Consider the following 72,089-nt stretch of genomic DNA (forward strand, 5'->3'; position numbering starts at 1 on the left):
ATGCGAATGGAAACCCTCAGGGAATCCTGGGATGAGAGAGGTACCAGAACACTCAAGCTGAGTAAATGAAATTCTGAATTTTAAAATTGGGAAGAGGTTAAACTACAGAAACTGCAGATCATGGAGACTTTATGACAATCTTGGCAAAATTCTATGGAAGATTTTTAAGTGATTGTTTCCTGAGCCCCTGGAAAATTAAGTAGCAGGTACATGATATCAGTATTAATTCACTAAGATGACATCTCCACAAAGTTTGATTAGGTTTTTGATTATCAGGTTTGATTTCAGGGTTTTCTATAATAAATCAAGAATTCTACCCATATAAACTCTTGATTTCTTTAAGACATCTGACATTTCTTATGATATGCTTGTGTAAAAGATGAAGAAATGTGAACTAGACAGTGAGATTGTGAAACTGTGACTAAAGAATGGATTGATTGAGCATTAACCTGAAATTGTGACTTCTGTGGAATGCCACAGGATATGGTTTGTATCCTGATGTCAGAATATCACATTTCTATAGAACTGATGGCTTGTAGAGACACCTTCAAATTATTGTCTTAATAACAGTTTTAAATAATACTGTACTATTTGTCAGAAGCATAGCTCTTTTAACCAATCTGCAAGGTTGCTGTTAATATTTCCATTGTATAGATGAGGAAGTGGAGGTAGTGGTTTTAAGCAATGTATCACTGTTATAAAGCTAATAAACAGCAGAGTTGGGATTCAAAACCTATTCTCTGTGACTTTATAACTCAATAAAGCCTTTGTGGGATCACTCGGAATTTTTGGCTCCATTTCATAGATGAATAAAAGGAGACATAGTGATTATAAAACTCATCTATGTTTATAGTTGGTAAAATCAAAATCAGAATTTGAATCCAGCATTTTGGGGGAAATTTTCTAATATATTTTATTTATTTTTACAATTTATTTCATTAAATTATAGTTGATTTACAATGTTGTATTAATTTCTACTGTATAGCAAAGTCATTCATTTATATATATATACTTTTGTACTTAGTTACATATATAGGCTTCCCAGGTGGCTCAGTGGTAAAGAATCTGTCTGCCAATGCAGGAAATGTAATAGACTCAGGTTCAATCCCTGGGTTGGGAAGATCCCCTGCAATAGGAAATGGCAACAACCCACTCCAGTATTCTTGCCTGGAAAATTCCATGGACAGAGAATTCTGGTGAGTTACAGTCAATGGGGTAGCAAAGAATCAGATGCTACTGACTCTCTCTACATATATATACACACACACACACACATGCATACACACACACACACACACACACACACAAACACATGCATATAAGATGCTTACTTCTTGGAAGGAAAGTTATGACCAACCTAGAAAGCATATTAAAAGCAGAGACATTACTTTGTCAGAAAAGGTCCATCTAGTCAAGGCTATGGTTTTTCCAGGGGTCATGTATGGATGTGAGAGTTGGACTATAAAGAAAGCTGAGCACAGAAAAATTGATGCTTTCGAACTGTGGTGTTGGAGAAGACTCTTGAGAGTCCCTTGGACTGCAAGGAGATCCAACCAGTCCATCCTAAAGGAGATAAGTCTTGGGTGTTCATTGGTAGGACTGATGTTGAAGCTGAAACTCCAATAGTTTGGCCACCTGATGTGAAGAGCTGACTCACCTAAAAAGACCCTGATTCTGGGAAAGATTGAGAGCAGGAGGAGGAGGCAACAGAGGATGAGATGGTTGGATGGCATCACTGACTCAATGGACATGGGTTTGGGTGAACTGCAGGAGTTGGTGATGGACAGGGAGGCCTGTGGTTCATGGGGTCACAAAGAGTCGGACATGACTGAGTGACTGAACTGAACTGATACATACACACACACACACACACACACACACACATATGTATACTTTTCAAACATTTATTTCCATTATGGTTTGTCACAGGATATTTAATATATTTTCCTGTGCTATAGAAAAGCCTTGTTTTTTATCCATCCTATTAAAATAGCTTGCATCAAATCCACCATTTTTAATATATTTGGAAATCTCTCTAATTTCTAAATTAATAAGCAGCAGTCAATTCTTATATCTGTATCTTCATTTGCTGCAATTCATTCTTTTTTAAAAAATAATTTACTTATTTTAATTGTACTTTACAATATTGTGGTGGTTTTTGCCACACATTGACATGAATCAGCCACTGGTGTACGTGTGTCCCCCATCCCAAACCACCCTCCCACCTCTCTCCCATCCCATCTCTCTGGTTGTCCCAGTGCACTGGCTTTGAATGCCCTGTTTCATGCATTGAATTTGGACTGGTCATCTAAAGCACATATCATAATATATATGTTTCAATGCTATTCTCTCAAATCATCCCACCCTCACCTTCTCCCACAGAGTCCAAAAATCTGTTCTTTATATCTGTGTCTCTTTTGCTGTCTCATGTATGGGGTCATCGTTACAATCTTTCTAAATTCCATACATATGCATTAGTATACTGTATTGGTGTTTTTCTTTCTGACTTACTTCATTCTGTATGATAGTCTCTGGTTTCATCCATCTCATTAGAACTGATTCAAATGTGTACTTTTAAATAGCTGAATAATATTCCACTGTGTACCACAGCTTTCTTATTCATTCATCTGCTGATGGACATATACATTGCTTCTATGTCCTAGCTATTGTAAACAGTGATGTGATGAACACTGGGGTACACATGTCTCTTTCAATTCTGGTTTCCTTGGTGTGTATGCCCAGCAGTGGGATTGCTGAGTTGTATGGCAGTTCTTGACTTCCTACTTTTGCATTCTAGTCCCCTATAATGAAAAGGACATCTTTTTGGGTTTCAGTTCTAGAAGGTCTTGTGGGTCTTCATAGAACCATTCAGCTTCAGCTTCTTTAGCATTACTGGTCGGGGCAGCGACTTAGATTATCGTGATATTGAATGGTTTTCCTTGAAAACAAACAGAGATCATTCTGTCATTTTTGAGATTGCATCCAAGTACTGCATTTCGGACTCTTTTGTTGACTTGATGGCTATTCCATTTCTTCTAAGGGATCCTTGCCCACAGCAGTAGACATAATGGTCATCTGAGTTAAATTCACCCATTCCAATCCATTTTAGTTTGCTGATTCCTAAAATGTCAATGTTCACTCTTGCCATCTCTTGTTTGACCACTTCTAATTTGCCTTGATTCATGGATCTAACATTCCAGGTTCCTATGCAATATTGCTCTTTACAGTATCAGACTTTACTTCTATCACCAGTCACATCCTCAACTGGAATTTGTTTTTGCTTTTGGCTCCATCTCTTCATTCTTTCTGGAGTTGTTTCTCCATTGATCTCCAGTAGCATATTGGGCACCTACTGACCTGGGGAGTTCATCTTTCAGTGTCCTACCTTTTTGCTTTTTCATACTGTTCATGGGGTTCTCAAGGCAAGAATACTGAAGTGGTTTGCTATTACTTTCTCCAGTGGACCACGTTTTATCAAAACTTGCCACCATGACCCATCCATCTCGGGTGGCTCTACATGGCATGGCTCATGGTTTCATTGAGTTAGATAAGGCTGTGGTCCATGTGACCAGATTAGGGTACAGAATGCAGCAGGGCAAAGGCTAATAGAGTTTTGCCAAGAGAATGCACTGACCATAGCAAACACCCTCTTCCAACAACACAAGAGAAGACTTGACACATGGACATCACCAGATGGTCAATACTGAAATCAGATTGATTATATTCTTTGCAGCCAGTGATGGAGAAGCTCTATACAGTCAGTAAAAACAAGACCGGGAGCTGACTATGGCTCAGATCATGAACTTCTTATTGCCAAATTCAGACTTAAATTGAAGAAAGTAGGGAAAACCACTAGACCATTCAGGTATGACCTAATCATATCCCTTATGATTAAACAGTGGAAGTGACAAATATATTCAAGGAATTAGATCTGATAGACAGAGGGCCTGAAGAACTATGGATGGAATTTCATGACACTGTACAGGAGGCAGTGATCAAGACCATCCCCAAGAAAAAGAAATGCAAAAAGGCAAAATGGTTGTCTGACAAGGCCTTACAAATAGCTGTGAAAAGAAGAGAAGCAAAAGGCAAAAGAGAAAAGGAAAGATATACCCATTTCAATGCAGTGTTTCAAAGAACAGCAATCAGAGATAAGAAAGACTTCCTCAGTGATCAATGCAAAGAATTTGAGGAAAACAATAGAATGGGAAAGACTAGAGATCTCTTCAAGAAAATTAGAGATACCAAGGGAATATTTCATGCAAAGATGAGCACAATAAAGGACAGAAATGTTATGGACTTAACAGAAGCAGAAGATGTTAAGAAGAGGTGGTAAGAATATATAGAAGAACTGTACAAAAAAGATCTTCATGACCCAAATAATCACAATGGTGTGATCACTCACCTAAAGCCAGACATCCTGGAATGTGAAGTCAAGTGGGCCTTAGGAAACATCACTACAAACAAAGCTAGTGGAGGTGATATAATTCCAGTTGAGTTATTTCAAATCCTAAAAGATAATGCTGTGAAAGTGCTGCACTCAATATGCCAGCAAATGTGGAAAATTCAGCAGTGGCCACAGGACTGGAAAAGGTCAGTTTTCATTCCAATCCCAAAGAAAGGCAATGCCAAAGAATGCTCAAACTACCGCACAATCGCACTCCTTTCACACGCTAGCAAAGTAATGCTCAAAATTCTCCAAGCCAGGATTCAACAGTACGTGAACCATGAACTTCCAGATGTTCAAGCTGGTTTTAGCAAAGGCAGAGGAACCGGAGATCAAATTGCCAACATCCATTGGACCATCAAAAAAGCGAGAGAGTTCCAGAAAAGCATCTACTTCTGCTTTATTGACTATGTCAAAGCCTTTGACTGTGTGGATCACAATAAACTGTGGAAAATTCTGAAAGAGATGGGAATACCAGACCACCTGAGCTATCTGTATGCAGGTCAAGAAGCAACAGTTAGAACTGGACATGAAACAACAGAATGGTTCCAGATTGGGAAAGAAGTACACCAAGGCTGTATATTGTCACCCTGCTTATTTAACTTATATCCAGAGTACATTATGAGAAATGCTGGGCTGGATGAAGCACAAGCTGGAATCAAGAATCCTGGGAGAAATATCAGTAACCTCAGAAATGCAGATGACACCATACTTCTTGCAGACAATGAAGAAGAACTAAAGAGCCTCTTGATGAAAGTGAAAGAGGAGAGTGAAAAAGTTGGCTTAAAGCTCAACATTCAGAAAACTAAGATCATGGCATCTGGTCCCATCACTTCATGGCCAACAGATGGGGTAACAATAGAAACAATGAGAAACTTTATTTTTCTGGGCTCCAAAATCACTGCAGATGGTGACTGCAGCCATGAAATTAAAAGATGCTTACTCCTTGGAAGAAAAGTTATGACCAACCTAGATAGCATATAAAAAGCAGAGACATGACTTTGCCAACAAAGGTCTGTCTAGTCACAGCTATGGTTTTTCCAGTAATCATGTATGGATGTGAGAATTGGACTGTAAAGAAAGCTGAGCACTGAAGAATTGATGCTTTTGAACTGTGGTGCTGGAGAAGACACTTGAGAGTCCCTTGATCTTCAAGGAGATCCAACCAGTCCATCCTAAAGGACATCAGTCCTGAATATTCATTGGAGGGACTGATGTTGAAGCTGGAACTCTAATCCTTTGGCCACCTGATGCAAAGAACTGACTCATTGAAAAAGACCCTGATTTTGGGAAAGACTGAAGGTGGGAGGAGAAAGGGACAACAGAGGATGAGGTGGTTGCATGGCATCACCAGCTCAATGGACATGAGTTTGCATAAATGCCAGGAGTTGGTGATGGACAGAGAGGCCTGGAGTGCTGCAGTTCAATGGGTTTCAAAGAGTTGGACATAACTGAGTGACTGAACTGTACTGAACTGATGGCATTCTAGTTCCAGTTTTTTTAAGGAATCTCTACACTGTTCTCCATAGTGGCTGTACTAGTTTGCATTCCCACCAACAGTGTAAGGAGGGTTCCTCCTTCTCCACGCCCTCTCCAGCATTTATTGTTTGTAGAGTTTTGGGTAGCAGCCATTCTGACTGACATGAGATGGTACCTCATTGTGGTTTTGATATGTGTTTCTCTGATAATGAGTGATGTTGAGCATCTTTTCATGGGTTTGTTAGCCATCTGTATGTCTTCTTTGGAGAAATGTCTGTTTAGTTCTTTGGCCCATTTTTTGATTGGGTCATTTGTTTTTCTGGTATTGAGCTGCTTGAGCTTCTTTTATATTTTTGAGATTAATTTTTTGTCAGTTGCTTCATGTGCTTTTATTTTCTCCCATTCTGAAGGTTGTCTTTTCACCTTGCTTATAGCTTCCTTGGTTGTGCAAAAGCCTTTAAGTTTAATTAAGTCCCATTTGTTTATTTTTTCTTTATTCCCATTACTCTTGGAGGTGGGTCATAGAGGATCCTGCTGTGATTTATGTCGGAGAGTGTTTTGCCTATGTTCTCCTCTAGGAGTTTTATAGTTTCTGGTCTTATGTTTAGATCTTTAATCCATTTTGAGTTTATTTTTGTGTATGGTGTTAGAAAGTGTTCTAGCTTCATTTTTTTTTTTTTACAAGTTGTTAACCAGTTTTCCCAGCATCACTTGTTAAAGAGATTATCTTTTCTCCATTGTATATTTTTTGCCTCGTTTGTCAAAGATAAGGTGTCCATAGGTGCATAGATTTATCTCTGGGCTTTCTATTTTGTTCCTCTGATCTATATTTCTGTCTTTGTGCCAGTACCATACTGTCTTGATGACTGTCGATTTGCAGTGTAGTCTGAAGTCAGTCAGGTTGATTCCTTCAGTTCCATTCTTCTTTGTCAAGATTGCTTTTGCTATTCGAGATTTTTTTTATATCCATACAAATTGTGAAATTATTTGTTCTAGTTCTGTGAAAAATACAATTGGTAGCTTGATAGGGGTTGCATTGAATTTGTGGATTGCTTTGGTTAGTATACTCATTTTCACTATATTGATTCTTCTGATCCATGAACATGTTATATTTCTCCATCCATTTGTGACATCTTTGATTTCTTTCATCAGTGTTTTATAGTTTCTATATATAGGTCTTTTGTTTCTTTAGGCAGATTTATTCATATGTATTTTGTTCTTTTTGTGGCAATGGTGAATGTGACTGTTTCCTTAATTTCTCTTTCTGTTTTCTCATTTAGTGTATAGGAATGCAAGGGATTTTTGTGTATTAATTTTATATCCTGCAACTTTACTATATTAATTGATTAGCTAAAGTAATTTTTTAGTGGAGTCTTTAGGGTTTTCTATGTAGAGGATCATGTCATCTGCAAACATTGAGAGATTTACTGATTTTCCAATCAGGATTCCTTTTATTTCTTTTTCTTTTCTGATTGCTGTGGCTAAAACTTCCAAAACTATGTTGAATAGTAGTGGTAAGAGTGGGCACCATTGTCTTTTTCCTTACTTTAGGGGAAATGCTTTCAATTTTTCAATTTCAGTGAATTTTCAATTCATTCTTTAAAAAAATTTTTTTTTATTGGAGTGTAGCTGATTCTAAATCCTCATCAGATAAGAACAAGCTGAATGATAGGCTGAAAAGTTTAAAGAGTTAATAACAATTGGGCTAAAATTAATATATTTTCTTTAGGTTAAAAATCAGTTGAGCGAATATATAAAAGTCAACATCTGACTCACCAATAGTTTCTGTGAAGAAAACTAAGGCTGTGTGTGTTGCCCCTTGACTAGTAGCATCGGCATCATTTGGCAAATTGCCTGAAATGCAAAACATTGTGCATCACCTCAGACCAACTGAATCAGAAACTTAGGGTGGGCAATGAGGGTTGGAGGAGGGGGTTTTAGCAAGCCCTCTGAAAGATTCGGATGCATGCCCAGTTTTGAGAGCCACTAAAGCTAAGGAGTTTAGTTGAAAAATAGTCATAGAAAAGGAAAGTGAGAAAAACAACAGACTTCTTGGCTGAAGTTCAAGGAACACAATCCTGATGTTTACTTGTGGGCAGGACTAAGGATGCTCAAAGCTGTGTAAGGTGTAAAGTCTTTAGATATTTCACCTGAGAGAGGATTTAGGTTACAATGACATCACAAAACTTAGCAAGTGATTGTATTTTTTGAGCAAAATGAATTCCCAGGAGTCTTCCAGTGACTTGTTATTTCAAACGTGGTCCATGCACCAGCATCAGCCTACTCAGGAGTTGTTAGACATGCAGAATTTCAGATCCCATCTCACAGTGATTCACCTTACATTACAATTTGGAAAGACTGCTCTGGCTGAGCATCTTTGTGTTATATGAGAGGAAACTGAAGTTAAGGACTTTGCCAAGAGTCATGGAATTGAATAGATACAGTCTGAAATTCATTGAGAAGGGGTCTAAAAATTAACTTTTTCTTAAAAGAAAATCTCTTGTTCCAGCTTGCCTATATCCTCTCTTATTCTGGGGAGTCATAAATTCCCAATCATAGTCATAAAATTACTAAGTGCCTTATTGGCAGGAGTTGGTAGGGTGAGGATTCCTGTGTTGATTAGATGTTGGACTAGAATTTTTTCCACTTTTAAATATCTTGACAATAATTACCTTTGGGATTGGGGGTGGGTAAGGGTAGAAAACTGAAATCACTCATTTGTTATTACTTTAAAAATTATTTATTTATTATTTTCAGCTGTCTTTTATGCTGTTGTTGTTGTTGTGTGGGCTTTCCTCTAGTTGTGGTGAGAGGGGGCTACTCTTTCTTGTGGGCTTCTCTGTAGCTTCTCTTGTGGAGCATGGGCTCTAGGGTGCATGGACTTCAGTTGTTGTGGTGCACAGACATGTGGGATCTTCCCAGATCAGGGATTGAACCCATATCTCCTGCATGGTTCAGTTCTTTACCACTGAGCCACTGGGGAAGTCCTATTATTATTAAGAGTAAGTGAGTTACAGATATGGAATCCTGGAGACTGGTTGAGATGGAGAACCTAGTTCTTCCCTAGAGAGCCATCTTTTCAAGTTGTATTTTTATGTTCCTTCCACAAAGACTTTCTGGAGGAGCCTTGTGACTGTCTTGCCCAGTCCTGTACTTAAAGATACTTTGTCTATCCACACTCCTATAGGAAGCAAGTCCTGATGATGAGCTGGAGTTGTGAACAGTCTAGGTTTGGTCCTCTGCCAGTCCTGCAGCTTGATGTTCCTTTCTCCAATCTGCTCCTGGAAGTCCCTTTCCTTAATCTCTAGCTTGTGCCCTCACTATGGACCTAAAATTTCTAAATGTCTCACAATTAATAAAGGCTGGGAAGGACAAAAGACATGCTGGCTTCTCTGTGAGCAGCCAGGCATTTGCCTTGTCCTTAGGGGTCTGAATGAAGCCAGGTGAATTGAGGCACAATGTGGTATTTGTCTGGAGGACCAGTGGTTGGTATTTTTTAAAAAGTGTTAAAAGAACTTAAATAAAATTCATGTGATTTTAGGCAGGTGGAAAAGCTTTAATGCAGAGGTGGTGGAAAAAAAATTGCCCTGAGCAGGATCTCAGGAGGTGAGGCTTCTATTGATTTTGTTCCCAGTTCTTAAGCCCCTAGCTGTAAAACCTTGGGCAAATGCATCCTCATTCTGGATTTTAACTGAGCACTCCTCAAGGGATCCTTGTTAATCAGCTTTGTTTCCCATCTCTAGTACAGAGCCAGACTCACAGCAAAGCTCAATAAAATGCTGTCAAATAAAATAGGACTTTGTCTTATTTATAAAATGAGATCGTAGGATTAAAACAAGACAATTAGCAAGGAATAGTCTAGTCTTGACATCATCTGACTTCATGGCCTTAAATTCTAATTTTTAAAAGCATCAACAAACTCTAAATTACAGTGACATAATAGCTGTGTATTACAAAATCACAGTGGATGGTGACTGCAGCCATGGAATTAAAAGACACTTGCTCCTTGGAAGAAAAGCTATGACAAACCTAGACAGCATATTAAAAATCAGAGACATCACTTTGCCAGCAAAGGTCCATACAGTCAAAACTATGGTTTTTCCAGTAGTCATGTATCAGTGTGAGAGTTGGGCTGTAAACAAGGCTGAGAGCCAAAGAACTGGTGCTTTCAAACTGTGGTGGAGAAGACTCTTGAGAGTCCCTTGGACAGCAAGGAGATCAAACTAGTCAATCCTAAAGGAAATCAGTCCTGAATATTCATTGGAAGGACTAATGCTAAAGCTGAAGCTCCAGTACTTTGGCCACCTGATATGAAGAGCTGACTCATTGGCAAAGACCTGATGCTGGGAAAAATTGAGGGCAGGAGGAGAAAGGAGCAAGAGAGGATGAGATGGTTGGATGGCACCACCTAGTCAATGGACATGAGTTTGAGCAAACTCCAGGTGATAGTGAGGGATAGGGAAGTCTTGGTGTGCTGCTGTTCATGGGGTTTTAAAGAGTCGGACATGACTGAGAGACTGAACAACATGTGCTATCTGAATGCCAAGTCACTTCACTTTTGTCTGACTTTTTGCGACCCTATGGACCATAGCTCGCCAGGCTCCTCTGTCCATAGGATTCTTTAGGCAGGGATATTGGAGTGGACCCAGGGATCAAAATTGCATCTCTCAAATCTGCATTGGGAGGCAGATTCTTTACCACTGGTGCCACCTAGGAAGCCCAGGTGTATCTACAAAAACTTTTGCATATTTTATCTCAATAAAATTAAAACTTCTGAGATCTAGGTTTCATTGCTTACATTTGAAGGAAGAAACTGAAGCTAGACACAGGGGTTAATGAAGTCACAGAGCCTGGGTTTAAGTCTAAATCACCTAATCATAAATCAACTGTTTTTCCCACCCACCCTATGTCCTGTCCTGGCATTTTAAGAACTGTCTTTCACATCTCTCTCTAGCATTTGCTCTCCTTCTTCTGCAGTATGGTATTGTAACATAGGTGGCTGTGGAATTGTAGATGAGAGGAATCAGCTTATTTGAAGACTAGAACAGCCAGCACATCTAGCAATAGAAATAATAATGATATTTTGAAAATGTCTGGTATTCCAGTCATCAGCTGTACCAGTGACTATGTAAGAGGGTCCAATCTCCTGTCTCAAGAGCATGGAGAGCCCATTTCCAAGAATTGCCTGCAGAAAGAACCAGACTCATGCATTCTGCTCTTTCCTGTGTCTGCCTTGAGTTTCTTGAGGGAGTTTAATGTTAACACTGGTATCAACTTCATTGAAATGCCACATTAAATAAGTCAAATGTAAGTGAATCCGAATTCAGAGAGAGCACAGGAAAGCCCAGTTTTAAACATTCTATCAGAGTTCTTTGGGTAAAGGCTCAATTACATTAAATTAAGCAGCCAGCTAGCAAGGCTAAAAGAGTTAGTAGGCAAATACAATGTGCTCTTTTACAATAGCTCGGAGAACTATAGGTCAGCTTCTACTTCTGTTGGGAAAATAACATTAGGGGAACATTTGTAAAGGGCCTATCATTGTCTTGATAAGTTGATACTGAAACTGGTAATCAGTGAAATTGGAGGCATCTTATTTCATGTTTGAATAGAAGTGAGGTAGAGACACAAAGAGAGAGTCCATCTCAATTTGTCCTAGTATTTCCTGATTCAGATCTCTCAAGACTGTATCTCTTACTTAGTCATACCTCAGGTGTAGCTTCCAGGGAAAGTCAATGATACAGGGCAGATAAGAAGTAATTATAGGAGATTGGATTAGCTGATTTCTCCTTTATAAACGCAGGCACATACAATAGAAGTTCTTACTGCATAAATAAATGGAAAAATCTTTAAGTGGATTCCTGAAACATATCTTTTAGACTAGTGAAATTTTCTTTGCAATGCAGTTTCAATTACTAAAGCTACAGATACTCTGCCGTGTAAGAGTTTCTAGAACAGAAAAGCATTCAGAATCATGTTAAATTCTTGGTTTTGGACAGGATAGGAAAAGCATCACCCTGCACTGTTTGAGGCATCTGGATATACAAGTACTCAATTACAAAGGCCTTTTGGTCCACAGCTCACTGGACGCAGTTAGGAACCAGTCTTGGGTGCCTTTCCCATGACTATTTGTGATGCCTGTCTCTAGTGAACAAGTGTTTCTGTGGTTAGACCTAGGAATTCAGCACAGACAACAACGCTGCAATTAATTGTTTTTTTCTTACACCAGAAGCCACTATTGTCTCTGTTCTACTGAGTAAAGGCTGTACCCTATCATTAATTTTTTCCCCTAGATTTCTTACTTATTGCAAAGGGAGTACTGCTCCCAAATTAATGGCAGAGAATGTCCCCAGGTATCTGGGGGTTTGCAAGTTTGTTTCTCAAATCCATGAATTAGGCAGTCATGAAATACGGGCACAAGTGACATCCGAGAGTATTTTAACCCTCTATCTTCCAAAGTTATGGTCAAATATGCCCCAAAGTGGTAATCATTTACTTTTTGCTGGAATGTCCTCTTCCCTATAACTTTATGCTCTGAATTTAATATCACACTATTATGTTTCTCAGAGGATGTGCTGTACATACTGTTGAATAGTTGTGAATATCATTGCACAGCTTATGATTAGACAATCTCCCCCCCCCCCCCCAACTGTCAAGGCCTCATATACTACCTAGCTGCTTAGGAAACTTGGTGATTCTTCCTGCACTGCATTCCCAAATACTCAATATGTCATATTCTTTGGTTAAAAGCAATTCTAAAACTAATGATTTCTCAGTTAACAAATGACTTTTGCATATAAGTATTTCTTTGATCTTTACAGCAATCTTGAAGGTGGACTGGCCAAGTCTCATCAATTTTCCATGAAAGAATGTCAGTATTTATTCTTACGAACATCAGGACACATGCTTATCTGATAATAACCACTTTATTTTAAAGGTGTATTTAAATTCTGACTTTACCACTCAAAGGTATTATAGCCAATGTAATCCTTTGGTTTAAGTAACTGGAGAAATCCTCTTTCTTTATTTATCTCAAGATTCAAATTACATTTAATTTCATTGGAGGATAATTTTCTAGTCACTAGAAACCTTCATAGCTGATGAAAAAATGATTTTATGTTACTTCAAAGGATAAGAAATATTTTTATGTAACTGGTGGTCATTTGGATTTTCCTTTTGTGATGCATTTCTTCAGGACACTAGCCACTGCTTTCTACTGTATTGTCTAGATTTTCTTTTGTTTTTCTAATTAAATTTATAATTTCTCAATACCTGAAATCAATATAATGTTATATATCAATTATGTCTCAATAAAAGATTTGTAGTTTCCTTATAACACTCAGTAAAAACTGTTATAAAATATGTATGTATTAAGCCATTTAAAATAACAATGATAAGCCCATACACATTAACATAATTAATACATTTAGTGAAAAATACTTATATTTTTGAGAACAAAAATCAACATAAAGAATAACATTGTTTTCCTTTTTGTTTCTTCAAATCTTTTTAATGTCTGGCTCAATGGAAGATAACTAAATTGCATACTTCTTTATTCAATTTGTTGTAATTTTAAAAATTTGCTTGATATTCAGTGGTATGGAGTACTAGCAGTTAAGTCATTATCCATATGATAGTTAATCACCTTGTTTCTTGTTTTTTCATTTTTTGTTTTTACCACCATAAAAATGTTGCAATAAACATCCTTGTATGTTTAAAATAAATGACCAGATAAAAATTTTTTCAGTATTAACTAACATTTATTAAGAGCCTAACGTACATCAGGTCTTTTTATATTGGTTACTTTGTTTGACCCCATAATATACCATAAAAAAGCTAGGCTCAGACAGTTAGAGTTAATTACTCAATTATGATATAAGGCTTAGCGGTAAAGAATCAGCCTGCCAAGCAGGGCATGTGAGTTTGATCCCTCTGTCAGGAAGATCTTCCAGAGATGGAAATGGCAACACACTCTAGTAGTTTCGCCTGGGAAATCCCATGGACAGAGGAGCCTGGCAAGCTATAGTCCACTGGGTCGCAGTGTTGGCCATGACTCAGGGACTAAACAACAACAAATGATTTAAATTATAGATCAGGAAGATAGAAGCAGAGCTGCTGGTTCCCACCTTTGCTGTCTGCATCTAGGAGATAGGATCCAGCTAGGCATGTCCACCTAATAGCAGCTTCCCCGAACAATGGCATTCTGTCCTCTGTGGGAGGCCATTGGCTGCTGGATCCATGCCCACTCAGCCTGAACACCTTCCCTGTAAGATGTCAGGAGCAGGTGGTATTGGGCTGTACCATCATGTGATGGAGATGGAGAAATTGTTCATTCCTCAATCCTAAATACACAGGGATCTTTACTCCATGGATTTATGGTGGTCTGTTAAGGTCTCAGCATATACTGACTACTGCTGAGAAATTCAAACTGCTCTGTGCTTTATAAAAATCAAAATGACATTCTTTTGAGGTTGGGAAGGGAGCAAGCTTTTCTCTTTCATGGATGATGAAATCAGCTCATAGAGACATTAAGCAAAATGCTCAAGATCACACAAGTCATGCACACTATCCATGTGGGTAAGAAGGTGTGTGAAATCAAAAGTGCCACTAATGTTCCTGGGGCCATTCCTTTTATCTGCCTTGGTTTTTGTGGAATCGAGCATGTTCCTGAAAATAGACTTTCATGTTCTGAGAGGTCTTGAAATGCAGATTTGATTAAGACTCTACTTTCATACTATTAAGAACTCTTCTGGAATTCTTCCAGGTAAAACTTTTATTTGGATAGTTTTATGTTGTTTGTATCCTTCAAATAGGATATAAATAAATTTATGATATATATATATATTTATATATAGTTGAAACTATTCAAATGAGAATAAACCTGACCAAAAAATCAAGTAAAAGAGCAAGATTTTCTTCTTTCTGCCTACCTGCTTCATGCCTTCTTTTCTTCCTGAATATTTGCCCAAAAGCTATGATGTGAGGCTGAGCAAGGTAAGTGTCCACATGGGGTTAGGGAGGCAGGTGGTCAGTGACTAAGGCTGCCTAGCGTGAGTTGTCAGAGTCTGGATGGATTGACAAAGGATGTCCCATGGAGTGGGTGATGACAGTGGTCCACACTGAAGTGCTGGAGCCTGGGTGAGGAGACGTTTTGATACAAGAGAGATTAGCATGATAAATATAATTAGGATAACATTTAAGTTCACTGGTTAATATGATAAGGACAACTGTGACTAGTTTTCTCATTATTAGAGGATGGAATTAAAAGAAATGAAAACACAAAAAACTAGAATACACTCTGTGATATTGAATTTCACCCATATGGATATGGCTCTGGGAGAAATGACATCCTAAAGCAAGGAACATATTTAGTGCCCAGATCTCAGTTTCTTAGATACACTCATTCACTAAAAGGAACCAGGACACCTTGAGAAAATAGTAGGTCTTAAGTTTGGGACTGGGTGCTAAGAAAGTGTACATCTTCTTAAACTAGAAAGTGCTCAAAGAATGCTGAGTACACAGCAAAAGGACACAGATGCCAGCTTGAAGGGCTCTCACGGGCCAAATCTAGATAATTTGAGATTGAAAATGGTCAGTACACATACAAATAACATTTATAAATGAATAAATAGGGAAAAAGTGTGCTGTTCCTCATAAAAGTAGAAAAAATGATTGAATTAGAAAAATTATCATTTGTCAATCATCAGTGGATACTAAGATCATTGGCTAAAAGTTTGGTAAAGAATGGAGTATTTACTTTATTTCAGAGTCCGGCTGCCACTCAGTTACCTTAGTTGTGTCCAACTCTTTGCCACCCCATCAACCATAGCCTGCCAGACTCCTCTATTCCATGGGATTTCTGAAGGTAAGAATATAGGAGTGGGTTGCCATGCCTTCCTCCAGGGGATCTTCCCAACCAAGGGCTTGAACCCAGGTCTACTACTGAGCCACCTGGGAAGCCTCCGCCTAAATACTTCATAATTACAAACAGAAACTTCACAGTGGAGAAATATGGCCAACTTTATCTTAATCAAATGATCGAAGATAACATCAAGAATGGAGTAACTCAAAACATATACCACCTGGTAAGATGCAAAAAAGAAAAAAGAAAGAAAGAAAGAAAAAGCAATTAGCTTAGCTTCTGTTACATTGAAGACATAGTTAAAAAAAAATCAATCTAATCATAAAGAAATATCAGAGAAACCTAACTTGATGGACATTCTAAGTGGCCTGCACTCTTTACAATTGCCAAGGTTAGGGAAATCAAAGAAAAGATGAGGAGCTGTCTGCGACTGAAGGAGACTAAAGAAATATATCAGTAATTCATAATGGTGGATATTCCTTTGTTACTGAAGATGTCATGGGAACAGTTGGTGAAATTCAAGGAGAAACTGGATTTGATGATTGTGATGTCTCAGTGTAATTTCCTGACTTTGATTTTTTTTTTTGAGGTTATAAAGCAGAATGTCTCTGTGGGAATTACTTACTAAAATATTTAAAAGTGATGAGGAATAATCATATTGGTAAACTTACTCTCAGTTGGCCCAGAAGGGAATTTTTTTTTTTTTCCTATGTGCTTGCAAATGGTCAATAGTTAAAAAATATTTCAAGCAAAGAACTTAAATGACAGGGCCAGGGGAAAGTTGTATCATGTCTTTTTAAAAACTGTACTCAGAATGGACATGATTTAACTCTGTGTTCCAGTGGTCAACACAGCAAGGCAAATAATTTTGGAAAGGAGAATGGTCTGTTGTGAGCAACAAAGTTTGGCTTTATACTGGTAACATCTAACTAGTTACAATTCTTCCACACAATTACCTGATGACTTGATTCCTGCTAATTGTAATCATATTCTGAAGTAATTAAGTCTGAGATAAACATTTCTCTAGCTGGTAAAGCGATCACTCCTACATACCCCATCATGCTCAGTGGTTTTATTTCTTTTTGGTTGGAAGAAATGTGTTACGTATGTGAATGGTACATGTTTAGTTAAGAAAAAAACTCTTGGCACTTCTATTTTTAGATAACAAATATTTCTGATCTAAAGATACAGTGTGCCCTGGGACTTTCCTGTTGGGCCATTGGTTGAGACTCTGCACTTGTACTGCAGGGGGCCCGGGTTCTATCCCTCATCAGGGAACTAAGATCCCACAGCCGTGCAGTGTAGCAAAAAATTAAAAAATTAAAGATACCATGTGCCTTGACTTTTATAATTGGGGAACTGAATAATTGTTTGTGGATAATTATGAAGTTATAATTACATAGGGAGGATTGGTTGCACTACACAAATATTAAGCCTTTTTCATTACATGTCAAACACAGACATATCTAATTAACAATAAGAACTATATTTTATTGAATACCTATTATTTCCACATTAGCTCCAATTCTAGACCAACTCTACAAAGCAGGTATAAATTTCTGCTCTCTTCATAGCTGGGGAAGTTGAGAGTCAGAAAGGTTAAGCCTTTCATCTAGCTATGTGGATAGTATGCAATGGAGTTCGGATTAAACTGGCAGCCTCTAAGTGTGAGTGGTCGTCTCTCAGTCATGTCTAACTCTTTCTGACCCAGCAGGCTCATCTGTCCATGGGGTTCTCCAGGCAAGAATACTGCAGTGGGTTTTCATTCCCTTCTCCAGGGGTTTTCCCAACCCAGGGATTGAACCCAGGTCTCCCACATTGCAAGCAGATTCTTTACCATCTGAATTACCAGGGAAGCCCAAACCAGCAGCCTGGCTGGGTCCAAAGCCCATTCTCCTTCCGCAGTATCTGTGGTGTCTATAATCAGTTTTATTTTACACACTCAAGGGAAATTAAGCTTTAAGTCAGATCTTGAGAATAAAGCTCAGTCTCTAAAATCTTTAAGCTCGATATTCGGAGTGAGATGTTGTTCTTAGTCCTCAATGTTTGTGCTCAATAAATAAGATGCTCCAAGGACCCAAGCTCATTCCTGAGCTATCACATCAGTTTTTCTAGTGTGTGTGTGTGTGTGTGTGTGTTTTCCATAGCATTTCAGAGTAGTGTGTGTGTCTTCACGTGAAACCTCAAATTTGAAAGGACTGCTACTTACTGGTCACAATCCACATGTGAGGCTCTTGTCAGGTCCAGAGGCATGCGATTCATAGTGAGTAGTATTTCAACTCTAGCTGAGAATATGGAACTCCCATGAGACTCACACAGCACTTGTTTTGTCAGGCGAACCTGTGTTCCAAGTAATCCTGTGCTCTATCCTAGGAGTTACGGAGATGGTTGTCACTTTGGGTTTGGACTCAGACAAACTCCAATTTTAGCTCTAATCTGTGTTTAAGGAATAACATAAGCATGCATGCATATTGTCATCACTCTCATTCAGGGAAAAAAAAAAGAATGATAAAGAAAAGGAAAAATAAGCAGAAAGGAGATTTGAGGTGGTTGGCTCTGATTCTGGCCCTGAATGTTTTTAAATTTCCTAGTTATTTGTTTCTTCACCTATAAAAATGCCAGTGATAATAATGTTTGCCTTTTAGGACTTAACAATGGTGGCAGGAGGAGGGGAGCCAAACCTATGCCCCCTGCACAGTGAAAAATGCAGCTATAACTTTATAGTTAACCCTGCATATATACAGGGACTTCCCTGGTGGCTCAGATGGTAAAGCGTCTGTCTACAATGCAGGAGACCTGGGTTTGGTCCCTGGGTCAGGAAGATCCGCTGGAGAAGGAAATGGCAATCCACTCTAGTACTATTGCCTGGAAAATCCCATGAACAGGGGAGCCTGGTAGGCTACAGTCCATGGGGTCGCAGAGTCGGACATGACTGAGCAACTTCACTTCACTGCATATATACACGGTTCTGCATCCATGGATTTAACCAACTTCAGATAGTATAGTACTATAGTATTTATTATTGGAACAAACCCGTGCATAAGTGAACCTGAGCAATTCAAACCCTTGTTGTTCAAGGGTCAACTATACTTAATGCATAGGGTAGTTCTTAGAGTTCAATGGGTTAGTATCTATAAGGTATTTGTAGCAATGCTTGGCTCATGAGACTTCCTAGGTTGCCCTAGTAGTGAAGAACCTGCCGGCCAACGCAGGAGATGTAAGAAATCTGGGGTTTACTCCCTGTGTTTGGAAGATCCACTGGAGGCAGAATGGCAACCCATTCCACTATTCTTGCCTGGAGAATCCCATGGACAGAGGAGCCTGGCAGGCCACAGAGTCGCAAAGAGTCGGACACAGCTGAAGTGACTTAGCCCAGAACTTGGCTCATAGAGAAGTTTATGAATGTTTGTTATTTTCATCATCAATATATTTAAAGGGATTGACACGTAATGGACACATCATGGACAGAGGAGCCTGGCAGGCCACAGTCCACAGCATTGCAAAGGGTTGGACATGACTGAGCAACTGAGCACACACACAGCAGGTGCTCATAGGTGACAATTTTCCTTTTAGTTTTTAAAACAATTAGAATAAGTATACAGAATTTTTATTTACTTTTGCTCCAAGGATCAGTGTATATAGCTATTAGTGATCAGAGACCCACCCACGTTACTACAGACGATTGGAAGTTACACGGGGCATTTGCTTTGGGATGTTGCCAGTGGTGATGTCATGTACTGTTGATACACTGGGGAATTGCTCTTGCAAGCTATATTTGACACATGGATTGCTTTCATCTTGTTATTTTGTTTCTGTACAAATAATATTTATCCCTCAGGACAAGAAATCATCCATGTGGAATAAAGAACCCCTTCTCAAGGTAGGTGTACAATTATCTGAAATGTAAGGATTGACAAATGCTTGCTAGATTGAAAGTTCCATGGTGATTTGAGAGTTTGAAACATCTTGGTGATTGTGTTGACATTTCTCTCTCTCTCTCTCTCTCTCTTTTTTTTTTTTTTTTGGCTCCCAGGATTTCCTGGTGTTAATATTCGGGTCAATTCTACAGCAGGGTGGTTTGAAGTCACAGTTACGCATAGCATCATTAAAATTTGGCTCTGTGAGGAACATTGCTGCTGCTGCTGCTGCTGCTAAATCGCTTCAGTCGTGTCCGACTCTGTGCGACCCCATAGACGGAAGCCCACCAGGCTCCTAGTTATCCTCTAATCTAAGGGTCAGCAAACAATGGCCCGCAGGCCAAAACCAGCCTGCCACCTGTTTTCATATAGTGTGTGAGCTAAGAACAACTTTTATATTTTTTGAAGGAAAAAACAAAAACAAAGAAGAATATGTCACAAATAATATCTGACTTGCAAAGCCTAAAAACATGCTATCTGACCCTTTAGAAAAAAATTTGCTGATATCCCTGTTCTAATCCAACTCTCTCATTAAAAAAAAAGAAAGAAAATTGAGGCCAAATGAAGCTGTGTGATTTTCCTGAGGATAATTCAGCTCACTGGAGACAGATCCAGAGCTTGAGCCACCTCTCCTGACTTTCTGCCTTTAACTCCAGCAGCAGTCCTGCTTACTCAGTTAACTCTTATTCTCCCCCGGGTTTTTTACCTAACTAATAAGAATAATTTCAATTAAAATGATAACACTAGTATTTTAAACTTACATGATATCTCCTCTCAGAATAGTTTAAAACAGCTTCATCTGGACTGAACCAATTCTGCCACTATGAGAATTTCTTCTGGGTGATAAACTAGACCCCTTGGTAGCAACAGCAATTCTGTATTACGCACGTAGGTTATTATATATCAGGATTAATTTAATAATGTATTCAAAAGGCGAGGAATAAACATATTTAACCTGTTTGTACGAAGAAATAAGATACTTAATAAAAGAATCATGTTATATCTTTAGGCTTTAATTGAATTACTAACACCACAGACTAAAGGGCCTGGAGAAAGAAATGGCAACCCGCTTCAGTATTCTTGCCTGAAAAATCTCATGGACAGAGGAGCCTGGCAGGCTACAGTCCATGAGGTCACAAAGAGTCGGACGTGACTGAGTGACTAACACACACACATATGTAAACAGACACACAAACTACCAGATTCAAAACTTCCATGTTAACTTACAGGTTTGAGCTTTGCTGGCTAAAGTTGGAGATGATGGCGGGAGTTTCAAAGGCTATTTGAGATATACTCAAAATTTATGGTAAGTTTTCATGAAATTTTCATTTTTAATTTAAACAATGGATATTTGGAAATTATGTGAAGCATGACAGGGAAATTGGATATTCCTGGAGGGATTTTCCAAGCTTGTCAATTAAAAAAAAAACAAACACAAGACTCTTTGTGAGTTGAAGATAAATTTTTGGTGCATTTTTCCATAACACAATTGGAATAAGACATACTTCAGAAAAGAATGCCCAGTAATTTATGGTTTGTCTCTTTATTTCAAGTTATTCTAATTCTGTAGAGGAATATTTTATTTTATTTATTTATTTTTATTTTTTGGAATATTTGATTTTAATATGTACATCAATTACTTTTAAAATCTTACAAAAGAATTTCTAACTTATTTAGTTTACATTACCCAATGAGTTTCTTAGCCAGTATTTTTAAGTCCAATTTTTGTCATAAAGTCTTCTACTAATTTAAAAGTAAGTCAGGAATGGACTTGTGGACATAGAGGGAGAAGGAGAGGGTGGGACAATTTGAGACTAGCATTGACATATATACACATATTTTACGAGTGTAAAATACATAGCCCAGTGGGAAGCTGCTATATACCACAGGGAGCTCAGCTTGGTGCTCTGTGATGACCTAGCAGGTTGGGATGGAAGGGTGAGAGGGAGGCTTAAGAGGGAGGGCATATATGTGTATTTATAGCTGATTCATGTTTTTGTACAGCAGAAACTAACACAACATTGTAAAACAATTATACTCCAATTAAAAACAAATTTAAAAAAAGTAAGTCAGGAACTTTTCTTAAAATCAAAACTCCAAACAGGATGCATTATCATTACAACTGCTTTGATCAGCAAGTACTCTTTGCAAATGATGTAAATGGAATGGGGATGTAACTGGGTGACATGCATCAGACTCTGAATGGAGATGCCCCTATTCGACTAGCAGACAGGTGCATTTCCTGAAGTGTCTTTTTCAGGTACTTCTAGTATAAACATTTCTCAGATCAGCTGGTATTTCTTAAGGAGCACTTTAACTACATGGGTTTAAAAAGCTTGCTCAAAAAACTGAGAAACATGCAAATTTGAGCACGTAAAAAAACGCTCTTTAGATTTGATATATTTCTCAAAAGAGTGACTTGAACTGACAGTTACTTACATATTCCATATATACTTATATATATGAATATCTTTAAATACTATTAAATATAGCACAAAAATACGGTTTTCTTAGGATTTCGGAATATCTTCAGCTGAATACATTAAAGCTATATGTTATACATATCTAATATGCTTTTTTTTCTTGATTTCCAAAATTTAATGGGGGGAAAAAGCAATAGGCATGACTCTCCAACTTATTATAAAAATTCAGTGAGATGCATTGAACCAGACACAATATGCTCCAACCTATACTGCACAAAAATTACAGTCAATATTATTTAGACATATGTGTTCAGAGACTGCAAAGGACATGATGAGTATGAGAGAAAATGACTACATATGTAATTGAGGAAATTTCTGGATATATTGCATGTCTTGGTCAAACCTAGGTTAGAAAGCTATTTAGAGCCTGCTGCTTCAGCCACAGACTGTTTATTCCTCACATGATGCTAATCACAGTGATTGTGCCTGTCTCTGTTATGTCTGGCAAACCAAATTGTAAGAAGTCAGCTCTGGCCAGGACAGCCAGTGGAACACACATGGTAGAAAAAAATCCATTTTGCTAGGATGCCTTTTCCAGTCTCTTTATTAAGGCTCTCAAATTGCCGGAGATAAAATTAAAATTACAATGCCTGGGTATCTTTTCATATTTGCCAATTTTAATTTGGTATTTGGAAAAATTAAAGCAAATGATTATTTTTGTATTGTTGAAACACATTTTTCTTTTTTTATTGTTTCTTCCCCCTTGGCATCGCATTTTTGGCTAATTATACTCCCCAGAGAGATGGAATACATCTCAAGGAGCTACTGGGTTGATGCTTCTAAAATTATACTTGGCATGATAAATATGATTCCCTACGAGACCTGCCACACAGGCTTTGCCCAGCGGAGAAAGTGTGGATCTTCAGGGCATACTGGTGTCTGTACAGTTGGAATCAAATGCCTAACTAGTGTTCGAGTCTCGCGCCCTTGTTTCAGGATAATCTTTCATCCCCACTTTTCTCCTGTCAATAGTCGCATTTAAGGAATGATCTCTTCTGAGTTCTGGAAAAGTTCTTACTGAGTTGGAAGTTTCCTTACATCAAAGCCCACTTTATAGCTATAAAAGCCAAGGCAAAATGTCTCATTTCTCTGAAGCCGATCTGCAGGGAAAGCTGCAATTCAGCATCAACCACCAAGGCCTAAAATATGCCTTCTGGGTGTAGTTGTTGCAACCTAAGGATGCTTCAGAGGGACAAGCATATTCACTCAGAACTGGATGCTTAATTTTATTTATTTAAGAACACAATTTTTTAATCAAATGAACATTTTAGAAATTAATAACAACTCAACCAAGTCCAAATAGGTCTTAATCCTTTAAGAGTGATTCTCTTCTGATTGACAGCACTCATGAGTTATTGCCTTAACATTAGAGATCAATACAGCTGTACTGTCACTTAGAACCCTTATAACAGATAACATGTCTTATTTCCAAAATAGTCTCATGAAGATTTCTTTAACTTCAGTTATGTGATTTTTTGGTACTGAGAGACTAAACATTTAAATCTTAATGTCTCTATACATCTTATAGTTACATGCAATACTGCCGTAATGAAAACAGTCTTTTGTGGAAGGCTTCCCTAGTTTTCTCTTTGATTTTCTATCCAGTATGATACTGTGATTATATATTACTTGGGGTTTCTCTTTATTATCCCCCTGGATATTAATTGTGCTATTTTAAAGCCTTTAATTCTATGGTGTGAACCTTAACCCCACGGCAGAGCCCTTGCCTATGTCTCACATTGTCACAGTATACTCCTTAGTGAAGCCTAAGGGGGTAAGGGCTTTTATTTAGGAAAATAACTACATGCTGAATTCATCATAAGTTGGAAAAACAGATCCTCTTTCATTCATTGAACAGACCACACATGTTTCCATAAGATGTAGTGCCATGTGGCCAAGGCTCTGTGTGAACAACTCTCTATTGTAAATCGGTAGGAGAATAACTGTGAACTTCTTTTCTAACCAAGAAAATTCAGCAGTGGCACATTGTAACTCAATTTGCAATATTTTCCCCAATATTTTCTTAAAGCTTCATGTATGGAAAGTGTCTTTGTTTTCACTCCATTTTGCATTTTGCCAAGAAAAAGTGACAAAACAGTACTTATCATCTTCCTTCAAAACATATGGCATGTGCCCACGGAATATTAAATGATCTTTTACAATGACAACAAATGTTGTGATATTTCATCTGAAACTCCCAGAATGTAAGGTTTCTTGAAGCAGGCAGGAAAAGCAAAAAGATGGTTCAGGGGGATTGGTTCACTGGTAGAGATGGTGAGGAAAACATATGCTACTTGAAGTCTGAAGGAGTGCTGTGTATAGCTGCATGTATCAGCCAGGGTGGGAGAAAACACGAGTTGAAATAGCAGATCTTAAGTAAGCTTCTGTAGCCAGTCCAGTGTCCTCTGCTTTAAAAGAGATAAGAAATTAGAGTCTACATAATGAGGTTGTCTTTTTTCCTATTACCTCTCACTGTAGGCAGAACAATTTTCCAGCGATCCCAGGTTATGGAGAAGAGGGCTTCCCACCCTTCCTCTTTCTTTCAAAAGCTTTTGGCGAACAATGGAGGAGCCCTTTATTTGATCCAGGACGTGGGCAAGTGTGGCCTTTCCTTCCTGTCTCCTTTGAGTCCGCCTGCCATGCACCAGTGTTTCTGCTCCGCTGCCACCCCCAGGTGATGAGCACACCTCCTTCCTGTCCTGGCTTGCTTTCTAGGCGTAGCTCTGCAGTTCCAGGCCTCCCTTCCCCTACTCTTAGGGCTCAGCAGTGTTTTCCATCTTCGTTATTCTGATCTACTCAGCAGACCCAAACTCTTTCTTCACTGGATAGTCCCAAGGTCTGGATTACGGGATGAGGTAATGCCAGTGGAAGTACGTTTTAGCCACAGGTTAAGCTGGAGTCTCTTGCTACATTTGTTACCACAGTGAAACTGCAGTGTTCCATTTGCAGTAACATGGATGTGCCCGGGGATGATCTATTATGGACCTAAAGAGTGAAGCAGGTCAGAGACAAATGCCGCATGATATCACTTCTACATAGAATCTAAAAAAGTGATAAAAACAAACATTTTTAAAACAGAAACAAACTTACAGACATAGAAAACAAACTTTTTTGTTACTAAAGGGAAAATGGTAAAATGAATAAATTAGGAGTTTGGGATTAACAGAATCACACCTCTAAACTGTATCTAAAATAGATGAACAACAAGGACCTACTGTATAGCACAGGAAAATAGATTCAGTATCTTTTAATAACCAAGAGTGGAAAAGAATCTGAAAAAAATATATATGTCTGAATCAGTTTGCTGTACCACAATCTAACAACACTGTAAAAAAAATACTTCAATAATAATAATAAAAACAAGATTAAAAAGCCCCCATATGCTCTACACTGTAGCAGGAGTGACTTTTTACACACCCAAATCTAATAATGTCAGTTTATTTTCTTCAGTGTTTAACATCGCTTATTAAATAATGTCTAAATGCCTCAGGTTAGAGAAGCAAACCTTTAGTGATCTCTACCTACCTGCCCATTGACTTGCCTCTTCTAAATAAATTCTGCGCTTAAGAAAACAAACAAAAAAACCTCAACTGCAATGTTAATTCCTATCTGTTCATATTCAGGGTCCATCTTTTAGGTGGCTTAGAACTCTGAAGGAAATGCACATTACTATTTACTACTTCTTAATAGGCCAACCTTCACCATTACGATGAAATGTTATTTGATATTATATTCATACTGAGCTCCTCAAGAATAGCTGCTGTAAATAACTGATCCCTGAGAACAAGTTTTTTTTTTTTTTTTTAACAGGACACTTCTTCCACATTAATGTTTATATAAATACTAAAGAAAGTCCAAATATAATTTTATTTTTAAAAAAATTCTAATTATAGGTATATTTTAACATTGTACTCTTAATTCAGCTAACTCTCACCTCCTGCTCCTCCATTAAAACATATCTTGGGAGGTTTATAAATGAGAGATAGGAGGAAAATAGTTTAGTGTTATATTAATATAACATTATCAGTTAATAGGTTTGCACTAATTTCATTAATTTCTGTGGCAATTGGTATTTCACAGAGAAATCAGGCATTGATATTTTCATTGCTAAGCAAATTACTTCAAGAGAAAAAGGCATTTCTTTATTCATCAAATATATATGGAGAAACTACCATGTGCTAGGTTCTGGGTTTTGTGGTTAAGTCAGTAAAAATATAGACACAATCTAGGGACTTTTGTCCCTAAGGAAACTCACTTTCTAGTGGTAGGAAAAAGGTAAGAGCTAATAAACATAATAAAGAAGCATTTATAGTATTGTGGGAGGTGAAAAATATTTATCTTTTGGGGTGGGAAAATAAACACAACAGAGTAAGGATGATGGGGGCAGTGTGGAGGTGGGGGCTTCAGTTTAGGTAGGTGAGTAGTAGGTTTCACTGAGATGGTGCTATTTGAGCAAAGATTTTGAAGAGATGAGGAAGCCACGTGGATATCATGAGGTAGAACATTCCAAGTAGAGAGTACAGTCCTTGAGCAAAGGCTCTGAGGGACCACGTGTATGAAAGAAAGGAAAAATGAAGACAAGCAGGAAGGATGGTGAGGAGGATATGTGACCAATAGAGAGCTTGGGTAGCGGGTGTTCATGCCTTGTAGGCATTGTGAGAATTTTGACCTTTTCTCTAAGAGACTAGAAGGCCATTGGAAGATTTACTGGAGGAGGAATATATGACTTAAGGCTTAATAGGATCTTTCTGGCTGCTGTGTTGAGAAACTAGACTTTTGGGAGATGAGGGCAAGGAGGCAGATTTGTTAGAAGGTCCTTGCGATGAAGAGGTGAGAAATAATGGTGTAACACCTCCATCAAGTGACACTGGCGGAGGTAGAGAAGTGGTTGGGTTCCTGATATGTATTGAAGTGTTGAGCCAAAAGGGTCTGCTGTTGATTGGATATACAGTGTGAGACAAGTCAAAGGCGGCTCCAGGATTTTGAACTCATTAGACGGTTAGATTTTCTACTTACTGAGATGGGAGAAGTGGTAGGCAAAACAGATTGGGAAGGGATAAGATCAGAAATTTAGTTTAATTAGATCTTAAATGTGGAATATTCATAAAAATCTAAGAGAAGTTGTTGAATACACTGTTGCACACATGAGTTGGAAGTTCAGGGGAGAAGTCTCTACTGTAGATACACATTTGGAAGTTGTCAACATAGAGATGATATTTAAAGACTGACTGTATTCTCTGATAGAACATTCTCAGTGCCTGTAAAAAGGAGACTTTCCAAAGTCCTGTGAACGCTGAGCTTTTCTTCTCAGCCAAGTTTGAGATCCCATAAAGGCTGGCCCTTTAAAAAGGAAGCATTGAATGACAAACAATTTTCCTGCTGAAAAGTGACATCAAAAGGAAAAAAAAAAATCCCTTCAATATCATGTACCTCACCTCTGCAATTAAAGTGGAAAGGATTCAGAGAATCCAAAATTAATTTAGAGAATTCAGAGTCAGGCAGGTACTAGCTTCCATGTACTGAAGCTCCCTTAATTCTTTGCAGCTCTCTCCTACTTTTGTGACCATACCCCGGCCTGACTTTCAGCTAAGATCAGGGGTCTTGTAAGGTTCAGTGGTTTATTATTTTTTTTCAGAGGAAAAAATAACTCTTCTACCTATTAGTCAAAACTAATCAACTTTTATAAGGCATTTATTTACTGTACAAAGGAGTTATTTGATGCTACACTATAGGTCTGAAAGAGTTAGTTCATTCCTCCAAAGAGCCTAAGGAATTTCCACACTGGGAGAGTCTGGCTCAAAATAACCATCTACACAAGATGTTCTGAGTCAGAAGAGTATTTAAAGAAGAGTATGCTAAACAGTCATTCCAATAAATACTGGAAAATCTTTTGCTGTTGAACATACAATAATAGAAAGGGTGAATTAACTGTCTTTAGACCACACAGTGGGATGAGTGCAGGGAAGGACAAAACCACAGTTTCTGCCTTTCAGCTCTGTGGCCAGGCCCTTGGTGACATGCCTCAATGTCCAGACTGAATGACACTGGTTCTGACATTGTCAAGCTGACTTCCCTGTAATTTACCTTCTTGGCACAGAATCATGTAAAATTATACTTCTGGCAGAGTAGCCACCGTCAAGAGCCTTAGAAATACTCTTTGAATGTTCAGGGCCCATCAAAAGAGAATGCCAATTAAAAAAATGTAATTAAAAAAATAGAACAAGATTTTGCTAGGCTTAATCTTAACATGGGCTTCCCTGATAGCTCAGAAGGTAAAGAATCTGCCTGCAATGCAGGAGACACAGGAGATGAGGGTTCGATCCCTGGGTCAGGAAGATCCCCTGGAGGAGGAAATAGCAACCCACTCCAGTATTCTCACCTGAAAAATCCCATGGACAGAGGAGCCTGGCAGGCTAAAGTCCATGGGTCACAAAGAGTCAGATAGGACTAAGCGACTAAGCACCGTCTTAATTTTTCTTGGAGAGACTGTCCTGAAAACAGTCATGAAAATATGAAAATATTACTGTGATTGCCTTCTTGCACAGGATTTGAAACTGCCAGAGAGATGAATACTAAACTTGTACTTGGTAGCTGGGCTGGGTCAAAGGTCAGAGATCAGCAGCTTGAAAGAGGATGAATAGCTTGATTCACTGTGTAAGGTGGAGAAACCCAGTCCATGCTTTTGACACTCCTGTAATCAAGCAGGACCCCGGAAAGGCCTTCCCCCATATCCTCTGCTTTAGCTCTTCTCCCAAGTACCTATATATTAACATATGATGCACGTTTCTGCATTGCTTGGCAAACGTAAAAAACAACAACAACAAAAAAACCCAAACCTCCCCTTCTTCAACAAAAGGAAGGTGTTGACTACTTGAGGACCCTGGGCACACAGCCCCAGGCCTCCTGGAGCCTAAGGACTGATAATGTTAACCCCTGTGACACCATCATACTACCTACCATCAGCCAGTCTGAGAGTTGTGCACAAGCGGTATCACAAACCCTGTGGCCACCCCGCCTCTGCCCCGCCCTCCGCCTGTCCTGCCTCCCCAGCCTGGCTTTTCAAACAAAGTATTTTCCCAAAACACTTCAGGGAACTCAAGCTTTTTCAGGTCTCCTCTCATGGCCTTAAAATAAACCTTTCTCTGCTCCAAACTTCGAGGTTTCCGTTTGTTTGGCCTCACTGTGCCTAGGGCACAGGAACTTGTCTTAACACTCTGGATTTCCTCCTCTTTCTACCCAGACTATAACCTGTTTCTCTTCCCTGCTTCTGTTGAGCACCAGCTCCCCATGTGGGTTTGATCTGAGCTGGGAGGGAGATTGGAGGTCTTGGGAGGTGGGAACCAAGAGAGCCCTGGGCATGAATTCTGGCAACAGATTGCCCCTTCCTACTCAGCGTTGAGCCACGCACAAGTGCACTATTTAGTGCACATCACTGGTGAGCTGGGGATCTGTTCCTTCAGAGAGCACAATCTGGGAACAACTTTCCTCATTTACATAGAGGAGAGGAGAGGGAATACTAACGATGTCTATCTGTGGGCTCCATTTCCATCTATCTTAATTGTCCACGCTTTCATCAGGTAGGAAGATGGAGGGAAGAGGGGAACGTGCCAGGTCAAGGGACTTTTCGAGGTTCCTTCCTTCCAGCTCGTAGGACTCCAATTTAAGAGGACTGCAACTGATTTTAGTTAGACTCACTTTATCTTTAGTTAAAATGGCTTGATGGTGTGGAGGTGGGCACCCTTGTGTTTTGGATCCCGCGTTAAAACTTAAGGAAACTGTTATTAATGTTCGTGAAACTGTGTTTTCCAAACCAACAGCCTGTGAGGCATTGTACAGGAGCAGAAGACACCAATTTCATAGACCCGTTTCTCAAAAACTGTACCAGTACCTGGATGGATTTGATTACCTTTGCCTTAGTGGGCCATGCAGGTGCCCCTCAGGTTCTTTTCGGGTAATATTAGGGCTAGAACAGCTTTTGGAAACTGCTGCCAAGTGGATAAAGGCCTGATATAATATCCAAAAAGCACTCATTTGCTCTCTCCAGACCTCACATAAGTTTGTTAAATTGGGAAAGCTCAGCAGGTGGTGTGTCTGAAATCTTTTTTTCTTTTTTCTTTTGCACTTGATTCTGGCTGCTCTTGCCAAGGCGTGATGCTTTGAAATTGACACAAAGGCACAAAGACACACTGAAGCTGCTTGGTCAAATCTCCCGTCTCAAAACAGAGGGCTGCCTCTCTTCAAGAGGAAAGCAGCAGCCCTCGGGATTCAGTAATTGCTTTCTCGGTAGTCTTGCCCCCTGCTCCCTGGAGGAGATTTTAGTTAAATGGCCCTGAGGTTTGTGCCTCCAGCTACTGAAGAACCCTTACCTACTTGTCATACAAATGGGACCCTCCCTGAAGAAAAACATGAACTATTCTTCTAATTAAAGATTGAATGCTATTTGCACTTGCCTCTCCACAGAAAGAGAATACACACCAGTCTTCCCACAGTGAGTATTTACTCACATTCCTGTCTGTATCCCCTTCCCTCTCTGTGAGCCCAGGCCAAGGTCACCTTCCTTGCCTTTCACCTGGATCAACTCACCACTAGCTTTGGGCTGGTTGGAGGGGACTCCTGCAAACAAACCTCACTTGGGCTATGAATGCTTGCCTTCTGCTCACGCCTTTCAATCTGCATTTATCTGCTTCCCCTTCCGCAGGCTGCCCCCGGTGTAAGACATCTATGACTCTCCGTGCACGTAGTTCACGACCTGCCTCCACACTATGGTGCATGTTAGTCCACCATTCAAATAAAAATGAAAATTATCCTTTTTTTAAAGAATCTTTTATTAATATAGAGAAGGCTCTTCCAACTTATTTAATTCTGTCTCATCTGTGCACTCGTCATATCTGATGTCCTTTGCAGCCAAGAACTCTGTCTGCCTCCTGTTCTTCTGAATCCTGAAGGTCCCTTATCCATGTACCTTTCACACTGCTGCTGTGGGAGACTGGGAGGGACTTGGGGCTGATGACTTTACCTCTTACCTTTCTCTCCGGGTCCCTCTGCAAGTACAAACTGTCACTTGCCATGAGCACTTGCGATCTACCTCTACAAGGATTAAATCATGTGCTGCTGCAGCTGCTGAGCTTCAACAATCCCTGAAAGGAGTTTAGGGTGGAGATCAGGAGTGAGGCACTCTGCGCTCTGGAAAACTGGCAGAACAGGTGTGCTTCAGACAGTTAGATATTTTCAGGAGCTGATATTATGAGCCCAATTCTTGCATCTCCTCAGTATCTAGAAAAGCACTTAATCCCTTCATGGTAACAACAGCTCCTGGTGACTAGCAGAATACTTACAAAGGTAACTGCATACGTATCCCTATGGCTGGGGCTTCCCAGCTGGTGCTAGCTGTAGAGAATCCACCTGCCAATGTTGGAGACTTAAGAGACGCAGTTCAGCATCTGGGTCAGAAAGATCCCCTGGAGGAGGGCATGGCAACCCACTCCAGTATTCTTGTCTGGAGAATCCCATGGACAGAGGAGCCTGATGGGCTACGATCCATAGGGCCACAAAGAGTTGGACATGACAGAAGTGACTTCATGTGCACACACACACATGCCTATGACTGATTCATGTTGACATAAGGCAGAAACCAACACAATATTGTAACACAATTATCCTCCAGTCAAAAATAAATAAATTTTTAAAAAGATAAGCACTTGATTGCATGAACTCCCCTTTCACCAAAATCACATATATATTAAACTTCCCCACCCGCCCCAACATTTTTGGAAGTTTCCCAGAACTACCTGAGGTACTGTCTCCTGGGCTGCAGTCCTCATTTTGCCCCCAGTAAAACTTAGCTTGCACCTCTCACATTGTGCATTATTTTTAAGTCAACAACTCATGGTGCAAGACCTGGCAGGAAAGTTTCCCCGACTGGATGAGAACACAGACCATCTTTCCTTGTCCCTTAGGTGTTTAATCAGAAGATCTAGGAGAGGCTTCAGGTGAGAAGATGGGACTCAGACAAGGGATTCTTCAACTGACTGAGCACTAGGTGAGAGAAGCCTCGATGTATTAATTCCCTAACCTGCTCTTGTCCAGTTCCGCTCAGTCACTAAACATGCCACTGGTGACTGTCAGTGGTGCTGGAGTCAGGGATTAGAATGGAAGAGGGAGGGAGGCTGGGAAATCCGGAGAGGTTGGAGGAGAGAGGGATTTGAGGAGGCAGCCACTCAGTGTGTGGAAGGTGAATTTGTACCCTCGGGAGCTGCTTGCTGGTGAGCGCTCACAGATGTGAGGCCTGCATTCCACCATCTAAGCCATAGTCCACCCCTGAAAATCTCCCCTCACTCCTTTCGACAAAGTTCTGTGAGATTATCCCCACCTTTCTGGTTCTGTGTTCCCTGCAAACAAAGACCCATAATTTCTCTAAGCTAGGACAGATCTCAGAGAAGGCAATGGCACCCTACTCCAGTACTCCTGCCTGGAAAATCCCATGGACAGAGGAGCCTGGAAGGCTGCAGTCCATGGGGTCGCTGAGGATTGGACAAGACTAAGCAACTTCACTTTCACTTTTCATTTTCATGCATTGGAGAAGGAAATGGCAACCCACTCCAGTGTTCTTGCCTGGAGAATCCCAGGGATGGGGGAGCCTGGTGGGCTGCCGTCTATGGGGTCACACAGAGTCGGACACAACTGAAGTGACTTAGCAACAGCAGCAGCAGGACAGATCTGGGATATACACGACTGCTGAAAACTATCTCCTTTGGGGAGATTTTGGCATTCTCCAAGTATTAATAGTCTGAGATTTTCTGAGCCAGGTAACTTTTCTGGTTCAATATCTGCCAATGGGTGGTCCTTCAGAGCTCTTCCCACCTGGACCCACTGGGTTTCAACAGATGCTAAGGATGGGCTGAAAGAAAGGACAATGCATTTTGACTATTATCTTTAGTTTGAACTTTTCGTAGGAAAGGGAAAGAATCATTGATTAGTAAACCTTGAAGTTACATATACTCTTGGTTTTCCATTCATTTAGTAGAAGTATTTACTTAAAAAAGCAACCCCCACCCAGGTTACTACATTATTCAGGATCGCAAGAACTCATTTCATGTTTATAATTGTTAAATTAAAAAAAGTTGAATGAACCTTTCAAAATGAGTAATTTTTTATTTGAATTCTACGTCCTTATGTATTATGTAACAATTAGTAATGATGTGATGGATAATTTTCTTTGGAACAGTTCCTGATTCCATTACTCAACTACTCGATCGACCAGTAATTATGAATCATATCTTTAATTAGCTGCTGCTCTTCAGAAACATATGAAAGCCAAGGGCATAAAGTAATTGGCATAAAAGTTTTCCTAATTAATTTATCTGTCCGTGTAAGTAACCGGGGCTGGAGTCTGGGGATCATTTATAACTCCGGGAAGGCCAGCCCTAAAACTCACTGTCGAAGGAGATTTATATTTGTGAATTATAAAAAGACAACAAGCCACAAAATTGCATTAGCCCCCAACTCTAACAATACAGCCCCTAACGTGCCGTTCAGAGATGAGCAAAAAGTTCGTATTGATCCAATTCATTTTCATCATATCCTCCAGTGAATCTTTCAAATCTCTCTTGCCTTTTCCTCATTCAACATTGTAACAGTAATCAAGCACATTAAGCAATTCATTAAACAAGAGCCCCGCTGACCACAGGGAGTACTGCAGCTAACATTCATTAGGCAGCCAATAACTTTATTTAAGTAGCAAAGGGCTTGGGAGTAAAAACCAGCTCCTTTGTCTCTCTATACGGAAATACACATTTCAGCAAGGGCCAAGGCACACACCCTCTGGCTCACAAGGTGCTTTCAAATGAGGATCTGTCTCTGCATAAAGCAAATTCGGGTAGGGTTGAAGTGTCCCGGAGATGCTCTCTCCTTGCCAGAAAGGCAGTCCAAGACTTAGCTCACTGCTGAGCATGGCTGTGGAAGATTTATGTCAAGTCTGGAAACACAATGTTCAAATGTTGATATTGGGGTGCCTGATTTTCAGATCTGACTTTAAAAATGGTAAATGATGGTTGTATGGCTTCAGAGAACCCTGGCTGGCTTTGTGTGGTAATAAAAGTGATGGATGCCTTTTCTCCCTTGACAACAGAAAAAGAACTGAAATAACAAAAGCAAGGAGCACAGATTGTTTCTTCAGACCGTAATTAGAGGCATCCTAGAAAAGTCCTATGTGTCCTTCTGGGGTTGGACATGAGAAAGGTGGAGGCAACAAAAACTGGCACCAAGACTGTACTTTTCAGAGAAAGCACCTTGCTAATATCACTTGAGGTTTGGGTTTCTTGCACTGCTGTTCTTGAGCTTTTTTCTTTATCCAGTGAACTTCTTCTTTATGGAAAATGTTGTTATGTAGGTTAAGTCTTCATAAAGAACACTATCCATGGTTAGAAGAAGCTATTTTCAGAAAGGATTTTTTTTTTCCTTGAGGGGACCAAAGGAAATCCCTTTTCATGCGGTATTATTTTATTGCCTGAAGAGTCTCTAGGGGAAACACATAAGAGAGTTGCATTTTAAGACTTTCTCTCCTACATCTGGATAGTCAGCTACATGTCAGGATTAACCTTCATTTGATGAGTTTTCCTCTTAATTCACAAAGTGTGATTTTCTTCTAAACCTTGAGTCTCCTGCATAAGGTTTTGGCATCCTTCTTTCTGGCCTATATATATTGATTAAGCAACTGACAGTGTGCCATCAGTAAATAAAAAGAAAACTGTGGTGGTTTTAGACTCTCCTCTGCAGTATAGCTAATAAAAGCAGATGGCGTATCAGGGTTGATGGATGATATTTCCCCTCTGTCTGCCAGGCAGGAGATCTGGGTTCAGAATGGGGTTCAAGCCATGTTTGGGTCATTTCTAAGATCATCTCTGAGTTTTGAGAAGAAGAATTATATGTGAGGTATGGAGCAGAATGAAGACAAGGGAGGTCTTTAAGACCGAGACTCAGAGCTAGGTGAGAATAATTCACGTGAGTGATGCTTCCAATGAACATTAAGGGCTTAAAATCGTCACCTTTAGAGAAAGTGTTTTAAAAACATGATTAACAGATGCAAGTTTTACACCCTCAAGGGTTTACAACATAGTCCATTTTTAATCCTTAAACAGCTACTCAGATACATTGAAATTGTACTTTTGTATCATAACAATTATATACAGAATCATAGGTTTCAAAATGGAACAAATTGTTGTATCGTATCTGTTATAGCACCGGTGCTGCCATGCTCAGGCTGCGGCTGAGGGCAAAGAAAAAAGAAGGAACAAAATCATCATAGTGCATCAAAGGCAACGCTGCTGAGGACATAGAAATCAGTGAAATGTGGCTTTGCCCTGAGATTTAATTCAACCTGAACCACAAACTGTGTGTGAATTCGTTTTTACTGTCAATATGTTGAATACAGTCATATTCCCTCTCTAAGTGATTCCATGGTGGTGTGTTACTTTCTTATCTTAACATTTGGAAATATTGTAGATAACCATTCAGGAGTCCTACTTAATATAATTGCATAGGGATAGTCAAAAGTTATTTTAAAAGAATTATTTTTAAAAAACCAGTCTTTGGGGGCATTTAGCCTTTGTGTGTATGTGTGTGTGTGTACTGCTTAACTAACATGGTTTGAATGCATGAAAAGCATTATAACTTCCAGGCACTGTGGTAGCAGCTTTGTATGCTGTATTTCATTTAATATTCTCAGTAATATAGCAAAGCAAGTATTACTACTTTTTTTCTATTTTAAAATTAATGAATTTGGGGATTATTATCTGGAGAGAGTTTTTATAGTTTACCCAAGATCCAGCTGTGGCTGGAGCTGGCTAGTATTAGATTGGGAGATACAGACTCTAAAAAAGAGAGGGGATATATGTATATATTCAGTGACTTCATGGTGGTAACTTGAAATTGACCATGATGGGTGCATTTACACCAGGGTAATGGGCAAATCTCCAAATCAGGATCCCTTACAGCCCTAAAACCTGTTATTACATATTCATAAGCACACCACTTCCAAGATCATTGTGTAAACAGTAAATGGTAAGGTCAGAATTTGAAGCAGTTTTGCTGGGCCTTATTATTATTATTTTTAGGTTGGAATTCAACTTTATTTTGAATTGTATTTATTTTTAAAAATTAATTTTATTGGAGTACAGTTGCTTTACAATGTTGTGTTAGCTTCCACTGTACACAAAGTGGATCAGCTACATATCCCCTCTTATTTTAAAGTCTGTGTCTATCTGGGGAGACCAAATCCCAAGCTGGGTAATGGGTACATGGATGTTCATTTTATCATTGTATCTGTTTCTGTATTTGTTTGAAACTTTCTATAATACAAAGTAAGCAAATCCATAGGGCAAGAGTTTGGTGCTAACAAGACTGAAGTACAAAACCTATGTCAAACTATGCCAAAGCACATCTAAGTTTATAGATATTAAAACAGGTAATGGAATCTTAATGGAGGCAGAAGTGAAATGGTTAAACTTGAGAGATCTGACTGAATAGCAAATAAATAAAACAGAAATATAAGACCAAAAAGAGGAAGCTTCAATATGTTATTTATGTCCAATGGATGAAATTTATATACAAGGCAATTTAAGGGACATCCCTTTTTTTTCTTATAAGGTATCAGCTGGGACTATTACAATTGCTTTTTTAAAAACCTTTTTAATTTTCAAATTCAGCTTTCTCACAAAAAAAGAAAGACAGTGAGTTAGATATGTTAATGCATTTTCTCCCTAAATATTGAATGTTTATACAGCATTTTTGTAGCTTTCTAAAGACCATTGCATGAAAACATGGTTAGCCATTCTTTGGCATCCAAATACACATATTTTATTTATTTGTTTATTTTTTAATTTTAAAATCTTTAATTCTTACATGCGTTCCCAAACATGAACCCCCCTCCCACTTCCCTCCCCATAACATCTCTCTGGGTCATCCCCATGCACCAGCCCCAAGCATGCTGTATCCTGCATCAGACATAGACTGGCGATTCGATTCTTACCTGATAGTATACATGTTAGAATGCCATTCTCCCAAATCATCCCACCCTCTCCCTCTGAGTCCAAAAGTCCGTTATACACATCTGTGTCTTTTTTGCTGTCTTGCATACAGGGTCGTCATTGCCATCTTTCTAAATTCCATATATATGTGTTAGTATACTGTATTGGTGTTTTTCTTTCTGGCTTACTTCACTCTGTATAATCGGCTCCAGTTTCATCCATCTCATCAGAACTGATTCAAATGAATTCTTTTTAATGGCTGAGTAATACTCCATTGCAAATACACATATTTTAAAATGTGAGATTTTTAAGAGCATTAATCAGTCACTACATTGAATAATAAAATTTCAAAATCAGCTTTTAAAGTAAATTCTTAGGTAAGTTTGAAATCTTTCTCCCTAATAATGATCTTTTTCATTATTGATGAATCTTTACTCTCCTCTTATATGCAATCCTTGATAGAGTTTTTCTTTTGAATTCAAATCAATCTCATCTTAACTTAAAGCCAACATGTTCCTCAGACTTTGACAGCCCTGCATTGGAGTTGAGCTAGAGGTTAGAGGCCCAATTGCTTTTTTCTCAGCTTTGGCACTGACTTGTCTTGGTCTCAGTCTCATACAATCATAAGCACCTAGATGGCTAAAATTAATTAAAAGAAGGTCTTAATTTTCAGTGCAACACTGTCAGTCAGCCTCAGAGGCTCATACTTCTTCTCCAAAGCCTTTGCTTTGCTTTTCTCCATGAGGCAGACAATGCTCTTTCCCTTCAGAACCTGTGCCCATTGATGCTGCTGCTACAGTTTCAAAGAAGTTTTTTCCTACTTCTTCAACTTTTGAAAGCATTCACTCCCACTTCTGTCATTCATAAATTCTCAGAGAAATAAAAAAGTCATTTACCTTAAGTTTGCAAACATTATGGCTTTCCTTTAAGAGTTGTCTCTTATTTGGTGCCTTCTCTAAACCAGGTGGCTCAGTGGTAAAGAATCTCCATGCCAATGCAAGGAGATGCAGGAGATGCCAGTTCAATTCCTGGGCCAGAGGGATCCTCTGGAGAAGGAAATGGCAGCCTGCTCCAGGATTCTAGTCTGGGAAATCTCATGGAAAGAGGAGCCTGGTGGGCTACAGTCCATGGGGTCACAAAGAGTTGGATATGACTGAGAGACTGATCAGATACTCTGATGGATGTCTTAAGAACATTAACATGTAGTATTCAGTTGTTTGTCCCTTCTTAATATAAAGAACTGGAGATTAGGGAAACAAAGATGAAGATTCTTGTCCAGCCAAGATTACAGAAGTAGTAAATATTGCAGGCAGAATTTGAACTCCGTTTGCCCTGACTAGCCTGGACTGCTTCTTGTCATATATATTAGCTAACTAATTGTTTCTCATTTAGTACCCTTTAACAACCGTTTTCAGCTCCATTCTTGCTAAGTTACTATGAATTCCATCAGAATAGCAACATTTATCTAAAATGAGTCAGAAAAATCTGCTTTCTTCATAGGGATCATCATTCTACAGTGTTCTTCAAAGAGCAAATTTCTCTCACCACAGCACTCAGTTAATTATCATCAGGGTAGCTTAATTGCTGAGTTATTGTGTTTCAACCCAGGCAATAAACAAGAACCTTACAGCAGTCTCCACCTTCAAGGTGTTGATAGGAGCAAGTGCAATGTGATACAATCCCTCCACAATGCTAACTTCCCAAGATTAGCTCTCAATTTTTATTTCTGCTTTGTACTTTAAAAGAACCATTTGAAGACAAGTAGAAAATATAATTGTTAAACGAAGACTTAAGGCAAATGAAAAACCTTTATTCTGGCTACCTGGACAGGTGAGATTGTCTGCATTGAGAATTAGAATGGGAGAAGCAATGGCCTCTGTGGATGGTGGAGTGTGAAAGCGCAGAGAACAAATATGTGTTTATGAGGCTAGAGAGCAAGGACAGCCGTCTAACTGGAATGAGAGCTCAGAAATGAAACTGAACAAATCAGATGGCTTCAAAGGAGGATCAAGGAGCTAGAGGGAGATTTTAAACCAGGAGCTAGTTAATTTTTATAGTCATTTGAAACTGTTATTGGATAAAAGAAAGAATAGGAACAGAGGGATAGATACCCAGTGAAGGAGCAACTCTCATTTAGAAGTAAGGGTTCAGTAGGCACTGTGACGTTTGGAGACACTTGTAGAAGACATAGCAGAATTTGGGGACCATACAGCTGTTGGTTAAAAAGAGACATGTGGACCATCATTGGGTATGCGTGATGGTTGATGGTTCTAAGACTGAGTTGAAGAATGCAGTGGAGAACTACGAGAAAGACCAAACTTCAGTCTGTTTGCTCCTAAGTTAGACAGACAAGGAGACTCTATATGAAAGACAAGAGAAGGTATAACCTTGAACAGCTAAGTGAACTTTGGAAAGTAAATCTAGAAGATAGAAGTGCAAATCATCAACAGTAAAGCCCCTCTGACTGGTTTATAGCGTGCTTTGAGTTAGGATGAACTTTCTATCTACAGCATCTCATGAGCGACTGTTATGCCAACATGTTTGTCTCATACTAGAGAACAGTCGGACATGACTGAGTGACTGAACAACAACAAATGGAACAGAAAATGTTTTGCATTCTTTCTTGCAATGAGATTTGGGGTTAAAGACCAATCCAACTTGTCCAAATGGAATAGCTATGGTGATTTTTAAAAATTAGTGATAGTGAGAAAATATGGTGGAAAAACATCTGGAATAAAACATGTGCTACGGATTAGATATATTCTCCTGACTGCCATATGCACAGAAATACATGAATTACATGTGTATATAAAGCTGTGAATATATCTTGGCATATCTCCTGAAAGACATGCCAAGTTTTATATATCCATCTATACATAAGCACATATAGATAGATACATATATATATATGCATACGGGGTTGTGTTATGTGCTGCTAAAGTGTTTGTTTAGTCCATTAGACACTAACAAGCTATTCAATAAGTAAAAGCAAAAGATGGTGCCAACTGAACCTTATGTGTCTGCCGTGCATGTGCAGACCTCAGGGCAGGGAGATAGACTCCCGTTTAGTAGCAAGCTGTGTACCCTATGGCTCCCAATAAACGTTTGTTTACTGACTGGCTGACTGTCAGCCTAGAGGACTTCTCACCATTCCTACTAGTCCTTTGATACATGACCAGGTGAATTTTAATGCTATAAAATGCTCAACTACAGAGTGGGAAAAGACTGTATACATTGTGTTGATGACCATAGTTATAATGGAGCAAATATGTTACCTGCATACGCTCTTCAAATTGCCAGTACTGAATTAGGTGAGACCCAGACCCCTTTCAGTTTAATTACTAGAAGTGCCATAAAGACTTTGTTGTAAAACAAAGGCCCCTGTAACACAGCCTTGTGGACGAGGAACTGAAAATGGTATTAGCCTGTTCAGGTACACGAATTTTGTTTCTCCAATAATCCCAAGAATTAGGTCTGAGGTAAGGCAAACAGTACTCATCACAATCAAGAGAAGATAATTCAGCCTTATGTGATCTTTCAAAATAATACTTCTTGTTGCTATTCAAGAAAAGACGTTGAGGTAATTTTTCCTTCTCTTTTTCATTTTTCAGTCTCTTTATTGGTTCTAAAATTATTCAGGGATATCTAATATTTTCCATATTCAGTCTTTTTATTTCTTTTTGCTGTCACATTTCCCATTTTTAATTAGCCCATTGATTTTTAAGAGCCACAAAGTCTTACAGGAAAGCTTTCAATAACATTCTTTTTAAAAGCAGTTCCTTTTTTGTGTCACTCATGTTCTATGTTTCCAGTGTGTTTTACTTCAGAAATAATTTACATAAAGTATTGCTAAAAATAACAACATCTGGATTTCTGATTGCTTATTTCTTTTTTGATAATGGTTATTCCCTACCAAAACTGTAGGCTTCCCTTCCAGAGACTATAAGTAAGTTATCTATTTTTAACTAGGATTTATCTTTCTGTTGAGGAAACATCTGTCCATAAATATTTCTGAGGCCTAGGTGAAGATTTTCTGTTTATCAGTTAACAGATCTTAATCCATTATCGCCCATTCTTATAGTGAAAAGCGAAAGTGAAAGTGAATTCACTCAGTCCTGTCCGACTCTCTCCGACCCCATGACTATAGCCTACCAGGCTCCTCCATCCGTGGGATTTTCCAGGCAAGAGCACTGGGGTGGGTTGCCATTTCCTTCTCCAGTTCTTACAGTATGATCACATAATTACAGATATTCCATAATGATTGTGAATTGATACAACTTCCATAAATATGTTTCTGGATATGCATTTTCTGTTTTCTTGAAGGAATAAATGCTTATAAGTAACACATTTGTGATGTTTATGATACAGACATATTGTATATTCTTGAATTGATACAATATGTAAAACTTGATTTAAAATATTAGTCACCTTTCACATGTGACTGAGTGGCAAAAACCTATGAAATATTACAAAAATTTTTTATAGATTCTCTAAAAAGCTTGATATGATCTTTATATTATGTTCTTCAGATAAATTTTTAGGTTTTTCTGGTTACTTCTGTCTTAAATACGTCAATGAACTCTTGGCCCCTTGGGAGAGACTGAAATTTAAGAGTCAAAGGTGAAGTTCAAATAGAGATTTTCTATTCAATAAGCATGCTCCTGGTCAGGGTACTGAAGTCTTACTAAGTTACTAATTGGAGCTTAAACTTTTTTTTTTTTTAATGTTTTCTCTGCTTTTAAAAGTTTGGAAGCCTAATTTGTTAGCATGAATAGGTGGCTTTTACAGACTTCCCAGGTGGTGCTAGTAGTAAAGAATCTGCCTGCCAATACAGGAGATGTAAAAGATGTGTGTTTGATCCCTGGGTCAGGAAGATCCCCTGGAGGAGGAAATGGCACCCCACTCTAGTATTCTTGCCAGGAGAATCCCATGGATAGAGGAGCCTAGTGGGCTACAGTCCATGGGGTCATAAAGAGTCAGACACAGCTGAGCATCTGGGTAAAGTGGCTTATAAAGTGGTCAGACCTCTTCTATGAAAGACACAAATAATTAGTCAGGATTTATTTTGATAAAAATCTACTGTGGAGGCTTTCATTACTCACTTTATTGAAGAGAAAAAGTGAGCCCAGAGGCTGAGGGAGGCAGAGCTACATTTTCCGAGCTGGAAGTTACACTGAAGAGCCTGGAGTCAGTCCTGTGAACAAGAGACAGGCCTGAAGTGTAGGTTTTCACCTTGTCAGAGTCTCCATGGCCAAGAATCAGGACGCATACATACTTGAATTGTTTAAAACCTAGTTTGGGGAAATAACCATCTGCAAAAGTTTTTTCAATGCAAAATTCCTTTCTAATTGAACTTTTTCATGTCTTTATCTCAAAATCATGAGAAGTTGAGCCCTCTTTGGACACCGGATTTTTCAAGTTTGAATGCAGCTACTCTTTGCTGAGGGTGAAATTAGCTTGGTCTCTGGGAGTTTTTGCACAATCCAGGGACTGCTTTAAAGCATGAAAAGCACAAGAAAGTCTGATAATTGGCCCACATTTGATTTATCATATCTCTATGGGGAAATGTTTAGGAAGAGATATTTTGTACTTATTCATGGGAACATTCCAAGCATTTTTGAGTTATGCTTGTCTGAAACTTATGTAAAGAGATTTTGATGGTGGCTGTAAAACTATGGAGGTATATATATATATATATAGATGGAATTGAACAGTCTGGTGATAGCTGTATAGACTGAAAAAAGTCAATAATTAAATTTCAGCACTTCTTTCAAAATGATAGCTTAAACTACCTGATAAGTAGTAATCTTTTCACACATTGATAGTAAAAGCAAAAAATAACATTTTATAAATAACATCAGAGGAAAAATAATCATGAAGAAATGCTTGTATATTGATATTATAATTCAGTGAGATTTTCTGGATTTAAAAATTCCTTCTCCTTTCTACTGTCTTGCTAGGAAGGTAGAATCATAGTGAATATATGTTTCTTTCTATAAGATTTTGTTTCTTCCCGCCAGTTCCAGGTAAACCCCCAGTTCTTTTATTCCCCCAAACTTTATGCATAGTCTAGTTCCTACACCAAAGCACCATTGACTGAAACTGTATAAAATCCTTGGCCTCCAACCAGAAAAGGCCTAAATGCAGGAAAGTAAGGATAAATTAAAGTGACAGGGTCTCAGCAGTGGAAATTAGTGCAACTCTTCTAATTGCATGTCTAGCCTGAATGATGGGATACTTAATTCTTACACATCCCAGACAATTGCTTTATACTAACATGAGCTCTGGGAAAAAGGCAGATTCCACAGACATATGGAGCAGTAGATGGAGTGGAAAAATAAATCAGAGGCTCTAGCCACTCTGGAAAAAAAAGTGCTTTATCTACATTGTTAATAAAGGTGTTGCCACAGTTAAGCAATGTTGATAACTGTCCTCTTGTCCATTCTTTCCATAAAAACTGAACATTAAATAATTAAATGGCAGAGTACCAACCTGCCTGGGTTACCTCTTGTGCTGCAAAGCAACAACAAAAGCAGGATGGGTCAAGGCATTGTACCTTCGGTAAAAAGCAAGGACACAAGTCTACATGTGAAGCCCAAGGGACAAATGGACCAGGAACAACAGCATCCTCTTCTCCCACTACTATAAGGACTGCTAATAAAAGCCTTCAAAAACTAGCATGGGTTCTTATATCTATTTAACCTTTTGCCCCAAGAAGCAAAGAGCATCTGGTTAAGTGGAGAGTAAAAGCGCAGCAACTTTTCATTATCAGAGCTCACAGGCAGAGTGTGGGGACGCCAGAGCTGCCAAGCCTGGGTTAAATGCTTGTTGCCTTCACTGCCTGAGGCCATCTAGCATGTTTAGAAATGATTAAGTACTGCAGCCTAGAAAGGACCTGTCCTGAGCGTTCATCTCTGACTTCCAGCAGAAAGGAGAGGCTGGCAATGACAGAGGCAGATGGATGAGTCTCATTAGTATGGCGAGGCAGCGAACCAGACTGCCTTCACAGAGCTGTCCAAAAAGAGGGAGCAAATTAAAATAGGATCTGGGAAAACCAATGAGCAAGTGTTTTAACTCTCTGCTACCTGGTTTCTCTAGCTGGGAGGTTCTACAGCTGGCTTGGTTTCCTCTGAAATGCTGCTGCACCATGAACCAGGAGGATGCTTTGCAGACACTCACAGTTCCAGTCGGCTTGTCTTTTTGCATCCTTTTAGAAAATGACTCTTGTGTTTCTCACAGCAGAACAACACAGCTGATTTTAATTTTAAACCTTTGTGACTGCCACAGAGCGCAGTGAGCTGGAAGGGATGAGGGGGAGGGACATCAGCCTCCAGAGGAGGTAGGGGACTTTGCTTTATATGGTATACTCGGCCAACCCAACTTAGAAGTGCCAAGTAAAGATCAAAGGTCTGCTCAGTAGCCAGGGTTCATGTGCAAAGGCTGAAGCCCTTGATGGAGAAGTGGCAGCTTAATCCCAAGTACATTACCTTTCAAGATAAGGAACTCGGTTGTATGGAGGGCTGCCTGACAATTTCAGAGACAGAAAGTGAGGAAACCCAGACCTGAGAGAGGTATTCCAAGGAAGGAGATTCTTGTAAGATTCTCGAATAGTCTGTTTGGGTTGCTTTTGCATTAAAGGACCCTGTGTTATGCTGTGCTGTGCTAAGTCACTCTAGTCATGTCCATCTCTTTGTGACCTTATGGACTGTAGCCTGCCAGACTCCTCTGTCCATGGGATTCTCCAGGCAAGAATACTGGAGTGGGTTGCCATGCCCTCCTTCAGGGTATCCTCCTGACCCAGGGATTGAACCTGCATCTCTTATGTCTCCTGGATTGGCAGGAAGGTTCTTTACCACTAGCACCACCTGGGAAGACCCTGGGCTAAGTCAAACCTATTGTGAGCTTTGTGAATGCCGTGGAACTCAAAGCAATGAATGGTTCATTGAACAAATTGAACAACTGACAGTCTGATGAAAGCCTTCTGGTCTACCCCTCTTCTGTTCAGTTGCTTGTTTACATCCTGGGCTTGGAATAGGGACATATGGCATACTAATGCCTTGGGGCAGCCCTAAAGGTTTGGGGAAAGTTGATAGAAATTATTTAATTGTTTACTCATTCACTCAGCAAACATTTAGTTAGTCCTTGGGGTGATGTGAAACCCAGAGAACCTAAAGATGAGTAAGATAAAATATATTTTTGGCCTTCCTTCAATGACCTAAATCTAATAAGACAGAGAAACAGAAAAACCATGCCAGAGTCTCTAGAAGAAGATAGCATTGCTCTAGGAGCTGCTGCTAAGTCACTTCAGTCGTGTCCGACTCTGTGCGACCCCAGAGACGGCAGCCTACCAGGCTCCCCTGTTCCTGGGATTCTCCAGGCAAGATCACTGGAGTGGGTTGCCATTTCCTTCTCCAATGTAGGAAAGCGAAAAGTGAAAGTGAAGTCGCTCAGTTGTGTCCGACTCTTCGCGACCCCATGGACTGCAGCCTACCAGGCTCCTCCATCCATGGGATTTTCCAGGCAAGAGTACTGGAGTGGGGTGCCATTGCCTTCTCTATCACTGAGTGGAGGGTAAACACTGAATTGATACATAGAATCTGCCACCAAGGTGTTGATGGTTCAGGGTAGAAGCCAGACACCTGAACAATAAATTCTAGATGAAGGCAGAATGGACAGAGTGGCAGCTAGAGGAATAAGAACGCTGTTGTGAGAATCTGGGTGTAAGAGCAGTAAATTCTGCTTGGGTGGGGAGTGAAAAGCTTCAGAGTATAGTTGGCATGTATGTTGTGTTTCGCAGGCAACACTGAAGGCTTATTTTTTAAATGACAGAAATTTATAAATAAAGAAGTTTTTTGTTTATAAAAAGACTTACATATCCCTTTCCAAATATATTTTCACTTGGTCAAGTTTGTGTCAGTGTTAGGCCTTACTTTGTTTTGTCTCATTCCAGTTGATTGTCTGCCAAAAAAGGGAAAAATAGTCTGAAACTCTACAAGAAATCACAAGGAATAAATGTAGCTAAAGAGATGAGACAGGAATTGACTGAACATCTTTTCGATGCTGTTTGGACTGTGTAATCCTCTCACTATTGCACTCAGAAGCTTAATTGGAAAATAGTTGCTTCTTTTCCTTCAAATGAATACCTTTGATTCATTTTTAAATTAAAGAAAAAAGCAAAACCAAAAACAAAACTGTGAAAACAATGATAACAAACCGATTGATGGGATTTTATCCAGCCCAGTGTAAAAATCCTCCATAAGTAATAAACTTCAGATCACAGAATTTGAAAAATTCCCAGGTTGTGCATTTTTCCAGGAAATTTTCTTTTTAACAAATCTCCACCCAAATGAGATGGGTTTTCTGTTAGTGACCTAAAAGAGAAATCACAAAAGAACTCCCTCCAAGTATATAAAACTATACGCTGTATACGGGCAGCAAAATTGCTTTTGGACACCAAGCTTTATTCCATAACTCATCAACTCAACCCAGCTTTCCAGTGTATAAATTTCATAGCACAATCTTTCACAACATAGGCACTTTTACTTGGAGAGCACTGCAAATATGCAAAGAGTGAGCACCCACATGATGGTTCATGTAACATCTAAAGCTGGTGCTTACTGACAAATAAGAATGTATTGTGGGGGATAGGGCTTGGTTAAGTCCTTTAAAAAATAAATAGTAAAAAAGTATATATATATAATATCCCTCATAGCTATTGAGATAGATTTTCTTTGTACACACATGTAACGCCTGTTGGCATCAGGGCCTTGGTGGCTGAGCCAATTAACTTTGTATTTTAGAGTTGCTTATCCCACTCAAGAGAAGCAGAAACCATTTCTCATATTTATCCTCATGTAAAATGTACATGGATAAATCATTTAACTAAATGTAAGGTGTCAGAAAATGGTTCATACAAAGAAAATAATATTATGCAGTATAAACTCCCATTAAGTAGTAATGTGTCTGACATTGATTGAGGGAGATTAAGTCTAAGACTCTCTTTCTCATGACATTTGTTCAAATAAATAAAGGTAACTGGAGGGAAAAGTTGATGCTTTTTCTCATTTTGCATATAAATTTTACCCTTGTGATTTTTTTAGCTGCATTTATTCACAGCACAGTATTACTGGATATATTACAGAATCCTGGATAGCATGATAACTGTCAGTAAAGCAAGGTCATAATTGACCTTTATCACTGAAAAAAGGTTGGCTACCTAAAGATAAACTTTCATGTTGAATTTGGAATGTAAAGAGGAGGGCTGAGGCCATCGAAGGAGCACATCTGAATAGAAATCTATGAATATTTCATGTCTGTTAAGAGGTTGGAAACTTGGTATGACATTATCCTGACCCCTGTCCTGAAATATTTTCAAAAGAATATTCTGATCGGCAGCAGACAACTTCAGCAGAGAGGTTTTTTTTGCTTAGTAGGGAAATTAAATTGTGGTATGAAAATGTCTGCTCTTAAGGCTGTTCTCTGCAATGAACTAAACTGTGTGCCTATGTTTCCGAAGCAAGAGGACAATCAACTTTCTCGCTGAAACAACCTTCCCAATATGTCCCTTCCCTTCCTGTTTTGACTTCTAGCTGCACTGCACCTGATCCACTGCCCTGATCCAGACAAATAACTGACAAGAGACACTGATGCCGAGGTTCTGTCAAGCTAGAATTTTTTTTTTAATCGTTTAGCCACACCTCACAGTATGTGGACTCTTGATTCCCTGACCAGGGATCGAACCGATGTCCCCTGCTCTGGCATTGTGGTGTCTTAATCACTGAACTGCCAGGGAAGTTGCCTAAAAATTTGTTAATATAAAGTAATTTCTATGATACTATCAATAGCTAGGAATACCAGAACACCTGATCTGCCTCTTGAGAAATCTGTATGCAGTTCATGAAGTAACAGTTAGACCTGGATGTAGAACAACAGACTGGTTCAAATATGGAAAGGAGTGTGCCAAGGCTATATACTGTCACCTTGCTTATTTAACTTATATGCAGAGTACACCATGAGAAATGCTGGGCTGGATGAACCACAAGCTGGAATCAAGATTGTTGGGAGAAATATCAATAACCTCAGATATTCAGATGACACCATCATTATGGCAAAAAGCGAAGAAGAACTAAAGAGCCTCTTGATAAAAGTGAAAGAGGAGAGTGAAATAGTTGGCTTAAAACTCAACATTCAGAAAACTAAGGTCATGGCATCTGGTCCCATCACTTCATGGGAAATAGATGGGGAAACAGTGAGAGATTTTTTTTTTTAGGCTCCAAAATCACTGCAGATGGTGACTGCAGCCTTGAAATTAAAAGATGATTGCTCCTTTGAAGAAAAGTTATGAACAACCTAGACAGTATATTAAAAAGCAGAGACATTACTTTGCCAACAAAGTCCATCTAGTCAAGGCTATAGTTTTTCCAGTAGTCATGTATGGATGTGAGAGTTGGGTTATAAAGAAAGCTGAGCACTGAAGAATTGATGCTTTCCAACTGTTGTTGTGTTGGAGAAGACTCTTTAGAGTCCCTTGGACTGCAAAGAGATCCAACTAGTCCATCCTAAAAGAAATCAGTCTTGAATATTCATTGGAAGGACTGATTTTGAAGCTGAAACTTTAATACTTTGGCCACTTGATGTGAAGGACTGACTCATTGGAAAAGACCCTGATGCTGAGACAGACTGAAGGTGGGAGGAGAAGGGGACGACAGAGGATGAGATGGTTGGATGGCATCACCAACACAATGGACATGAGTCTGAGTAAACACTGGGAGTTGGTGATGGACAGGGAGTCCTGACTTGTTGCACTCCATGGGATCACAAAGAGTCAGACATGACTGAGCGACTGAACTGAACTGATCAATAGCTAATAGTAAAAAAATACTTAATCTCTATTAATTTTTTAAACATATAATTTTATTTCAGTAGGTATCATCCTCCTTCTCACTGAATAGATGAAGAAACAGCCTCACACAGGAGTCCAGCCATTTTTCCAGGATTTCAGTTAGTAGACAACTGAACCTAGAGCTGCCAAATATCACATCACTAGTCTGGTGGAGAATTCATCTTAGCAAACATAAAGTAATTGGGAACAGTAAAAATGCTGTGTGGTAGAGATCATGTATGTGATAGAAAATAAGAGAACCAAGAAAAAGTAGCCTTTGGAAAAAAAAGTAGGGACTTCTCTTGTAGCAGAATAGATGAGAATCAGCCTGCCAATGCAGGGGACACAGGTTCGTACGTGCCTGGTCCCGGAAGACCCCACAAGTTGCAGAGCAACCAGGCCCATGCATCACAAGTACTGAGCCACCCTCTAGAGCCTGCAAGCCACAACTTCTGGGCCTGTGTGCTGCAGCTGCTGAAGCCCATGTACCTACAGCCCGTGCACCACAAGAGAAGCCACCGCAATGAGAAGCCTGGGCACTGCAACAAAGATTAGCCTCTGCTTGCCGCAACTGGAGAAAGCTTGGACAAGCAGCAAAGAGCCAGCGTGGCCAAAATAATAATTAATTAAAAAGAAAAGCAGAAAGAATGAAGCATTCTCGTACAGAGTTTGCAGCGATGAGTGATGGGGTTTGGGTGTGAAGCGAATGAAAATTGAGATTTGTTCAATTAACAGTGCCAAGCAACTGCTTGGCATATCTCACGTGATATGGGTTTTTCTGATCCAGAGCACCCATAAGAGATTGTATATGCCTGTCCCTGACATCATAGAAGATTCAGCTTGGAACACTTATTTCAACCTGGAACTTCCCCAGGCTCCAGGAGGCTTTGGCTTGGCATCCATTCAGGGATTGCCTGACACGCTCTAGAGGTTGGAAATAAGTCCATATGCTCCTCCATGTACTGATTTCTGTGGATGTCCTAGCTTCATTGAAAGCCTTGAAGGAAAGGATAGGGCCAGGTGGGAGGTAAAGGGTAAAACGGTTGGCATTATATGCCAGGAACTATTTAGACTAAATTAATGAATGAAGCAACATAATATGCTTCTAATCAACTACCTGCTTTGGAAAGCAGACATTTATACTTGGTGCACAGTCTCGTCAAGGCTGTTTCTTTTGGGTTGAAAAATCTAACCAAGAAATTCATCCAATGAGAACTGCAGAGGCACAAGATTGAAGGAAGCAGAACCACTAGAGGATTAAGAGGGTCTTTGGTGTCTACCGGCAGTGTGAAAATGCCTTTAGGGTTATAAGAGAAAAAATGGACTCTTTCAGGAAACCCATAAACCTGCTCCAGGCTGAAATTCTCCAGTTGGGCATAAAAACCAGCAGTCTGTGTATACTTCTAGTTATGAGCTAACAGGTGTTTGAAAATGAAGAAACAAGTAGCATTTCTGTGATAGAGTGCCACGGAATTTCAGAGCCAATAAATTTTCTTTGAAAAAAATTACTCTGTTCTATCACTATTGGTTTATAATAAAACAGAGCTTGACCTGCAAGTTAATAAAGAAAGCATGTTTACTAATTAGACTTTATTCTCGTTGTCCCCTGTTAATTGCAAAATATCCATCTATCTCATTTATGAATATATTAATTTATGTCAGAAGGGCTCAAGTTTCGAGTATGCAAACTCTTCTTTTAATTAGATCAAGAGAGGGTCCATCTCAGTTTTACAAGATGGATTCTAATTTTTAATCAGGAAAATAAGTTTGGCTCCTAAAAGGCACCTTCTTTGACAGTTGGAAAACACTAATTAACAGACATAACTGTATTAATTGTGTGATATCACTGAATTCTTATCAGTTAGCTTATGTTGCCTGCTTGCTAATACAAACAGTTGTGGCTTTGGTGGAGTCAACTCATAAACGTCTTTCTAATGTTAACTAGCAATCAATGCATGTAAAATTTCTAATGTTTCTTTAGGGAATTCTACACAATAGATGTAGCTTCTCTTTTGAGTTATGCCCTGCTATTTACTGTAATTAGTCCTTAAAGCTGCACCTATCATATTATCAGCTTCCTGGGAGATAAAGAACACAGTTTGTTTGTTTAAGAACAAAGAATCATAGGAGTTTCCTTTAGGAGTCTTTCTACAAGTAGGCTCAATGGAAATCTGAACTACCAAACAACTTCAGTTTCACAGCAATGAAAAATGTGTACCTTTAAAAGAATTCAGTGAATAGACTTTAACAGGGAGAAAATGGGGAAGGCATAGTGCTGTTGGTCCCAGAGATGATTAACTGTCTGAGCAGCAACTTGTCTGTTGCGGTTCTCCCAGGCGCCCTGCCTCCACTGTGTTCCCAAAGGCCCCCCCTCCTTACTTGCTCAGGGATGAAGACTCATTCATTGCACGCCTCCCATCCTGCAATAGGAAGAAAGATGTCACTGTGTGTTGATGAAAGTATCTTTGTGAATGGGGCCATCTCTGTTTGTTTTTTTTTTTTCCCTAGGTGTGTGGCCAAAATTGGTTGCTCTTACACAGGAACTGAAGATGTTTTAAGATGGTCTGGATTGCATTCTACTAGTGCTCTTGAGACACTTTCTTCATGTCCTGTGGAACATGCCTGCCTTGAAACCTTTTGGTTGATCCTTGATGATGGAGCCTTAATATTTCTTTTCTATAAACTTTTTCCCCAGGAAAATATGCAGGCTGGGTTAGTCCTAATGAGGAGCCTGTGACCATGAGACTGGGTAGAGAATATAAGAATCAGGCAGAAGTTGACAAGACATCAGAAATGGCTGTACTGCAGTTAAATCACACCCGAGGGAAGCTATTAGGACCTAATTTTGAATCCTCTAAATCCACATATAATCAAAATCCTCCAGTGCTTGGAGAGACTAGTTCTGCAGATGTGTTAAGCATTAAGTAGACTCACTTGTGTATGTCCAGCTTATTTTTCTGTAAATTTGTACCAGATCCCCCAAACCAGAAGTAAAACTGACATTTATAAAAATACCAGCCTTGCACTTCAGAGGTACCCGGAACCCCAGATACACACACTCCATAAACTAATCATGCAATGCAAAAATGTCACTGTTTCTAGAGTAGGCATCTTTTTACACAAACTCATTTATCATCTCGTATTATGGTAATTTAAAGGTAAATTTTCCACCAAGTCTTCTCCCCTGTGCTTCTACTGTTTCCACCTCCCTCTCCAACCTAATGAGAAAACACGAATATAACAAAACTTGGTTGGAGGGAGTTGGGAACAACAATGAAATTAAATGTAGAAGGGCAAGGCTAGGTGAAAAGGACAGCTGAAGAGTTTCTGACAAGGAGGTTTCATTATCACCAGTTGTTTCCTTGTAGGCATTCATTAAAACGTCAACTATTTGAAGGTATACCAATACATTCCTTCTTCACAGATTCCACATGGGAATTTCTCCACAGAGCCCTGAGTGAAAGAAGCCTATGTTTCGGCATTTGGGCTTTGCAGCCTCCTCATTTATAGCTGACTGCTTGTCCATAGGCCATCCACATGGGGCTCTTGGTGGCAGAACTTTACTAATGCATGCTTGTAGTTGCAAAGATGTCCCTGCTCTCAGAAGCACTGGGATGAAGAACGAGACATTTCCTAGGGACTCCAGCATAACCCCTTAGATTCTGGCACTGGACAAAGTGCTAGAATTTCCCTGCCGCTGTAATATCTGCATGTGAAAAGTTACACGCAGTCAACTTTATATAGACTTCTCCCAGGGAAGGCTCTCCACTGCCAAGTCCCGTAACCAAAATGGAAGCAAGTTCCTATTAGAATTTCAGTATCCATTTTAATTCCAAACGAGGCTTTTTTGGAGAAACAGAATTTTTCCCTTGCAGATTTACTAGTTTGATGTGTTAGTGAGTTGCCCACCTAATTGCACACTGTTCATACATTTGACATTGGTCCAGAGAATACAACTGATACAGATGGTCACTAGGAATCAAATCTGGGTTCCTTTCCCTTCTTTATGACTCTTAGATAAAGTTTGCTAAACTTTTGCCTATAATTTATCTTTTGCTGAATAAATGTTTATAGGGACCCATTATGTGCCAGAACCTTCTCAAATGCTGTGATAAACACCGTCTTTATATTTGGTAAACAGATAAAGGAATGAATAAAGTAGAAGTAAAAGCCTTGCAAAGGGCACAGCACCCTGGACCTTGTGAGAAATGGATAGCTTAGAACCGGTTATCTGCTCAGAGTTCACCTGATTTACACTCATTCTCAGCAGCACATTGCTACTCTTTAACACATTGCATGCACCTATACCTCTGTCACCCCAAGTCCAGAATGATGAGCTGTGCTGGTCCTGGTGCCTCTGACTTCCTTCTGTCTTTCGGTTTCCCTTTTCTGAAGAGGCCAGATTGAGTCAGATGCTGCCTGGAGACATTTCGGCACCTCCCAGATGGCTTCTGGGTAGACTGCACTCTTTGTTGGCAGTAGAAGCTCCCAGGACGTGATGATGATGGAGCAGGCCTCCAGTCCCTCCAAGACCAGTTCTGAGTCTCTCAGTCGGAAATCTCTGTGCCGCCACCCAGCAGACAGCCCTGTAGCTCTGCAGGACACACACTCTGAGTTCCGTCTACTTGCTGTGAAAGACCTAGAGGTCCTCGTGGGCTGGAATTTGCCTCCTAACTTAGGGACCCAGTGCATTTTTTGGTTTCAGTTACTTCCTTCTCTCCATTGTCAGGACTTTTCTCTTTCATGGAAATCTTTTGTTGAATCCCATAGGATTTCATTTATATTTTTCTCCTATTTGTTTCTTTCCTCCTGTGAATGAGGAGTTACACAAGGACTTCTTATCATCATCTTATTTCAAGAGAGTTCCTTATTCATTTATTTATTTTCTCTTCATTGCCAAAAAGAATCTTTAACAATTAGGCCATATGTCTTCTTATTTAATGATTATTCATTTAAAGAATTTAAAGATAAAAGGAAAATAAAATTTTTTTAAACAGGTTAAAGTATCTCTTTTCAACATTTTAAACGGGGCCAGAAAGTTACGAAAAAATCGTAAGGTGTCCATTTTTAAATCTCTCATATCCTGACACGATAAGATTCTCCTCTTTAGAATTTGACAGCCAGAATGGAGTCCTCGTTCTGTGATGAAAGAGCATGGGGTCTGGCACCGTTCAGACCTGAATCCTGGCATATCCACTGATATTTACTAGCCACATGACTTAGGTTATTCAGTTTCTTACATGTAAAATGGAGATGCTATTAACTACTTCAGTGAGAGGTGTATATAGAATTTAAAAAATTATGAAAAACACTTGAGAGGTAATGAACACTCACTTTTCCCCACTTGTGGATTTTTCTGTCCAGTAAGATGCTGTGTGTGTTCTGTGCTCTGTCGCGTCTGACTCTGTGACCTTGTGGACTGGGGCCCGCCAGGCTCCTCTGTCCATGGAATTTCCCAGACAAGAATACTGGAGCAGGTGGCCATTTCCTACTCCAAGGGATTCTCCCAACCCAAGGATCGAACCACATCTCTTTTGTCTCCTGCATTGGTAGGCTACGCAGATTCTTTACCGCTAGTGCCAGCTGGGAAGCACCACCCAGTAAGGTGGGCAATCAGCTAAAGCTGTGCCACTGCAGGTCACAGTGCAAAGGATCCCCAAACAGCAGAACCACACACAGTATGCACAGACACGGATCGTCTTTCCTGGGCCTGGGGACAGGGATGCATCCACCACGAATGACAGAGAGTTTGCCCCAGGCTCCTTCCCACTCTGCCCTTGGAGGTGTGCCCAGCGGACCTTCCCATGTCAGGCACTGCTGGAGAGTGAGATTACTTCATACAAGACTTACAAAGGAACCCACGGAGAGGAAACACACTCGTTTTCCTCCTCTTAGAAAACCCCACAGGGACTGTAAGGATTATACTTTCAGAGTAGGAGAAACGGCATCAATCCACAAAACCCATTTGCTTATAAATTTCGGCTACAGGGTCAGTCTATTTATGGGCAGTATATATGACTGGCTGAAATGGAAATGACTGTGTGTTATTTGTTTATTTCACAAATATAACATTTATAGAGGAACTATTTCAGTGCCAGGGACTGCCAAAGTATAACAATAAGCAGAAATAAACATGGTCCCTGGTGTCACTGAGCTTAGGGTTTACCGACAGAGAAAAACAGCCAAATAATCACACAAATAGAGGCAAACCTAGAATACTGATAAAGCATAAATGAGAGGTACATGGTTTACTCGGAAGTTTGTAATAAGAAAATATGAACTTGTTGGGGGACAAGTGTGGAAGAGACCAGTGGTCAGAAAAGGCTTTTCTGGGAGCTACAGTTTGTTTGAATAAGAGCTACCCTGGCAAAGAGGAAGGGAAATGCAGGCATGAGACCCTGTAGGGGAGGGAACAGGGTGAACCAGCATCCGTTTGAAGACAGACAGTACACTTGTGGGATGAAGCTGAAAGGTGGGCGGAAGCCAGGGCATTCTATAGTATTAGTGTCATGATTTTATAATGATTTCTCTTTACTTGTATTTATTAAATTCATTTTTATTGGGGTATGGTTTCTTTACAATGTCTTGTTAGTTTCCACTGTACAGCAAAATGAATCAGCCATACATACATGTGTATCCGCTCCCTTTTGGATTTCCTTCCCATTTAGGTCACCACAGAGCACTGAGTACAGTTCCTTGTGCTATACAGCGGGTTCTCATTAGTTACCTATTTTATACATAGTATCCATAACGTATATGTGTCAATCCCAATACTCTGGTCTTCACAGGCTCCTTCTGTGTTAGAGTGAGTTGTGATGGTACAGGGTGACAGCACTGACTGCATTTCTCCAGAGGACCTGGATTCAAATCCTGCTCTGCTTCTTCCTAGACACGCGATACTGGGCACGTTGCTTAGCCTTTCTGCATCTCAGTATCTTCAACTTCATAATAAGGCCAATAAAAATAGTAGGGTACCTCATGGGACTTCTATGCAGATTTAATGAATTGATGAATGTAAAGCCCTGGGGACAGTGTCTGGCACCCAGCGAGCACTATGTGTCAGCCATTATTATTATTTTGTCCTTTATCTGAAGGGTGATGGAAATCCACCTGTTTTGTGGTTGCCCCATGGATACGGGTATCAATGCTCCCCAAATTGGTTTTGGATGTTGAAACTGATGATGCCACAGATGAATCAACCAAGAAAGGGTGAGAAAGTTATCGTACACGTAATAAAGCTTCCTGTGGAGAGCAGAACAGGCTCCAGGGCCACTCCAAAATGGCCTGAGTGAAAGGAGAGGCCAGGGGCTTTGGTTTTCATTGTAAATATAAAAAGTGGGGCTGGGCTGGGGATTCCCACCTATATGTGTGGTTTGAACATCTTCACTGTCACCAAAGGAGAGCGTGCTCAGGTTTTGTTAGCAGCTTACTCAGATCTGAGGCAAAAGAGAGGAAAGAGGAGAGACGGGAATCAAAAGCTGTCAGTGGTCCAGCATCAAAAACAGAATCAGACTCCAGTTCCACCACCAAAGGATTCTTAAGAAGGGAGGTGACTTGGTCAGGAAGATTGATTTGGCTGCAAGGATTTATCTTGCCTGAACAATGTTGCTTATCTTTCACACTTTCTTCCAAAAATGAGAGCCTTTTTTTTTTTGCTTTCAAGACAACAAGTGGATTTTGTTGACTTGTCAAAACACTTTGTCAGCTGGACTGTGGCTGGGTTCACGTTCATTCAGTTCTTGGTCATATGGATTGATTAACAAAAGTGACGTGAACAATATATCCCATTAGGGGTACAGTTTCTAATACAATTTCACATGTGCCAAATGTCAGCTGAGATCACTGCATGCTTTTCTTCTTCTTTGATAATTTTTACAGTTGTGTTTAACATCATTTCAAAATGACTGAAAATAATAGGTGCTGCTTAACAGGCAAGGCTGTACTTTTTGTATCTTTAGTTGAAATGCACAATCCTTTTTCTCCTTCCTATCACTGCTCTTTTGTCCTCCGTTAGCTTAGATTAGGCTAACCTCATTGAATTCCGCTAAAGGAAGGACACGAGGTGAGTGTTGCATATTCGTCTTTAGGTCAGCTATTATGGGATCATTCGGTGCCTTTTTTCTATGTCAGGTTGAGTTCTGCTGGCCCAAAAACAAAGACAGCAAGCTGATATTTGCTCCACTGTACTTTTGCTTAAGCTCTGAATTAACTCACTCCAAGCAATGAATCTATGCATTGACCCAATCCAAATGTTTGACTACAATCCTGTGTAACATCTGCCATGACTGCCTTAAAACTCATTTTAACTTTTAAATTTATGTGAGGAAGCAAACTCCATATCTCACCTTGCTTTCCGTCTCTCCTCCTGACTGCCCCGGTAAATGTTCATGTTTCACTCACCAAACTCTCAGTCAATTAGATGTGGAAAATCAGTCAACCTCTCACTCTTCCTTTTCTGTTGAAACTGTTGCCAAATCTCATCAATTAGATTTTGATTTTTAATTTACATTTTTAATCAAAGTAATGCATGCACATGGGTAAATATCAAATGACTACAGCAGAATTTGTGACCAAAGCAATAGCCCCTTGTTCATCCAAGTCTTGTCTGCCAATTCTTTTTTTTTCTTTTTTCTGTGATAATATTCATAGTGCTAGCAATAACCTTATGATACTATTTCTTGATGTATTAACTTCAGATATTTTCTGTTGACTTTTTTGATAATAAATGAGAATTGATATTGCTAACATCACCTCTTCTTCTCTGTCTTTCCCCCCCCTAGCTTCACTTCTTTCACTGGTTAATTCTAGAACCTCAGTCACCCTGTTTCAACCCCCACCTTTTGTTTCGTCAAACATGGACAGTATTTTCTATTGTCCATATTGAGAGATAAAGACATTAGTACTCACAGTTTTCCACCACATCTTCCCCTTTCTACTGCCTCATCTCTGCCAGCAAGTTCATTATTTTGATATTGTGATAGTCAATAGTGTTGACCATCTCTTCTCTTGTAACAGATAATTTTCCATAATTTGTTTAACAGTTAATTATAAGATTAAAACAAAAAAGCACCATTCACATTGTTACAACTTAGATATTGTATGTTTGCAGAACAAAATTCTACCTATTCCCCTCTAGCACTGTTTCAGGTCTTATTCCTACAACTCAAACCTAATTTGCAATACCTCCTGGGCATCTTAGTGCTATAGTCTTTAATTTATTAAGATCTCCAGCCTTTCTCTGCTCAGAGTCAACCCACAGTGATATGAAATTAATATTTCTAAAGCATAGCTCCATTGACATCACAGCTATTTTCAAAATCCTTCAATGGTTTCGCTAAAGCATCTTGTCAAAATTGTTAGCTTAGCTTTCCAAAAATTTTACCTTGTCTTTATGTTTATGTCTTTATGATTATGCTTCTACTTTCACCTCCATCCATTTTATGCTCTACATTTGTTCCCTATAAAAGTCCTACCCAATCCTGTTCTCAGACTTTTGCTCACAATGTACCCCTGTCTTGGAAGTTTGCTGCACAAACCTATTCCCAGTAAAATGTTTACCTTAAGGCTAAGATCAAATACCTTCTTTATCCCCAAAGCTATCTTATATAATTTTCTTGCAGCAAAATTGTTGTGTACCATTTTTTTTTTTTTACTTTTACATCTGTTTTAGTATCCCATTTGGATTGTGTCTTTGTAGACTGTTTTCATTTATTCCCCATAATATCCATCATTGGAAGAAAAAGGGACTCAGAATGGAGCAGAAATTTCCAGGCTAGGTCTGTCTTTTACTGTCTTAAAGACAGAGTTCAGCTTCAGGCCTACTGGCTGATGGTGTGTGTGCTCAGTTGCTCAGTCATGTCTGACTCTTTGTGACACCACCAGGCTCCTCTATCCATAGGATTTTCACAGCAAGAATTCTAGAGTAGGTTGCCATTTCCTCCTCTGGGGGATCTTCCCAACCCAGGGATCAAACCCATGTCTCCTGTGTCTCCTGCATTAACAGGTGGATTCTTTACCACTGAGCCATCTGGGAATCCAATATTCATCATACTGGGCACTAATCTACTCACTTAACTCCAAAAACATTTGTTTGATTGAATGTACTTTTTGATTTTTTTTCCCTCTGCTGATAGGAACATTGCATTGCTAGGGGTTTTTGTATTGCCTTTGTATTTTTAACAGGCTGGAAACACTGGGAAAATTAGAAAATACATTTTGTGATTTGTAAATAACTTTGACTCTCACAGGAAAAAGGTAATATCTCTACATGTAAAAGATAATAAGGATGATGGAAAATTATTATCTTTAAAATGTGGTTAATTTAAGTATACCTTTCCCCTGCTATTGACTCTAGAAGGATGTAGCAACTGAGAATACATGTACTGCAATTTCCTGCCCCCTGTTCAGTGTCTTTACGCATGCATGGCTGGTAAATAGCTTCAAAAGCCAATGTTTAGGTATTTTCCTTTTCCTTTCAATTTCTTGATATTTCAGATGAAGCCTGTCTGGGGTTTCATTTTGTTCCTAGACAGAAGCATAATGATTCTCTCTGCTCTCAGTAATATGCACTCTACCTGTTTCAGTTCATGTGTGAACGGATATCGCTAGTGTGAACTGGGTGGGTCTCCATGACCCCAGCTCTCTTTGTGTGGGGAAATGGGGTCTGGAACCATTTTTACCATGAACTTTCTTCTCTTTCTCTTGTATGAATGCAAGCGATTTTGTAAACTCTTACAGATTCTCAGAATTTTTTTTTTTTTCCAGGAACTTCTTTTTTCCCTCAGAGAATTTTATTCATTTTCGAATACATACACATCTATCTTCAGTTTCACCTTTTAAAAAACCTACTAATATAAAATAAGTGGGGTATTACTCATGTCCAGTTTATTGACATAGAAGGTGGTTTCCAAGCAATAACTGACTTACTTTTCATGGCTAAAAGAGGGAATGGGACCCAGAACTCTTGGTCACTAGTGGTGCTTATCACACAGTGCTGTGAAACATCCCATTTTGTAGGTGCTCTGATTCACGTCCAGCTTCCAAGTTTAATTTAATGAGGAAAAATAAGCCTTATCATGCCAGAGAGAAAGGCATTCAGTTCGATATCTGTGTGCATTGTTTATTTGACATGAAGAAGACGTATTGCATTCATCCTACTCAACTTTCCATCCCCTTCCACTCATGTGCCCCCAAATTATCTCCAGTTTTAATCTATGCCTCTCAGGCCTCTCTAGTTCCTTGCTCTCTGATCACAAACTGAGTTTTCTGGAACAAAGTCAAGCACTGGGTATGTCCCCTCTTTGCTAGTGGCAGAGGGTGGGAGATAAGGCAAGGGATTTGGGTGTCAAGGAGATGGCAAATGGCTGGCTAGTGTGCTGAGGGGTTGCTCTTGTCATAGGATTTTGCATACTAATGATGTCTTATCCCGGGGAAGAAGTGCTAATCTGTTAAAATGTCCAGTTAAAAATTCATAAGGAAGAAAAATTATCTATCTCAGAGAGAATGTTTAGAGCACACTATCCTGAAAATAAGATTAGGACTTATAAGAACGTAAAAAACTCAGCTCTCCAAAGCCTGGTTGTTTTTTTTCACTTTAATGAAGAAAAGCAGAACAAAATAAAAACGTACCATGATATAAAAGACAACTTTCAGTTTCACTTTTCCTCTAGAGGTTACTCCTGAATCTTGAGAAGAAAAATTTTTTAACCCATTCCCTCTGAGTCTATGCCTAGGAGCTAGCCCACTAGAGTCCTCTTCCTAAAGTGTCACTATATGGAGTTGAGAGTGAAGTTGAGATCTTTTCAGTCATTCACACACGTAACATAGACATATACGCAGGCAGTTTTTAGAGACAGCAGATCCCTGGTCTGCTGGCCTTTTGTTCTGGTTAATTCTGGGCAAGTTTCAAGAGAAGGTCCAGATTGGCTCTCTTGGTGCTTAGGGAGAGAAAAGTTTGGCTCCTCTTATAAAGCATCGAACAAAGGGATTGATGCTGTCCCTTGTGTTTTAAGTTTCTCTTTCCTCTGCAATGACCAACCCAGACTCTGTCTGGGTCACATATTCCCCCTTGTCAGAGAGGCATTTGTTGTCATCATAGGAGACACTGGAACTGAGTGGGCCCAGCAGCTGCCATCACTCCTCCTGAACCCCAAAGGCAACCTTCCATATCCTTAACTGGAGCAGGGCAGAGTTCTGGAAGATGTACCGACAGTGATGGTCATGTTCAGATTTCATTACAAGGCTCTCATTCTTTCATACTCTCATGGAAGACAGAATTCTAAATGGTCTTTAAGCTCCCCACCCCATGCTGTACACAACACATCTTCTTCCAGGTACACAGTCAAACAGTGTCCAGGGGTGAAGGGATATTGCAGATGCAGTTAAGGTACCAAATTAGCAGAAAGAGACTGCCTCCAGGTTGGCCTAACCTAACCAGGCAAGTGCATAAAAGGGACAGAGCTTTTCCTGAAAAAAACAAAAAACTAAACCAAAACAAAACAAAACAAAAAACGATTCAAAATGTGAGAAGGATTCCATGCCACAGAGATTCTCTGTTTCTGTCTTTGAAGGTGGAGGACCGTATGATAAGAAATGGGACTTTCCTCTGGGAGTTGAAACTGACCCCTGGCAGATAAGAAGAAAGGGGACAGGGACCTCCATCCTAAGACCACAAGGAATCGAATTCTGCCACAAGTACATCAGTCTGGAAGATAGTACATGCTGGATGATTATGACTGACACCTTGAGTTTAGCCTTAGTGAGACTTGGAGCTGAGAACACAGTCACATCACTCCCAGACTTTGACAAACAGAAACAATGAGTAAATAAATGAGTGTTATTTTAAGCTGCTTAGTTTGTAGTCATTTGTTATGCAAAATTAACACAGTGGCAGGGCTTCCTCGGTGGCTCAGACTGTAAAGAATCTGCCTGCAATGCAGGAGACCCAGGTTTGATCCTTGGGTCAGAAAGATCTCCTGGGGAAGGGAATGGCTATCCATTCCAGTGTTCTGCTTATGGACAGAGGAGCCTGGTGGGCTATAGTCCATGGGGGTCATAAAGAGTCGGATACAACTGAGCAACTAACACTAACACTTCTGGGTCACATGGAATATCTTAAAGTCACCTTCCAGGATGATCTGGGAAGTGGATAAGTTTTTTGCTATATTAGAAATTAAAAGATGTAACTTTCTCTCTCTCCTACTGAAAAACTCCACTAGGTAAGTGTCTAGTTTAGACCTGACAGCTAGTAAGGTAAAGTTATGGTTCTTTAAAAAATTGGGAGTTGCTTTACAATTTTGTGTTTGTTCCTGCTGTACAATGAAGAAAATCAGCTATATGTGTACGTATGTCCCCTCCCTTCTGGGCCTCCCTCCCACCCACCGCCACATCCCATCCATCTGTGTCAGCACAGAGCACTAAGCTGAACTCCCTGTCCTATATGGCAGGTTCCCATTAGCTATCTGTTTTAACATGGGGAATGTAGATTAATATACCCACTATGGAGGACAGTGTGGAGGTTCCTTAAAAACCTAAAAATAGAACTGCCATATGACCCAGCAATTCCATTACTGGGAATACACCCAGAGAAAATCATAATTCAAAAAGACAAAGTTATCTTTATCTGTTGTCATCTTTTCTGCCCTTAGAAATTCACATGAAAACAAAAAAGAAGAGCAAACTATAAACTATAAAGTCTTCAAATTGTATATGGCAATTTTTTTTTTCCCAGGATGTATTTCAGAGAACTTTCTTGATTTCATGTGTTTGGGTTCTTATACCTACATCTGTGAACCCCAGTGCATCCCTAAGTGAGAATGCCATCTAGGAAAGAGAAGGGTTACCCTGGTTTTATGGGGTAACTCCCTATTTTTGCTTTTTGACAAGTTCTCAGATATTTTTCACAGTCCACGTTTAAATCTTCCTTCTCTGTAAATAATCCTTGTCAATCGAGTGTATTTTTATAGGTAACTGAATCACTACTGCTAACCTTGTGATATTAATGAAGAAGTCAGCACTGTCCCTGTAGGGCTGTAAGGAAGAGCTTAGCATGTCTGGCAAGAGCCCGGTCACTTGGCTGAAGCAATCACTGAACACAGTTTATTGGATTGAGGCCCATTATCCAGGTCGAGTCCTGACACTTGTCAGCCCTCCTTCTTTACTCTGTGTGAACACATGGAAGTGATGAGGTTGAATTTTGCAAGTGGCTGTTAGAAATAAAGTTCACGATCACTCTGTTACATTGATACCACCTGACTAATGGTTAAAAGGAGCACAGTGGGATATTCTTCATATTATTGGAGACAAATATATTGCTTATGTAATTAATTTATTTTGTACTGAAGTCCTACAAGTCAAGAATGACTGAAATCGTTAATGCGATGCTAAGCTATTGTGTCTTACTTTGCTGCTTGAACAACCATCTCATTATAGGCAAGTACTGATCATTGAAAACTTTCATCTCTGGCTCAGTATGAGCAGACAGACTTCTTATACTTAAGCGACCATGTAAGCTATTTGGTTCTGAGGTGCAACATTTTAAGACAAGGGAGTCTTGTCAGTTTATCTAAGATGACACAAACACCAGAGAGCTAAAGCAAGGCCCCTCCTCCAACTGCTGAGCCAAATAAGCACTGGGGCCAAGCAATTAGTGAAACACAAAGGCAAGCATTACAATATCAGAGCCAACCTCCATTGTCTCCGTGCACCCCACAGGCTTGACAAGTTTTCTCATGGGCCACAGCAACTGTGATTTGGAAAGTAAACAATTTACATGTCACATGACTGGATTGGTCCTTTAGACCTCCACAAGCTTGCTATGATTTCAGGACCTCAACCTCAGCCACGAGGCTGATGAAGATCCCTGGAAGTGGTCACATTTGGGGAATGGAGATGAGTGAGAAGGGGGAGCATGTATCTGGGTGTTTTATCAAAGTCCTCTGTAACCAGAGCTGAGGCCTGAGGGACTTGGGGGGAGTGAAAGTGATGGAGGCTGCTGGGGATGCCGGTGGAAGGCATGTTTCCAGCAGCAGGCTTTGGATTTGAACACATCTGGGAGAGTTTGAGCTGGGCCCTCTCAGCAGGAAACTGAGGCCATCTCGCTGTGTTTTGGGGTCTTCTGTCTCCTGGATGAGATGGTGCACTAGAATTCTCCAACTTGGAGAAGTCCCAGAAAGCAGCCCTGATGCCCTGGAAGTGTGTCACAGCCCCTTTCCTAGGCCTGGAGGCATTTTTCCCTCAGGCAACACACCTATGACCCAGACACTTTTTGTCTTTCCTCATATATCATGTTCATGAATATATACAGGATAAAACAATATGGTGAAGTTAGATTTATCTTCTTACTATTATTAAGGAGAATTCCTTTCAGTGAGCAGATACCTTAGGCAGAAGGTCACATCCAAATAATTAAAATAAAATTCAGACTCTCCTTTGTAAGATATCTTGGTCAACCACAAAATTACCCTAATTGTTAAGTTGGAACATATATGCCCGCTTAACTGTCTTATGTTTCTAGTTATCCAGTTTTATGTTTGGCTAATGAAGATTAGAAGCAAAAATCTTCAGAGCATACTTTCTGGAGAACTCAATTTCCCTCTGGAAGGGTGACCTCAGAAATGCATAGGAGCTATGGAGCCGTCTGATTGACGGCATGACACTCATCCATAATGACCTGCGTAATGATGGACAGTCGTGCCCCAGATTGATGCTGGCCACTGAATAAGCTGCTGGGCAGTATTTCAGGCCACTGCAAAGTGCAAGAAATGGGACTATTGGTGTTGTTTCATGCAAATTTACCTAAGTGTGGAAGTACAAGATTTCAGATGTTTGCTATTTAGGTTGAGTTATCCTTAGTGGGGTCATGTTGTATGGTGGCAATGCTATACATTTTGTTTAACAACCTAAGAATAACAGTCTCAATAATTTTGAAACTGGTTGCATTTTAAATTACTTCCTATAATAATTAATATTCATACTCAATTTTTTGGGCCACTTTACATTTCATATCTCTCCATCTTTTCTTTCTTTTCTGATAAACTTATAATGAAAGGAGACTAATTAAAGGAAAAGGTGCTACAAAATTGCTATTTCCTTATTAATTAAAATCAAAATATACACTGACTTATTTCCTTCAGTGGGATTTTTTCTGGATAATTCCATGCAGGAGGAATTGAGTGATGACAAGGCTTTTATGCAAGTGCCTCATTTGTGCTGTGTCTTAGTTGAGTGAGACATAAGGTGCTGACCCCACCTGTATGGAAAAATTGTTAATTCTATATACCTTGGAATTAGAAAGATTTCTGTCAAATGCTAATTCTACTATTCACTGGCTAGCTAACTTTTGTGATTATCTCTAAGCCTTAATTTCCTCATCTACAAAATGGGGATTTTATTTCTTAGGGTCACTGTTGTGAAGGTTAAATGAAATAATATGTATGAAGTCCTTAGTGGAGTGTCCAGCCCATTGCAAGTCCTCAGAAATGGCCACTATTGCTGGTAGTGGCATCATCCTCACTGAACTTCTGTCTGATGAATGCAGGCATTTCCTCAAAGGCTATAGGCAGAGCCATCTTTTGCCCCAGGCCCCACACCTGTGCCTGCTGGGGTCTGCACAATGGAGGCAACTATGTTATGATTCTCCCACTTCATCACCAGCCGTTCACAGGTTCTGCAAACTCTCTTAGATAGGGAGGTGAGAAAGGTTAAGTTGGGTTGTTTCTTCTCTCAAGCAAGACCACAGGGGAAGCAAAGAGGGATGAAAGGCTTGAGCACTATCCCAAGACCCAGTTTCGAGCACCTTACCTATTTCTTTTCTGGACATTGTGCTCTTCCTTTCAAATGCTGGTTTCCAGATGGCCTTGGCACAGCCCTACAGCAGACAGTGAGTAATGCCTGCTGGATCATGGTGTGCTCAGGCCAGGCTGCATGGCAACGGCAGCCCCCGACCTGACCACCCAGTAGAGTTCTGTGACCAGCTTACAGCCTTCCTGGGAAAACAAAGCAACCATTGTCACATCATGTTCTGTGGAAAGAGGCTCTGTGGTCCAATGCTGCTGCTGCTGCTGCTAAGTCGCTTCATTCGTGTCTGACTCTGTGCGACCCCATAGATGGCAGCCTACCAGGCTCCTCTGTCCCTGGGATTCTGCAGGCAAGAACACTGGAGTGGGTTTCCATTTCCTTCTCCAATGCATGCATGCATGCTAAGTCACTTCAGTCGTGTCCGACTCTGCAACCCCATAGATGGCAGCCTACCAGGCTCCTCCGTCCACAGGATTCTCTAGGCAAGAATACTGGAGTGGGTTGCCATTTTCTTCTCCCTGTGGTCCAACAGGTGTGTGAAATCTCTTTATCCTGTCACTCTCTGGAACATTTGAAATGTGTGTTAGCATTAAAGGCTCTAAAGGTGTACTAAAGAAATGTGGTGAATTTTTGTCTGGTCAAGTACTACATCAAACATATTTGACCAAGGAATCACCAACTCCTTCCCAAGATGGAGTTGTTCCTGCCTGGAACATCTCATTCTTGGGGAGACTCTGAAAACAGTGGTTTGGCCTGCTGCTGTGAGAAGTATTGCTCTTTCTTGCCTGGAAGACATGACTTGGAAAGCCAGAGAATGGACATCTTACATGGAATCAGCTCTTAGCCAGACTTTCTGTTCAAAATTAGATGGAGAAGAGTATGCACATGTACTACTGATGTAACACCACTTTTGAATTGGGCTCCTTTCATAGCTTTATCCTCCATCTTTTCCAAGATTCACTTACTACTGGGCTCAGGAAAAGAACAGCTGACACTGTAGCCATGAGCAGTTTCCATACACGCTGATGAATGTTTACATTTGTTCCATGCAGTCGTGAACACCATAATTAAACATAAACAGAAATAATTCTGATCATGGTTCTAAGCACAATTTGCATTTAAAAATTAGAAAGTAAAGTGTAATGATATAGCTTTACCAAAATAAAACCAAAACCAAAACCAAAACCAAAACAAAACAAAACAAAAAAATCCAGCCCTGACTCTCAAATAGACAGGCTGGGTGTTCCTCTTTGAAAGTAATCTGATCCAATGAAAACTGCCATCTCTCCTATGGCGGTGCTTAGTGTGCTGGACTCAGTGAACTGTCATGAAAGAATATTATTGAAGAAACACAGAAAATTAAGTTACTTCATGGCTATTTAGTTTCATTCTTCAGAACATTTACAAGTAAGAGGTTTACCCATAATTGTTGTAATTTTAGTTTCATAAATGTTGTAATTGAAAAACTAATCTATTTTCTTTCCTTATCTTTCTCTTTGTGCATACATATGCTATGTATCATCTTTGCATCATATCTGTCTTCTAAATTAAGAAAAACTTCTGAAAGTTTTTTTTTTTAGTTTCAATTAATATTTCTGAATATCAGGATCATATACTTTCAGTTGAGTTCAGTTCAGTCACTCAGTTGTGTCTGACTCTTTGTGACCCCCTGAACTGCAGCATGCCAGGCCACCCTGTCCATCTCCTACTCCTGGAGTTTACCCAAACTCATGTCCATCGAGTCAGTATGCAATTCAGCCATCTCATCCTCTGTCGTCCCCTTCTCCTGCCCTCGATCCCTCCCAGCATCAGGGTCTTTTCCAAAGGCTTTCCTCACAGTCCAACACTCACATCCATACATGACCACTGGAAAAACCATAGCCTTGACTAGATGGATCTTTGTTGGCAAAGTAAAGTTTCTGCTTTTCAATATACTGTCTAGGTTGGTCATAACTTTTCTTCTAAGGAGTAAGTGTCTTTTAATTTCATTGTTGCAGTCACCATCTGCAGTGATTTTGTAGCCCCAAAAAAGAAAGTCTGACATTGTTTCCACTGTTTCTCCATCTATTTCCCATGAAGTGATGGGACCAGATGCCGTGATCTTCATTTTCTGAATGTTGAGCTTTAAGCTAACTTTTTTCACTCTCCTCTTTCACTGTCAACAAGAGGCTCTTTAGTTCCTCTTCACTTTCTGCCATAAGGGTGGTATCATCTGCATATCTGAGGTTATTGATATTTCTCCCGGCAATCTTGATTCCAGCTTGTGCTTCTTTCAGCCCAGTGTTTCTCATGATGTACTCTGCATAAAAGTTAAATAAGCAGGGTGACAATATACAACCTTGACGTACTCCTTTTCCTATTTGGAACCAGTCTGTTGTTCCATGTCCAGTTCTAACTGTTGCTTCCTGACCTGTATATGGGTTTCTCAAGAGGCAGGTCAGGTAGTCTGGTATTCCCATCTCTTTCAGAATTTTCCACAGTTTATTGTGATCCACACAGTCAAAGGCTTTGGCATAGTCAATAAAGCAGAAATAGATGTTTTTCTGGAACTCTCTTGCTTTTTCCATGATCCAGCGGATGTTGGCAATTTGATCTCTGGTTCCTCTGCCTTTTCTAAAACCAGCTTGAACATCTGAAAGTTCACGGTTCAAGCCTGGCTTGGAGAATTTTGAGCATTATTTTAGTAGCATGTGAGATGAGTGCCATTGTGCAGTAGTACTTTAGTAAAATGAATTTTTTTCTCTTTTATGTCAAACATTTATATTTTTTAATGGCAATGATATTAATCAGTTTGTTTACAGAGTTCAAGATAAATTTTGCCAAATTATTTTTTTAAAGCTCATGGAAGTGTCAAAGAGCTAATTGATTAGTATATTAGCATCTGGTGAGCAGGACTATTGCTTCATAACTCACTTCTAAGGCATTACAAAGTTAAAAGGTTTGAGTCAGTTACGAGCTGAACTCAGGTAGAATTCTTAGGTGAGATATTATTTTAGTGGCCCTTGCTAAGGTACTTCAGATCTCCTCATCAGTTTCTTGGTTTGCAAAACAGAGGCTCATGACTCCTTTTGGAGTATATTTGCTTATAGCAACCAGTGAGCAAGACTTCCCAGGTGGCCCAGTGGTAAAGAATCTGCCTGCCAATGCAGGAGGCTCAAGAGATGCGGGTTCAATCCCTGGGTTGGGAAGATCCCCTGGAGGAGGAAATGACAATGCATTCCAGTATTCTTGCCTGGAGAATCCCATGGACAGAGGAGCCTGGTGGGCTACTGCGCATAGGGTGGCAAAGAGTTGGACACGACTGAGCGTGTGCACAATGGGGGAGCAATTAGTTAAGTTGTATATAATACAGTTTGGATCTTGAGAAGAAAATATCAAGTTATTGGATTAAATATTAAACTTTTCTTCCTTTGTAGATGTGAATAGTGAGTGATATTGTTAGAATGCGGTCTTAAATATTAAAAATTGACGATCATGATAATGAAACTGGACATACATTTGGTAAATTTTTTTGAGAATATTAGAGTATTTTTAAAACTCTAATTGATGTGAATCCAGAACATTTACAGTGGCTGTCAACTTTCCTGTGGATTTCTTCTTAGAGTGTGGTGGGATCACCTCACCTTTGGCCAGTGGTCAAAGCATTGTGTCCAAGAGACCTCTTGGCATTGTTTATCAACACTCCTGTGGTTCTGATACTGTCTATGTTGTATAAACTGTAAGATCATCACTCTAAATTGTTTCATTCATGACAAGGAGATTTGAATAACTTCCTTTCTTTCATATAATGAGAAAATAGTCACAAGTATAATGAATGCTTAATTTTATAGTATTTACAGATGTGGCTATGATAAGAAGGATGTATTAAGTACTTAGATAGCAGTAATAGTAGTGATAATAATAACAATCCCTCAGATCTTGGGCTGAAGGACCAATGATAATAAAATATGGGGTTTGAAAAATAGCTTTTGGAAATAAAAATAAAGAATAAAATGATTCTGTGAAAGAACACTGAAATAATTCATTCATTTCATCTCTATAATTCTACTTGGAAAATGTGAGGCTCTCTGAGAAGAATGACAGCAAATAATACAGTAGAATGATTTGACTGAGCTCCATATTTGGGTGTGAAAGTGAATTTCTTTGAAGTCATAAACATGTTCCGGATTTTTAGTTAAAGTTTAGATTTCTTAAAAGTTCTACTACAACTAGACTTTAAAGCCATCCAAAAGAAAATCTGTAATTTATTTTCCTATTACCTTTTTATGAGGTCTTATAGCCACCGTAACTTCTTTTGTGCTTAAAGATTTACAGGTTAGGTCCTGCAAAAGGGCACTTGTATGACCCTCTAGGCCAGAGCCGTATATCTTGCCTTTCCATTCCTGGGCCACCAAAATTAATGAGGGCATCTTAAATGACAGTCTCCTTATAATATTCCAATGACCAGAGTCCAAGAGGTTAAATAATTTTACCACCACTCTTCTCATATTTAGATACTATAATCAAGTGAACTGACATAGAAGATAGTGTTGACAAAACTCACAGTCCCCTGTGCCAGCTTTCAAATGGGAACTAAAATATTGATAGAATTCCATCTGGGATATTATTGAGTGTGTGGTACCTTTACTTTGAATTTTGTTTTTGTTTGCAGCTTTATTAAAAAATCAAATGTACCACACTCCTGCTGTCACTTAGGATGCCCTTGGTATTTGACTAAGGGAGAATTCAGCTTCAGGGCCCTGTACTCTTTAGCAGAACATGGTGCCAGGAAGGGCAATGCCTGGGAAAATTATCCCTTTTTATAATTAACCCTACGTTGCCAGTGCCTTTTAGCCTCCTTAAAGCCTTTTTAGCTAAAAATACAACAGAAATTTGGTTCTCTCTCCATCTTTTATTCTCTTTTACCTTCTAATTTGCTACACAATGGAAACAGCATTTCATGCCCAGCATTTTTTTCTTCTAATACCCTATATTATATAGCTCTTCCCACCACCACCCCGCAACCCCCGCCCGAGCCCAAGGACACCTTTAAAGTACAGTGACAATATTTGGACTTTAACATAAAAATTTACCCTTTCATTCCAAGATAATAATGACTCTACTGTTAAAAATAAATAAATAAGGGGAGAAGAGAGAAACCCCAAACAAGCCACACCATCCAGTTTCGGCCAAGCTGCCAAATCCTATTACAGATTCAATCCTATTAAAACGTTCCCAGGTTTAAGCCTGCTTTGGAGTTTTTCATAGGAGTGCATGACCCCTACCCAAACCCCTACATGTGTGGTCAGGGACCTCAGGATAATCGTAAACTGCCTGGACTCCCATTAATCTCACACAGTCAGATATTAGTGCTTGTAAATCAGCACCTAAACAAGGACAATAGTTAAAGCCATCAATAGTCTTTTAATGAGGCAGATCAAAAACAAATGAAAGCAGCAGGACACTCGGATTTGCCAAGGAGGGGACGGGGAAGGCCATCAGCTTTGTCCGATTTCTTATAGAAAAAAGTGGATGGATTTAGTCCAGGTCCTGTCTCCTAACTATTGCCTCCACTGTTTAAAAAGATACATAAAACAAGATTATTTCCAGGAATTTCCTTGATTTTCTTTGTTTGGGACATAGCAGCTGTCACTTTCTTCCCTTTCTCTCCCTGTCTCTTTATAGTTCCCTGCAAACATATATCGACATATGTGCATTAATGTACACATATTTAAAAGAGGAGGCCATTGCAAATAATAACTGTGTGTGGAGCCATTAGGCAATGATCAGTTACACTTTCTCAAGAATTGTAATTACTTATCTGCATCCTTGCAGGCATTTTATGTGCTTTTGAAATTCCCACAGATGTTTTTTCTGTCCATTAGAAAAGAAGGAAAATATCTTGCTTTGTAATTCCTTGTTTTAAAGAAGGAGAAAAATAAAGCAAGATAGGATTTATTATCTAGTACGCATGTGCAACAGCATTATAATGGTTGCCAAGCAACCTAAAGGAACCATATCATAGTAAGGGGGGGGTGCAAATGAATGAACAGATGCATGGGATTAGATATATGAAGGGGAGAAGAGGCTGCCCTGAAATGAGTTCACCTTGGCACATGACTTTTTGATTGAGATTTGCTCTTAATTAGGTACATTTATCTTAAATATCTCCTTTTGATTTTGTGTGGGATTTTTATTTTTGCTGTGTGTTGTATTTAGTTTAC

Source organism: Capra hircus, chromosome 9 (genome assembly GCF_001704415.2).
Source record: "Capra hircus breed San Clemente chromosome 9, ASM170441v1, whole genome shotgun sequence".
NCBI classification, from domain to species: Eukaryota; Metazoa; Chordata; class Mammalia; order Artiodactyla; family Bovidae; genus Capra; species Capra hircus.